The sequence below is a fragment of the Psittacula echo genome (genome assembly GCF_963264785.1).
Source record: "Psittacula echo genome assembly, chromosome: 2".
Classification (NCBI taxonomy): Eukaryota; Metazoa; Chordata; class Aves; order Psittaciformes; family Psittacidae; genus Psittacula; species Psittacula echo.
In genome coordinates, this window is record NC_137737.1 from 57933110 (window position 1) to 58004016 (window position 70907).

At 48.6% G+C, this 70907-nt stretch overlaps 3 protein-coding genes across 6 annotated transcripts in view; all 3 read right to left on the reverse strand.

Annotated features, from left to right (window-relative positions):
* Positions 1–611: 611 nt before the first annotated feature.
* IBA57 (iron-sulfur cluster assembly factor IBA57) lies at positions 612–16949 on the reverse strand. 3 transcript variants are annotated; one of them, XM_080611632.1, is made up of 4 exons: positions 16237–16949; positions 14152–14498; positions 11930–12218; positions 612–730 (listed from the first exon to the last, which is right to left on the reverse strand). In XM_080611632.1, exons 1-4 carry the CDS (start codon positions 16827–16829, stop codon positions 706–708), a joined length of 1254 nt encoding a protein of 417 aa, XP_080467758.1. In that variant the 5' UTR covers positions 16830–16949; the 3' UTR covers positions 612–705. The 3 variants fall into 3 exon arrangements, with proteins under 3 accessions (XP_080467758.1, XP_080467757.1, XP_080467756.1); XM_080611631.1 differs by lacking the exon at positions 612–730 and adding an exon at positions 9913–10532; XM_080611630.1 differs by lacking the exon at positions 612–730 and having other exon boundaries at positions 9913–12218; positions 16237–16947.
* Positions 16950–27502: 10553 nt separating this feature from the next.
* Positions 27503–28750, reverse strand: GJC2 (gap junction protein gamma 2; the record flags this gene model as incomplete). The annotated part of the gene is made up of 1 exon (XM_080611204.1): positions 27503–28750. The coding sequence occupies one exon, from the start codon at positions 28748–28750 to the stop codon at positions 27503–27505; it is 1248 nt and encodes a 415-aa protein (XP_080467330.1).
* A 34419-nt stretch (positions 28751–63169) lies between these two features.
* Positions 63170–70907, reverse strand: part of GUK1 (guanylate kinase 1) — a 15064-nt gene continuing 7326 nt past the window's right edge. For both annotated transcript variants that reach the window (XM_080611635.1, XM_080611636.1), the window contains exons 3-8: positions 69893–69934; positions 67853–67949; positions 65162–65300; positions 64179–64263; positions 63779–63864; positions 63170–63307 (exon numbers count right to left, since the gene is read on the reverse strand). In XM_080611635.1, coding sequence (XP_080467761.1) covers positions 63272–63307; positions 63779–63864; positions 64179–64263; positions 65162–65300; positions 67853–67949; positions 69893–69934 — 485 coding nt within the window. In that variant the 3' untranslated portion in view covers positions 63170–63271. The remainder of the gene's footprint in view (positions 63308–63778; positions 63865–64178; positions 64264–65161; positions 65301–67852; positions 67950–69892; positions 69935–70907) is intronic.

Genomic DNA, 70907 nt, shown 5'->3' on the forward strand with positions numbered 1-70907 from the left:
GCAGCAAAGGGAAATGTTACTTTCCAGCAGTCAAAGAATTAGGAAACTCTTTTTCTGAGAAAATGGAATCAAGTCTGTTCGACCTTTCTTGGAGAGCTGGGTCAAAAATCATGTAAGTAAGCACCACCTCAGACAGTGCATGGAGGGAGAAGTACATTTATGAGATGCTTATTCAATATTCGGGGTTTATAACCCAATTACAATAGAGAACAATCATAGGCCAACAGGCCCTTTCTTTTGTTTGTTTTAAATGCTAGCATCTAAATACATTCATTTAATATAATCAAAGATATCTTTTTTTTGGCCATGGTAATTTCTAGGAATTATTCTTCAGGAGACTGTGGCAAACCTCACAAATGCCCTTGACAAGTGGCCCTCAAAGCCAGACTGAATGAAGAACTGCTGACTTGCATGAACAGAGGATTACTCTCCTGCACTAACACAGCTAGTAAAAGCTGCTCATCTCTAATGCAGCATCCTCTTCAGATGTAGAGGATTTTTGTTATGTGGTTATTCAACAGACTTTATTAGAAAGCCCAACATATCATAAAAGTATTTATCTCTGTTTACCTGAGTAAATTCACTTTTTTAGACTCACCTGTGACTTGGCATGAGCATGGGTGGCACACTGTTTGTCCATGTCTTTGTTACCAGTACACAAGTTGCCTTCTCTGAAGTATGCAGCATTGCTGTGCAAGCAGAAATTTATATTCTTAAGAGCCGACTTAGCCTAATTAAAAGCAATTAAAAAAAAAAAAAGGCAGTAATTACCAAGCCTGCCGAAGTTGTACTTTTTACACATTAAATTCATTTCTAGCTACCCCTCATTGCTCCTCCTACCATCTCTCCATGTCACAGCACCCATAGTTCCTCCAGAAACACCCACATCTTACATACTAGCAGAACATCAATGTTCCCAGAATCACAGAATGGTTTGGGTTGGAAGAGACCTTAAAGCTCATCCAGTTCCAACCCCCTACGCCACAGGCAGGGACACTTTCCACTAGACCAGGCTGCCCGAAGTTCCGTCCAACCTGGCCTTGAACACCACCAGGGATGGCGCAGCCACAGCTTCTCTGGGCCAGTTGTGCCAGGCCTCACCACCTTCAAAGGGAAGAACTTCTTCCCAATATCTTACCTAAATCTCTCCTCTGTCAGTTTAAAGCCATTCCCCTATGTCCTATCCCTACCTGCCCTTCTCCAGGTTTCCTCTTGGCCCCTTTGGGCACTGGAAGCTAAGCTGTCCCCGGAGCCTTCTCTTCTCCAGGCTGAACAAACCCAGCTCTCTCAGCGTGTCTCCATAGCAGAGGTGCTCCAGCCCTTGGAGCATCTTTGTGGCCTCCTCTGGACTCACTCCAACAGCTCCATGTCCTCCCTATGTCGGGGCCCCAGAGCTGGATGCAAGCCTGCAGGGAGGTCTCAGAAGAGTGGAGCAGAGGGGCAGAATCCCCTCCCTCGACCTGCTGGTCATACTGCTGGAGATGCAGTCCAGGACACAGTTGGTTTCTCAGCCGGAAGCGCACACTGCCAGGTCATGGGGAACTTCTCATCGACCAACCCCCCCAAGTCCTTCTCCTCATGGCTGCTCCATTCCAGTCTCCTGCAGCATTTATCTGTGTGTGGGCCTGCCTCAACCCAGACACAAGACCATGTACCTGGCTTTGTTGAACTTCATATGGTTTGCCTGAATGTCCTGAATTTGTAAATAGCAGTATTTTCTTCTGTCATTGCTCAAAAAGAATTCTAAGCAACAGGACAACCAACCATAGCACAACACTAGAACCTGTTCCATCAACAGAGAAAACCAACTGTTTTCTACAGATCTGTCCCTACCTCAAGCTCATACTCATTTCCCTGCCATACCCTCCTAGTCTCCTCAGGTCTCCCCCATCCTTCCCTACTCCGTGTGCCCTCAGCAAGTTTGCTGATGACACCAAGCTGTGTGGTTTGGTTGACACCCTGGAGGGAACGGATGCCATCCAGAGGGACCCTGACACGCTTGTGAGGTGGGCTGATGCCAACCCTAAGAAGTTTAAACATGACAAGCGCAAGGTCCTACCCCTGGGTCAGAGCAATCCCAGGCACAGCTACAGATTGGGCAGAGAAGAGATTCAGAGCAGCCCTGCAGAGAAGGACTTCGGGGTGTTGGCGGATGAGAAACTTAACATGAGTGGGCTTCAGTGTGCGCTCACAGCCCAGAAAGCCAACCGTATCCTGGGCTGCATCAAGAGGAGCGTGACCAGCAAGTCAAAGGAGGTGGTCCTGCCCCTCTACTCTGCTCTCCTGAGATCTCACTTGGAGTATTGTGTGCAGTTCTGGTGTCCTCAACATAAAAAGGACATGGAACTGTTGGAACAAGTCCAGAGGAGGGCCACGAGGATGATCAGGGGCTGGAGCACCTCCTCCTGTATGAAGACAGGCTGAGAAAGTTGGGGCTGCTCAGTCTGGAGAAGGGAAGGCTGCGTGGAGACCTCATAGAAGCTTTCCAGTATCTGAAGGGCCTATAAGGATCCTGGGGAGGGACTCTTCATTAGGGACTGTAGTGGTAGGGCAAGGGGTAACGGGTTCAAACTTAAACAGAAGTTTAGATTGGATAGAAGGAGGTAGCTCGCTACTGTAAGGGTGGTGAGGCACTGAGATGGGTTGCCCAAGGAAGTTGTGAATGCTCCATCCCTGGGGGTGTTCTAAGGCCAGGTTAGACAGAGCCTTGGGTGACATGGTTTAGTGTGAGGTGTCCCTGCCCACAGCAGGGGGGTTGGAACTAGATGATCTTAAGGTCCTTTCCAACCCTAACTATTCTATGATTCTACTCATCCTGATGGCAACCAGCTAAGAGCCCACTGTCACATGACTAGGTAAGTAAGTCACATCAGATGCTTTACAATCACACATAAGCCTTTCTCCCTGCAAGGACACTGACATGGGTCTCTCCTCTGTGAGGGTGATTATCGCTGAGACACCCACCCACCTCTCCCCTGATTTCACTGAATTTGATGTATGGTTCAAAGCTCACTGGAGGAACAGCAGATTCCTCAACAACAGAACCATTCAATACGCCGAAAAAAAACAATCTCCCTGATTTTTCTCAGGAGTGAAATGTCCACTCATTTTCCCATCAACACTTTTTAAAATTAACACTAGAAACTTTAAATGAACCTTGTAAGTATCAATCCTTCTCAAAACATTTACGGTCACCCTAATTTTGTTGCCCTCTGCCCCCACATACCCTGTTCCTGGGTGAAGACAGGGATAACATTTTCCTCGCACATGTATGTACACATACAGTTTCCACAGTCTTCTTCCACTGACCAAACAGAAACAGAAGCCTGACTCTGAATTACTCCTCTGTGGTTAATGGGAACGTTGCTTATCTGAATGCCTACTTTTCAAAGTAATACAAATAGTAGTAACTTCTGGTGGATTTAGGTTGCAGTTCCAGAGAGACACACCGTGCATGTGTACACATACTGATGCACTGTGAACGAGTACCTAAGTTCCGGGTTTTGCAATTCCCTGTGCTACGGTTCATCTAATCCTCAAAAGGGAAAAAAAACCAACCCAGACGATTTCAAACATTACCTTAATATTGTAGGGCGATCATGAGGAAGGCCTAAAAACATCCACCTGCATTACCTGAGGGTTTGCAGGTTCCACAATCAGGTTAGATGGGAAAACTGCAGTTCAGTCTAAAGACCTGCACTTCTCTTTCACACACCCGTTTTGAACTTCTGTCAGTTTTTTATATTTAGGCCTATATGCTTTACAAAGCTGCATGGCAGTAAGTTTGCTGGGGGAGAGATTCCCAATTGCTCCTCAAATCCACTGTCACAAAGCATTATCAGTACCTTTGTGAGGTACTTCTTGAGACAACAAAAACGCAACCTAAGCACACAGAACATTTCTGCAACATTTATATGAAAACTTAGGATGTCAATGACAAGAAATTAAGCACATTAAGCACTTGGGAAACCACGCGACACAGAATTATCATCTGGGAACTGTGGCAACGTATGTGCAACTACCATACCTTCTGCCTTCCTAAAGTCAGTAATTTCAGAAATTCAGATTTGTAACCTCCCCACTTACTGCGATTCTTACTTTATCAATAAGGAATAACTTGCCAGCAAGTACCTCAGAAACAAAGCTCTGATCTGCAATTCGTACGAACTATTAAAGAAAGGGTACTGACAATGTTTTTAACGTTAATTTTTGTGTATCTACAAGCATCCTTACTGTGGTCCAAGGCCACAAGTACTTCCAACACTGCAGTCCTACTATTCTAAGTTAAAAATGACTGAAGCTGCCTGCTCTCACTCTGGGAGCTTCAGAGGCTGATTTTTGTTTATGAAAGCCTTAAGACCCTAATCCCCAATTCAAACAGTAAACCACTCTTCATGAAATATTGACACGAAGCTTTAAAAACAGCGAACACAGCTCAGCTGCAACATGTCATTATTGTAAAGTTCAAATTTGGGACTGCTAAAGGAAAGCTTTACAAAAGTGGTAAGAGACAGCTACTGTAAGGCACCAATCACTGAACAGACTACAACATTTTAAGTATCTAGTTAGAAAATACATGTTTAAGTATCTGAATAACGGAATTAAAGTGCTTCACAAGCTCCACAGAAATATAAGGAATCTTAATGACAGCAACCTCTATATATTCACCTTCACTTCTGCTTCTTACCACGTCATACCCCATTATCTCCTGGTAGCCTAGGGAAACACAAGGGACTATTAAACAAACAGGTGCAAAGATTTTTAACTGAACTTCTGCTCACTTTAGAGTCAACTTATACAAAGGCAGCTCAAGTGCGTGACCTGTAGATGATGTCCTTTCTAAATGTGTTGCTGTAAAACAAGATTATTGGTATTAACATACTCTCAGCATAAACTTTTTTGTTTAGGAATATAAAATTCCAACTGAAGTTCAAAGAATCATAGAATCACAAAATGGTTTGAATTGGAAGGGTCTTTAAAGCTCATACAGTTCTAACCCCCCTGCCACATGCTAGGCCACCTTCCACTAGACCAGGTTGCTCCAAGCCCCGTCCAACCTGGCCTTGAACACTTCCCAAGTTCCAAAATATTTTTTCCAGATTCATTTTAACAGACAGACTACCTAATACAGTTTAAGCTCCAGTAAATCAAACTGTCTTCTCAAATATATTTTTAAACAAAAATGCTGAAATCAGCCATTACTGAATGTGTAAAAACAAACTCTCTGAAGTTACTAACAGGCATATGTGGCCAAAAAAATAGATTTTGCTTTTTAATCAGCTGCACAAGGATTTTTACTCACTGTATATCGTTATACAGAGATTTGTATCTTAATTTCATGACTACCAAGATTAGATAAAAGGCTACTTTTCCTACTTGACCTGCTCCTCACTTTGTGAAACTCAAGTAGTAAGTAGATAACTTCAAACCAGCAGACTTGAACAAACACAGCACAGTGCCATTCTACAGACCTAACTGTTCCTAAGGAGAAGTGAGAGGGGATCTATTACGTGCCTGAGATGTTATTACATTTCTCAGAGAAAGGATGATGGCAAGTACTCCAAAGTTTCCCATCCACTCTGTAAGTCTCTCCTCACTGTTCCTGTTAGGACTCTGGCAGTCAACATGAGAACCTTATGTTGGGAAAACATGTTTTTGTCAGGCGCTCTTGATATGCAAGCATCGGAAAGGCTGGGCACTATCAAGCAAATAAATCACTACACTTAAACTACAGCACTACAGCAGCCTAAGCAAATATTACACTGCAGAAATCTCGTTGCTGGATTATTTCCCAGCTTTCTAAAACAACAGCAGGACTCCACGCACCTAGCACCCCTCAGGAGGAACAAAGCCCACGTAAACCCCACCCCGTGGCAAGAATCAGCTTCCACCAACACAAACCTGCGCAGATGTTACCGTCGGCTGTTGCCTGCCAGCCTTCCTCCCACCAACGCAGGCCCCTGGGAAGCAGCAGCAGCTCAGGCGCTCCAGCACGACAGTTGTACGCACCAGAGCTCTGCAGCAGCAGCGGTTCCCCCCCACGTAGCCCGCAACGTGCTGAACCAGTGCTGTGGCCGCACCTGGCTTACCTCCCCTAACATCGCTGCCATGGGACACAGGCTACACGCCTCAGTTACTACGTGCACACAGAAACTGTTGCCAAGCTGTGAGTAGCGTCTCTCCTCCACCCCGTGAAGCTGCAGGACAAAAACAGCAGAAAAGCAGCAAGCAGATTTCAGGCTGTGGGCAAGGAAATAGCCCCTCGTGACAAACTAGCAGCACTGGCAATAAGCAGTTCCTAGACAGAGGAGTCTCCAAGCTGCAGCAACACTATGAGAAACAGTACAAATTGCTTGCCCTTACAAGTCACTTCATGTTTTCTTCAGATACACACCCTTTCAAACACCTCTGCAGCAACTGAAATCCCCTCCTAGCAAGCAAAGATTACACTGCCAAAGGCCCTGCCACAGAAGTGAACGAAACCAAGCTTACATTTTGGGTCGTCTTGCCTTACAACCAGTCTCAGCCATGTAACGTCTGATGTCACTGGAGTACCAGTATGTGGAAGTACTATGGGAATTGTAGTTTTTCCTCTGCAGGAGCAGCAAAACAGGGGATCCAGGACTGCACTATGAGCTTTGGGAACTCTCTGCTTCATGCAGAGGCTGGCAAGTACAGACCTACTGCTTTATTTAGCCAGGAAACTCTTCTCAGATGGGAAATCTCTCTGGTTCTATTCCAGGAAAGAAGAAAAGCCTGTGGGAGGTTTTGAAATGCACCTTCACCTCCTTCCCACACAAGAAGTCATTTCTAAGCAATTACTGTGAGGTGGTAACAGGCTTCCAAAACCATTTAAGTATCAACTTCCTGATAACCCAGTGAGGAAATGTTAATGGTTCTAAATATACATACAATATACGCATAATGACGTCATACTTAACAGTACAAAAGCTCTTATTACAAGTTTGACATCTCTTGTGATTTTGGTATCTCCACATAAAAATGTTTCTTGTCACTGGTAATGCTGCATCCACCACTTTTGCTCCTGTCTCCCCATCAAAAAACCCTCAAGCTGCCCTTCAACATACACTTAAGTCATTTGAGTTAAACCTAAAAAGACATTGTTCATTCTGAACAATAAAATTGCCCCTAAATCCATCTCATGGAATACGAGAAAGCTCCTACAAAAGCTACAAGCACTACAGTGGAAATGAGAAAACCTCTTGGTCTTAAGTTCTTCAATGACTTAACACAGGCAGACCACGGGCAAAAGATCCTAAAAGGGAGGGGAAGAAAAAATAAATTACAACTTTCTGCAAAGCTTTACTGCATTCCCAACGCATTTTCACTAAGTCACAACAGCATCACCTTGTTCCACAAAGCCCCTTCCCTCCCCCCAGTATAAAGTCTGACAGCGAACTGCACACTCCTTCAGCCTGGGCAAGACAGAGGGAATGGGAGGAAACCGAGACACCACTCCACAAAACCAGTTTAGGCATAAATCATTTGCGCTAGCCAGGGAACAGCATGTAACAGAAAGAACAAGACGACCTTTTCCAAAGGGCTCACCATCTACGTGAAAGCAAAATACTGTACCGGGATACTTTTGAGAGGATAGTTTGAAGTCAAAATGCAGCGTATCTCTTCGCTACCATCCAGCAGAAACTGTGTTCACAACTCTACTCCTATAAACTAGCTGGAAGTAGTAGTTAGCTGCACCATTGGACACCCCCTGAAGATTTCAAGGGCTTCAGCAACACCTATATTGAGAACATTAATAGCAACCTACAAATATTTATAAGGGCATTTTAGACTTGATAACTTCAAGTAATTCAGCGTGAAGATGATGCTTGCACACAAGCTCCCAGCAGCAACCCGGCCACAGGAATGTGAATTCATGCAAGTAATAATACACTTAAACCAGCAGATTGCAACGATAATAACGCAGCTGAACATCTGCTTATACACTAAACTTAAGCATTAGCAGTCATTCTTCCAGACCCTTCCCCACACCAAGGCAGCTTTTGGGAGGCTTTTTACTATGACAGGAAATGTAGAAACTGTAACAATTAAATCAGCAACTGCTGAAAGGGGGGAAAAAAATATCGGGGAAGAGAGAAAGCTGGAAAAAAAATCTGGAGAAAAAAAGGCAGCAAAAATTAACCTTTTTCCTGAAGCCGAACATTTCAATGTACTCCCCTTCACAGCCTCTGAAAAGGGCTCCTGCCTCACCCTACTGGGATTCCAGGCTGTATACTACTTGCTTACTCCACAGTTCTGCTCTCTCCCCGTGCACAAACCTCGGTTTAGTGTGTCAGCCCCGCTCACGGCTCTTTTAACTCCCCAGCGCCCACAGAAATTACAGCGTACGACAGGAAAGTGTAACACAGCCTTCTCCTTTCGCAGACATGACCTTTATTTCACGGTCCTGCCCTAAGAGCAGCCACGGGGGTTCACCCCCACCAGACCCGCAGCACCTCCGCCGCCCGGCTCCTTCCCTCACAACGTCCCGCCACCGCTCACCCCTCAGCTCCAAAGCCCGGACTCCGACCCCAGCCCCAGCCCCGTCCGGGCGGCGAGGCGGCAGAGCTGACGCCTCACCTCCGTTCAGGAAACCCCGTGAGGCCGAACGGCCAGAGGCAGGGCATGACTCGCCACCATCTTATTTTCCCCCTCCCGCCGTGAGGGGCCAGCACCGTGAGGGGCCATTGCAGCCGCCCCAAAGGCCGCCGGCGCGAGCGAGGGCGGGAACGGCGAGAGCTCCCCCTCTGCTTCCCGCGTGTCTGCCCGGGCGGGCGCGGAGAGGAGTTGAGGGCGCACTCGGTCAACGGCCATCGGTGGGAGAAACCACTGCGCGAGGGAAAAGAAGGGAGGCTGGAAAGGGGAGGGGTGAACCATTGTGGAGCGGGACGGGGGAGCCAGCATGGAGGGGAGAGTGAGGGGGAGCTGAGGCAGCGCAGGGAAGAGCCAAAAACAGGATCAGGAAGGGATTAGCCTCTCGAAGTGCAGAGCTTCTGTTTTCCAGCTGTATTAAGTATTAGACGGGCAGCTGAGCAGGTTACCTGACAGCCCCCCTTAGCCGCCATATGCGTCCCGTGCTGAGGAAAGCACGAAAAGCTGACAGAATTGCACCACAAAAGGGTCTTAATTTCCCTCCCGGGGTGGCGGAGAGCCTGTGTGGTGTTTTATCATACAATCACAGACTGGTTTGGGTTGGAAGGGACCTTAAAGCTCAGTTCCAACCCCCTGCCACGGGCAGGGACACCTTCCACTAGACCAGGTTGCACCAAGTCCCGTCCAACCTGGCCTTTTATTTCTCAATGTTTCCTCCTTCCTACAGCAGAAGGTGTGAAATGTGCTGCTGAGGACATTGCAGCCCTTTAGCTAACGTGGTGAGCAGGTGGGTGGTTATCCATCCCTTGTTGGCTGTGCAGCAGCGAGATCCTCACTGTGCTTCACTCAGTTCCACCTTTGCTGAAGGAGGTTTGCTCTGTTGGGGATCAGGAGCAAGGCAGACAGCCCTGCAAAATCCACCTTGCACCTACGCAGCTGTACCCTGGCCTTCCAGCCCAAGCTCACCACAGAAAGCCATTGATGATGGCTGGTGGTGAGGAGCTGGCAGTGAGGGAGACTGAAGAATGAAAGGATAATGCAGTCTGGGGCTGCCCTCTCTGACTTCTGCCGCATCTTTTCTCTAAAGTGATCTACTGCACATCTGTAACCTGCAGCTGTTAGCAACAGAAAAACCTTTTAAATATGCTAAGAAGGCAAACATGTTTTTAAAAATTTGTTAAGAAGGCACCAGAAGAGATTCAGGGCTTCCACAAACAGAATAAACATTGTGTTTATTCAGGCTGCACGCATACCAGTACAATACAACTGTTCTGAGGAGACTGCACAATGGGAGACAGAGGAAAAGCTGCTCCTGGCAAAGCAGCATCAGTGCAAGCAGCACAGTCTTGCCTTTGTCACAGTTTGAGGATCCAGAAAGCACAAAGCACTGCCATTTATTTTTCCAGCAGAAAGACTTTGTTAACAGTCTCCAACCTGACAAAGGGGTGATAAACAGTGTGAGACCTGTTTCCTGTCAGCAAGCTACCTCAAAAAGTGTTGTGTGGTGTGTCTTCACACAAGGCAAATAAAAGGTAGAGTCTCTTTCAGGTGAGTCACGCTTAAATTACTGATACAATAAACTTTTAATGCAGTATTTCACAGATTCATTTTACAGCAAGCATGTTTTTAATCAATATAAGCATTTTTCAGAGACAAGTTCTCTTTACAGTGACACTGGAACAGTGGCAGAATGTGCTTCAGAGGGTTTTTGTTACAAAGGCACATGCAAGAGGGGCTTTTATTTGTCAGAACGGGATCTTACCTGCTAAGCTGTCATCATGCCCTTCCACACACTCACCATCTGTAACAGGTTTGTTGTAATACAAAAATACATACGGCTCCTATAAATTGCTGCAGCTTGACAGGGTTAGGAGATACCGAGCTGGTTGGCTGTGAGGAAGCAGAGAGGAACACACGGACTGCAGAAACAAGGAAAAGCGTGAAGATGAACAAGTGGGAGCCAGAAAAATGCAGCACAGAAATCCTGAGGTACTGGGCTGCTCTGAAAACCCACAGGGGATGGTAGATGGAGAAGAGCTCAGCTGGAGACAGCAGCAGGGTACAAGGGAAGTGGTGAAGCAGCCAGAGAAGTGAATGGGGTGCATATCCTCCCTCAGGAACCCCAGGCTGAGCTGAGAGAAGGTCTGGCATTAACTCTTTCTCCAGAGACCTCATCTTAATGCCGAAGGAAGGAGCAAAGGTCTGAGATGGGGACAGGCTACCCCTTCCCCCGCTGTGGAGGGAGCAAGAAAACCCCTGCCAAAGGCTGCAAGAAAGTTTGGAGGATTTTTCTACAACATGACAGAGCAAAGATGGAGATGCCAAAAAACCCAACCCCTCAATTGTTGCTGGCAACTGGCGGGCACATGCTTCTGATAAGAGGTTATTCTGCTACGCACCAGTACACCAATATAATAGTCACCCCAGGGCACGCACCAGTGCACTGTATTTCTGTGAAATATCCCTTTCCTCTCCCAAACAGTTGCTTAGGTGAAGGAAGTCTGGCTGACCGAGGTCAGGGGCAGCAGAGGAGCTAGCTGGGGTTGCCTGTGCTCCCTCTGCCGGCGTTGAAGCAGGGCATGGATGGGATCAAGAAGTTGGAGAGCTTTCCTACCAGGGAAGACTTAAAACCAAGTTCCCAAACGTGAAGGAGAAGGTATTCCTCTTCCTGAATGCAATTAGTGCACCCTATCAGCAAGTTTAGGAAGAAGCTCAATTTGCAGTGAACACTTTAGCCTGAGTATGTAACTTACATGAGGTATGAGCAGAATGCTCTTCATTTAAAAAAAAAAAATAGTATCACAGAATGATTATTTCTAACAGGAAAATTCAGTGCAATGGGAAACTCCTGCTCCCATCGTTCACTTCAGTCTGAATGCAGACTGCACCCTACACAGGGCAGAGTCTGACTGAGTGACCAGTGGCCTGAAAATTCAGCTGGCGTCCAACCCAACGACACAGCACTCCCTAAATAAATACAGGGTACTCACAGGAAACAGTGTGCTTCCCTGCATGTGCTCTGTGGGTCTCTCCACATTGCTTAAATTATCCTCCCATCCTCACGTTTGGGTTCCTGCTGTTTAGTCCCAATTTCAAGAATCCTGTCACACACTCCCCATGTCAAACACCACAAACAACAGCTGAAGGCACAGCCACCTTCCCAAACATATCACACAAAATACATTCTCACTAAGGCAAATGCTGGTTCCTCATTTATTTGCTAGCAGTTTTTGGCCACCACTCGGGTATACTTGCAGTGAGCTTTACTTTATCACCTCCTCTATTTAGGTAGAGAGCTTCATTTACATTAGCTAACCTCAGAAGAGCTATACCGAGTTCACCTCCTCCAAACCGGAACTTGCCGGCTGACTTTCCTGATTCAGTTACAATATCAGCACCCTCGGGAATGCTGTCTGTGGGAAGAGGAGCTGGAAACTGGACTGGCAGCAGCCGCTTGCGAATGACACCCACATGGTGGGTCCTGGCTGTCAACTCCTGTCCAACGTAGCAGCCTTTGGTGAAGCTGATGCCGTTCATGTAGGCCAGGTTTGATTCCAGTGGAAGGGCAATGCCAGGAGGTAGATCTTTCACACCTTCAGGAATTCCTAGGAAAAGAGTAAAACCAACAGGTAAATGTGGAAAATTCTTCAATATTTAAGACTCCTGCAGCATGCTTCCTCCATAAGTTATAAAAGCAAGGGGCCCCATAGAAACAATGGATAAATAACAAACTTCCAAACACTTTGGTGTGGACCTGAGCAAAATCATTAGCCATAAACAGTTAGCAAAGATTTCTCTTGAAACACAAACAGAACTGCACTGGAATCTGGTTTTATGAAGCTTACAGCAACTCAGAAGCATACCAGTGAAAACTCAGAACACTCAGAACAATGTAGAATCCATCCAAAGGCATTAATGCTAAATCCTGCTCACTCGCACCCCGCAAGCAGATTTTAATCATACAATCCTAGAATGGTTTGGGTTGGAAGGGACCTTAACAAGCATCTAGTTCCAACCCCACTGCCTTGGGCAGGGACACCTTCCACTAGACCAGGTTGCTCCAAGCCCTGTCTAAACTGTCCTTGAACACTGCCAGGGATGGGGCAGCCACAGCTTCTCTAGGCAACCTGTGCAGGGCCTAACCACCCTCTCTCAGTTTAAAGCTGTGGTTTAGGCCCAGCCGGCAGCTGAACCCAGGACAAAAGCCATTCCCCCTTGTCCGATTCCTACCTGTCCTTGTAAAAAGCCCCTCTTTCTTGTTGGCCCCTTTAGGCACTGGAAGCTGCTCTAAGGTCTCCTTGGAGCCTTCTCTTCTCCAGGCTGAACAAGCCCAGCTCTCTCAGCCTGTCTCCATAGCAGAGGTGCTCCAGCCCTCAGAGCACCTCCATGACCTCCTTGGGACCTGCTCCAACAGCTCCCACTGCTGCAGCACACACTGCCGGGTCATGGTGACCTTCTTGTCACCCAGCACCCCCCCAGGTCCTTCTCCTCAGGGCTGCTCTCAATCCAGTCTCCCCCAGCCTTTATTTGTGCTTGGGATTGCCCTGACCCATGTGCAGAACCTTGCATTTGGGCTGGTTGAATTTCATGAGATTCGCACAGGCCCACCTCTGAAGCCTGCCAAGATCACTCTTTCAATGTCAATTAAATGTCAGTCCCTCTATTAATATCAGTAAGAGTTCTTTTCTTCAGAAGAACGTAAATTAGCCAGCTGTTTTTCTTCAAGCTCAAATGCCAAATGTCTGTATAACTAACCTGTCTTTTTTGACCAATGACACAAAAAAATTTTATTTTTTTTTAAGCAGTGCTGGACCCAGCCTTTTGCAGCAGTGCAGCAAGACGAGCGCTGTTGTTTCAGGGAGGCAATCAGAGGGTCTAGCCCAGTTTGATCCATTAACAGCTTGCTTTTCCCAACCAGATGGATTCAGGTTTAGCAGAGGATCATCATCTTTCAGTCTGCCAATTGACTTATTATCCAATTGATTTATTATCTTATTTGCCACTATCTGCATGTACAGAGTAAAATCAACAGGAGCACTGCGCAGGCACAGGGGCTTCCAAGAACTGAGCTCCCTCTCAAATCAAGCGCACATCCCTCCACCTCTGTGCTAATTCTGTGCATCCATTCATACATTTTTAAGAAAATAAGTTAGTGTTTTCTTCTTCTTCCTTAGCAACAAGGAAAACATAGAGACTGTCCCAAAATAATCAAAATTACTCAAGCCACACAAGTTTTCCTCTAAGAAAATGAATGATCCTGGTTTTTTTTTGCTGTTAGCATTCCTGACCTGCCACCCTAGGAAATTGTACCCAAATTCTGCTACCAGACAGAATTATAACTACCAAATCACTTTTTTTCCCTCAAAGTAGCAAATAATACCTGTAGTTACTAACAAGTTAAAACACATCGGCCAATGCAGCTTTTATAATTTATTCCTCTGTCTTAGATCAGCATCTGGACTCTGATAATATGAAACTGTGATAATACATGAAAAAAAAAAATCCCCAAATCCAGTGCGAAATAGATCTTGGCTTTACCTTGTTTATACCTGTGCCTGTGGTAATCCTGAATGTTTCCAACATGACTCCCAGGGATAATCTCTGACAGATTCACTCCTTTCTTTGTGATAACTCTCCAGCCCATGACTTCTGTTCTGGGGTCAGGACTTAAAATTGGAGCCTGGTCTGCACATTTTGCAAGGGAACTGGCAATGTCTCCAGCCTGCTCCCCAGGGATGACGGCCCACAAAGAGAGGTCAAGGCAAGGGGCGATGTTTACTTTCCTCCGGATCTTGTACAGTTTCAGATGTTTTTGTATGGCATCCAGCACGCCACCGTCACACTCCAGCAGGATGTGCGGCTCTTCTTCTGGACTCTCATGAAGCCTAAAAAAAGTAACACCAACAAGGTTAGAAAAACAAACCGTCACAGCAGTGGAAGCCAACACGTTTATCTCAATCCTGGTGCACATCCAGAGATCTGCGGAGTTTCACCAAAGGCTGCCAGCACACTCGACTCCCTGTACTAAAATACCTGAACTTTTTCAGCCATCCATTCTTCTTTTACCTAGCAAATACTGCCCTCACTTCTCCTGGGGACAGAAATAGGCCTGACCACGCAGTCTTTTCAAACACTCATGCCTATCTGTGGTGTTCCTCAGGGTGTTCAATATCTTTGTCAGGGGCATGGACAGTGGGATCAAGCACACTCAGCAAGTTTCCACAGACACTGAGCTGTGTGGTGCGGACAACACGCTGGAGAGAAGAGATGTCATCCAGAGGGCCCTGGACAGGCTGGAGGGGTGGGGCAGTATGAACCTCATGAAGTTCAAGCAGGCCAAGTGCAAGATCCTGCACCTGGGACAGGGCAATCCCACGCACAGATAAAGGCTGCAGGAGACTGGACTGAGAGCAGCTCTGAGAAGGACTTGGGGGGTTGGTTGATGAGAAGGTCATCATGACCCGGCAGTGTGCACGTGCAGACCGGAAACCAACCATGTCCTGGGCTGCATCCCCAGAGCGTGACCAGGTCATCAAGGGAGGGGATCCTCCCCCTCTACTGCACTCTGGTGAGAATCCCCCTCACACTCCTGTGTCCAGTTCTGGGGCCCCAACATAAGAAGGGCGTGGAGCTGTGGGAGTGAGTCCAGAGGAGGCCACAAAGATGCTCCAAGGGCTGGAGCACCTCTGCTACGGAGACAGGGTGAGAGAGCTGGGTTTGTTCAGCCTGGAGAAGAGAAGGCTCCGGGGACACCTTAGAGAAGCTCCCAGCGCCTAAAGGGGTTGACAAGAAAGCTGAAGAGGGGCTTTTGACAAGGGCAGGTAGGGACAGGACAATGGGGAATGGCTTTAAACTGACAGAGAGGAGATCTTAGGAAGGTCTGAGCAAGAAGCTCTTCCCTGTGAGGGTGATTAGGCCCTGGCACAGGTTGCCCAGAGAAGCTGTGGCTGCCCCATCCCTGGCAGTGTTCAAGGCCAGGTTAGACAGGGCTTGAGGCAACCTGGTCTAGTGGAAGGTGTCCCTGCCCATGGCAGGCAGGTTGAAACTGGATGAGCTTTAAAGGATTCTTCCAATCCAAACCAGTCTGTGATTCTAAGATCTAAAGCAAGGCAAGTTTCAGCAGGAGAAGCTTTGCTCAGCTGTGCTTCCCCTTAGCTATGCCTTTAACCTGACCCAACAGTTTGCGTGAGCCCAGTTTCCCACTTAGCAACACCACACCTACAGCAGGTAGCTATATGGTGTAATTACTATATGGCATGTCATGTTGCCTTGTCAGTGACTATGGCACCTGTGAGACAGCACAAACTACCCAAATATACCCTCAGATGCTATGCCTAGGGCCTGCCCTGAGGGCTGCCTTAACAATATTGAGATCATGGTACTTTTCTGCGCAGGTAACTCACCGAGCCCGCTGCTAGTGATGAAAAATACAAGGAACAAAGGCTTTTTTTGGCGCACTAAAGGTATGCGAGATACTCCTTAGAGACCGCTGTGTCCCTGTGAGCACGGAGAAGCGCACCCGCGCGGCGCGGCCGGTTTCCATATCAACAGTACGCACCGGCCCCCGACCCCGCCCCGCAGTGGTGTCGCCTCGCTCCTTCCCGCCCCTCCGCTTGGTCTCACCTGTAGAGGATGAGGTCATACAGGCAGCGGCCCTGGACATTCAGCGCATGCGCGTAGAGCGCGCGCGGCAGGGCTGGCGCGGCAGGGGGGCCGTCCCCCGCGACCAACTGCGTGACGTCGTTGGTGAGGAGCCCCTGCAGGAAAACGGCCGTCTCGGCGCCCCGCACGTCCAGCAGCGCCCGGCCCAGCGGGAAGCAGGCGGCGGCGGCGCCGCTCTCCCCGCCCCTCCACAAGCAGCGCATACCGGGCAGGGTCGTTGTTACCACCGCCGCCGCTCGCGCCCTCACCAACATGGCGGTGGTCAGGCCGAACGCTGTCAGAGGCGCGCGCCGCCGCTTGCTGCCGCAGCCGCCATGTTTTGTGTGTCCGAAGGTAGGGCGCCGCCTGCTGGCGGGCTCCACCTCCCCACCCGCCGCCACCGGCTCCGCCCTCTCCCGGTGGAGCGAGCGGGACCGGGCTTTTGGGACGCTGGTATTGTGCACCCCCAGCTGTGGGTGCCCTCCCGCTGCACAAGGCGACCGCAGCACATTCGGGTGCCCCTTCAGGCAGGGGAACGGTGCCCCCAGCCATGGAGCTGGCGAAACAAGCGACATAAAACGTGCCCAAGTCCCGCGGTTCGTTATGCGAGCACTCAGGGTCTGCACAGGCCGCCTCTACCCAGCTCTGCGAATTCCTGCCTACTTAGACCTTCCCCGCTGAGCCCTTAATACCCTGGAAACCGAAAGCAGGTAGGGTAGTACCCGTGCTCCCCCAGTGAAGTTTTGGCTAACAGGCTGGAAAACGCTCCAAAGGTTTCTGGTTTCCACTCTAATGCTCCATTGTTTCTGCTCCTGTAAGATCCATTAGCTGCCCCATCCTTCTTACAAGGGCACGTAGCAATAGGACAAGGGGAATGGCTTTAAACTGAAAGAGGGGAGATTTAGATTGGATATTAGGAAGAAGTTCTTCCCTCTGAGAGTGGTGAGGCCTTGGCAAAGGTTGCCCGGAGGAGCTGTGGCTGCCCCATCCCTGGCAGTGTTCAAGGCCAGGTTGGACGGGGCTTGGAGCAACCTGGTCTAATGGAAGGTGTCCTTGCCTGTGGTAGAGGGGTTGAAACTAGATGAGTTTTAAGGTTCCTTGGAGCACAAACCATTCTATGATTCTGTTATCCTCTTTTAACACTCTTAGGAAAACTGTCAGTAGCTCTGTTTTACAATAGACAATAAGTGTTTGGCAGTGGGAATATCTACTAAGCAGCACTGCACACAAATAAAATCCCATGTTATTAGCGTGGGGCTGAAGATGCTGTTTGCTTGCCCCTTGAACATTTGTTAGCCCTATGAGAAGTGGGCTCTGAAGGGCCCTGGTAGCCCCGGGTTTGGCTGCAGCTCCTTATGCTGGAATTCAGCCCACAATTGAAGAAATGGCCATGAGTCATGCCTGTCATTTGTAATTGCTTTTCTCCAGTTGCCACAATTTGCTTTAAGGCCATTCTGCTCCTTGCTGCTGCCAACACCAGCACGTGTGCAGTTCTGCAAGGAGGGGGCTCAGCTGACCCAATATGAACCTTGTGAAAGGAGCCATCAGTGTTCACTGGGACAGGCAGCAGTGGTGCCAACCCCTGGTGGAAACCCACGGAACCTAAACCCCTTGGTGAAGCTGCTTGGTTTTTTGGGAGCTGCAGATGTGACAGCAGCAGAGAGCGTGATCAGCCAGCTCACCCTTGGGCAGGACTAGGCTTTCCCTGTGTGCCCCAGCAGCGATAACCTTATCACATATCCCTACGCGTGCAGGGACAGATCTGCTCCCAGCGGTGACAGGCGATGCGGCCCCGAGTTCAGCGCTGGCCCTGCTCTAAGGCAACACTTGTCAGGCAGCTGCACAGGCAAAGCAGGTGGAGAAATAAAGACAGGCAGCGGATGCAATTCGAGGTGACCTTAGCATGTGAACATGCTCTGCCCAGCTGCTAGCAAATGCTGTGAGTTAAAAACAGGGCTGAAGAAACCTGCCTGCCTTTAAACCAGGGCTGAAGATGCAGAGAGCTGATGCCCATTGTGGTGTTTTTCACTCCCTGGATGTGGGAATGTGCCAAGAGCAGGAGCTGCGTGTGTTTTGCTTTTCAGAATTCCAGGAAAAGGAGGAAAGTCAGGACTTTGGAAGCACAGCTGGGCTGAGGCACGATGGTCCCCCAGCTGGATCCAGCTTTGGCTCTTCCTTACTTGGTGCCACATCCCACCAAGAGATGAGGACAGGCAGTGGCCATCCCACAAGCAGCCCTTTGTCATCTCAATGCATGCCCATGCTGACTTCTAACCATCATACATGTTGTATCAGACCCCACACAGCATATTTTGAGAGAATGACAATGGAAAGTAAAGTGCAAATGGGAAAGAAACAGGAAGCTTGTCTGAGCCTTTAAATGGTTTTCTACTTCCTACAGCTTTTACACACTTATCTCTGGGTTTCTTTTAGGACAGAGTTACAGTGCCAGTAAAGTAGTGTTTAAATGCTTCACTGGTCAGAAACTGCAACCCCACCAGTTTAGTGTATTGAATTGGTTCAGGCATTGTCAAAACCTGCAACGCTGAAAGTCTAGGGGGCGTTGTGCCAACCCTCACTCTGTGTGTGTCTGTCATAACTAAAAGCAGAGAACCTGAAACCTGGTCAAAGGGGCAACATGATTCGTAGAGCTTTCCATCAGATTAATTTGGCAGACGCTGAGTGATTCTTCCCTGTCTTCCACATCCATGGCTCAACGCTCTTTGGATGCAGTTACAGGGACTTTAAACCCCACTAGCACAGTAGGACGCATCTCCGGTGGGATCAAATCGTTCTGCCTTTGCTCATGAGAACAATACTGCCCTTGAGTGATACTCTTCCACTGGAGTAATACTGTGGGAATGAGTAACGTCATATCTCTTGCTGCTATCCATGTTTGGAGCAGAGATTGCATCTGACCTGCTGTGCTTTAAACAGCAAGCATGGTGTTACACGGAGTTGTCTGTTGTGTTTAATGCTCCCAGACATGGTCACGGATCCTCTTCTTCCAGCCCTCTGAAATCACAGTCTCAGCTTAGCAACTGATCAAAAGGAAAGCCTAATAAAACGAGTCTGTCCTCTCAGTTCTTTTCGCCACATCTTATGCTTTGAAGGCAGTTGAGGAGCATCAAATGTCCTAGATGCTGAGCTGGATTGACTGGGGCAGGCAGAATTTTGTAAAGCAAATTCTCTGTGATACTCAGTTTAATACTGCCAGAGTCTTTGGTATAAAATATCTGATTTTATACCAGGAAAAATGCCTCCTATATAGGATTCATCTATTCAGATGTGGACATCCACACCCGAGTGGGCTGGTCTCCTTTGTAGGTGATGGAGATAAACAGACACTTTCAGGAGTCTTTGTTTCACCCCAGAGCCTCTGTGTAAGCTGAATCTCATCAGCTACATGGAGGAAGTGCCCATTCTTGCCATGGACTCTAAGTGGTTGTGGGGGGACCAGCTCCTGGAGGCACCTAACGGCAGTGGAGATCAGTCTCTCCTCCATACCTAAGGCTCTCCATATCATGGTGAGACCATGAAGTGTACAGCTCTCCCTTATTCAATAGCCTGATGAATCATCCCCACCAGCTTTCTCATTTCTAGTGGAGTTTGTCGGAGAGCTGATGGCACAGGGTGGCAGTGTGACAAGATGCAACATCCCTGGCTAAGCCCTATCCCAGAGGGAACCTCCTCCAAAATCCCCCCTTGGTGGAGCATCTCTCATCCAGGCAGGTGTTTCAGGTCAACTCAGAAACCCTTCTCACAGCTAAAAAATGGTGAAAAAGACAGAGATTCTCTCCCTGTTCCTCACCGGTCACCTGGAAGTTGCACAAGCTGCCATCAGCCTCTTGCTCCATCAGCTTTCCACTCTGCTCCCCCACCACCTGAAACCCTGCTGTGTCTGGGGGTTGCTGGCGATTGTGTCAGCAGGACACCCCAAAACTCCCACCTGCAAGGGCTCATCCTTGGCATTTGTTCGTCCAAAACTCATCTGCACTAGCATAAAGCGGGGATAACTGCTGTCTCTCTGCAGCCAGCCCTGAGGGTTAGTGCTGTTAGAATTTGCTCCAGCTTTTTCACGGGGTGCTAAGCACAAACTCGCATCCACAAACCCACATAAGCAGCAGTTATTCAACCCTAACCCTGTGCATTAAGTACTCCCAAAGCTACACTTTGGGAGGTCAGTTGCAGGCAGCCAGCAGCCAGGATGTGGGACTGTGGTAAGCCATAGCAGCACTTCTGGCATGGGGACAATATCCCACCATCTTAGAGAGGAAAACATGGATTGTGGCTGGCCTGGGCATGCAAAGACCAGTGAAGATAGGGGGGCAATTGCAAGGACAATGGGCTGCACACAGAAGTCAAGCAAAGTGGCAGCTGAGTTTGCAAGGAGTGAGTCTGTACACCAAGGAGGCTGTTCTGTGCTATTGGGGCTGAAAATGAAGGTAAAGCTGTCACTAGCATTTCCCTAGGGGGAGTTATTAGCGGCTAGTGAGATGCTGTTGACAGGAATACTGCCTGCAGCATGGAGCAGCTAATGAAATAGATGAATCTTGAAGTTCCAGAGAGAATGGGACGCTGGAAAGTCAGTGGTATTTTTAGCCTGGCTGTCTAAAGAAATGAGAGGTTTTGCAACTGCTCTGTTCCCAAAATACAGGCTGCTTTTGCCATTCCTCCTTCCTACTGAGCATTAGGCTCAAGGGGCCCCATCACCCTGTTCTCCCTCTGTGGACACTGTCCTCACCACACTCTCCATCAGCAACAATTTGGAGGTGACCTGGGGACAAGAGATTAGTCTGCTACTCACTCACTCACTTTCTCACTCACTCTCACTCACTCACTCACTCTCTCATTTCCCACCAATACTAGTCACCTAAGCCATCAGGGCAGGATGGGAATGCCCATGGGGTGGGGCTCAGAGACCTGGAGTGAGCTTGGCTTCAAGGAATGAAGGCTGCTAGTGAGGAAGACTTGCTACAGGGTTTTTTTCCTGCATGACTGTGGCTAGCACCCACATCAAGCTAAGGTTAGCCACACAAGGGTGTTTCTATGTCCGAGTAAGTCTGGTACCAACCCAGCAGCCAACAGCAAGGATAAGTTCATGTTATTGCTCAGACTTTGCTGGTTTGAAGGACATCTTGTTTTTTGGCAGTGTTTTCCCTTCTTTTGCATGTTTCATGTAGCACTGCCAAGGATGTGACTTATGAGGCTGAAGTGCTTCTGACTATTGACCTTTCTTGTGGACATGTTAGAGGATCCTATTATCTGTCTCTTGGTGGGAGCTAGTCCTGCTCATGCCAAAGAAGTTGCAAAGATAGAACTTTATCTTTACTATGAGAGTGGTGAGGCTGTGGCACAGGTTGCCCTGAGAAGTTGTGGCCATCCCATCCTTGCAGTGTTCAAGGCCAGGTTGGACAGGGCTTAGAGCAACTTGGTCTAGTGGAAAGTGGCCCTGTCTGTGACAGGGGGTTGGAACCAGATGAGCTTTAAGGTCTCCTTCATCCCATACCATTCTAGGATTCTGTAAGTCTATGATACTATGAACTGCCAGAGAAACAGAAAAAACCTGCATGTTTCTGTCCATAATTTGTTTTCTGAAGACTGTTTGGTTAGGGTTGTGGGTGAACGTGCCTGTGATTTAATGGGAAGAGCGAAGACTGAGGTTGTTCAGAACTGCATGCTTTCTCACCAGTGCTTTCCCATTGTTTGCTCAGCTCAAATCAGTTTCTCCCAGGTTCTGCAAAGTTTTCTTGCTTTTGAATGTACAGGCTTTCCTAAGGAGTTTCAGCTCCATGCCTGAAGGAATTGTAGGCAGTGATTCATCAGAGAGACAACACATCCCAAACAACTACAAGGTCAACTATTCCTTAAGGCAAAAATATTTTGCAGTGATTTATAGCCATATCTGGGAAAATAAAGCTCCTACATGGTGAAAACAGGCAAATAATAGATTGAGAAGAATTTCTTGTCATCAACTCAGTGCTCTTCTCACAAAAACATCACACTCTTTACATACTGTAACAAAATGTAAGTTTTATTCTGTTTTATTAGTAATGGATGTGGAATAGCCAGTTAAAGAGTTGGACTGATGTATCTTTCTCTTTTGAGCACTGTTTAATATTCTAATTACAGTCCAGATGCAACATTTACACTGAAAAATACTTACAGATTCAACCTCATACTCAAAAAATTCCTACTACAAATACAGTTAGTACATTAAAAAATGAACAACAAAAACAATCCCAGAAACTTTGTAACAGCACAGACTGGTTATGGCCTTGAGTTAAGTTCAAGTATTTCCCAGTGGAATGCAATGCAAGCATCAAGGTAATCTGGCTTTTACATGGGACATTCCTGGCCCTCAATGGTAAGAATAGAAATATAAGCGTGGGCACTTAATCTGACCAAGTTTAACAAGAGAGTCAACATTTATGATTAGTTCAGCTACAAAGCTAAACCCCTCTTGTATGTGAACAAAACTACTATCCTGTGAAGAAAAAAAAGCAAAGCATTAATTATACTACTGGCGTTTCTTCTGCCTCCTGTCATCTGATTGAAATTCCTAGAGCTGCCAGTTTAGTTTGTAACGGTTGTGATGGGAATCTTGCTTGTGGTTATGCATATTTTGCTTATCTTTTTCCTTCCCAAACTGACACAATAAAATAAGGGGTCTTTGCTCTTTCCTTGAAAGTAGTCACTTCTGCAGAGACATTAATTCATGTCTGTCACCTTTGTGGCAGTGACTCAGTGGAAAGATGCAATATCTGACAGGCGTTAGAGACCAAGGAGTGAAGGAGGAAGGGGGAAAGTGAGCAACTCAGTATACATAATAATAATAATCCTTTATATTTCTGGGGCTCTCTGACTCGTGCTGGCTCCTGTGTATGGCTCAGATGTGATCTGGCAGAACTGGGGCCAGAGAAGTCAGTGGTGTCCTCCAGGCTGGCTGGGACCTTGCAGGAAACTGTTTCTCTCCCAGGCAGCCCACAACACCACAGCAATCCTGCCAGGAATGTGCTTTTGTGCTTCTGTCCCTGTCAAAACACTTGGAAAACATGGGGAAGCAAGATCAGCTCTCATTCGGAAAGCATTTTATGCAAAGAAGCATTTCAAGCCTGATAGATGAGCAGAGCTGGCTGGAAGGATGGCTGAGAGAGCAGTTACCCAATCTATCTCCCTGCCCAATGAGTAGGTTGTATTGATGGACCAAGATTCTGCCCTGGCTCTAGTACTCGTCAATATTGCAATTATTGACTCTCACTATGGAAAACTGTGTGTGTGTATTAAATGTATGGTGACACCAGCCAGGAGGAGGTTGCATATCTGCTGCAGACCAACAGACCACTCAAAACCTCCTTACTGCGGTGTGAAAATAAAAAGGCAGTTTGAAGGATGGCAGGAAGATCCTGAGTGTACAAGCCCACATCTGAAGAGGGGAGCAATCCCCATGTCTGCAGAAGATGGAGTTTTGGGGAGGACCAGGGTGGCAGATGTGAATATGAAGAGGAGCAAAGTGGGAAGATGTGACCTGGCTGCTGGTGGTTCAGAGACACCAAGGAAGACCATGCTAGGAAAGCAGCCCTTGAAGAAAGGTTGATGACACTGGAGTTGTTTAGCTGACAGCAGACTTGAGGAAGATAAAAACAGCCTTCAAACACCCAAAAGCTTCTGCAGACATTAAAGGCATGAGACATTCTCCATGTCTGCTGAGGAGAGGAGACACAATGGGTTGCAGCAAGGGGGCATCATGTTAGCCATTAAGGAGACATTTGATGGTGCCAAGTTGGCAAGAAGAGCTGTAGTCCTTTCTAGCCCTGTTGCTCTGAGTGTTTCTGATCCTGCAGTCATGGAGCCCTGGGATCTTCCCTTGAGCACTGGCCAGCTGTATCACTGGAGCAGGGGATATAGCCCTGCTGTATAAAATAGGTTTAATGAATCCGTCAAGTCTCTGTGACCAGGTTATGGGGTTTTTGGCTTAAAATCTGCCCCTGCTTTCCCCATGGTGAGGCGTTGGCCAGGATGGCTTCTGGAAGCAAGAGCAAGGGAGGCACATCCCTATCCGTTTGGTGACTTGGTGAATCCACAGGTCAGCAGGAGCTCAGGGGCTGATGTGAGCCATTGGGAAATGCTCATGCCATGGCTGGGGCTGAAGGAAGTTTCACTGTTATGGGCAGGAGCAATCCAAAATCCAGACTCCTGCACAGGATTGGGCCTTACAACATTGCATGGGAAGGACAAGTTTATCTGGGGCTGTGATACTGCTGCTTATCAGGAAGGAATCTGAAAAACCTGGGCAGCATCCAACCATCGCTCTCCTCAGAGTTTCCATCTTTCCCTTGGGATCATGACTTTAAATACATGCTGTTTCCCATGGGACAGGGCTGGCAGTAAAAGAGAAGTTGCATTGATGTGGAGGACAAGCTTTATGCCCTGGACAGCTATAATTATTTATACCCAGCAGCACCTCTTCTCCCCAGCAGCCCTGGTCTGTGGACCTGCATATATTTGTCTTTATGACAGCAGCACCATCAGCAAACAGCCTCTCCTGCATTGCGCAGCACAGCCCCAGCCCAGGAGGAGCACACATTCCCACACAAAGAACAAGGACAAACAGCATAGTTGGATATGTTTGTCTCCCACCACCGTGGTGTGGGCTTTCTGAGCCTTTTGTGCAAATTTCATGGCAGATGGGCCATCCTTGCACGCAGTGTGTGTGTTACTACTGACCATTGATGCTGGGGGAATGCACTGGTCCTCCTCATGGATGCAGTTATCCATTTTCAAGGAGAAGATCTCTAGCAGCTGGAGCAGGCAATACTCCAGGCATTTTATCAATGCCTTCAGCAGGACCAGGAACAAGCCTGAATCTGTTCTCCAGACTGTTACGCAAAGCCATACTGAATATTTTCATCTGGATACCTCATAGGATGTTTCTTTGCTTTCTTTTCAAACCTACTTTTTTGCTGCTGGCACTGTATAGAATCATAGAATCACAGAATAGTTAGGGTTGGAAAGGACCTTAAGATCATCTAGTTCCAACCCCCCTGCCATGGGCAGGGACACCTCACACTAAACCATGTCACCCAAGGCCTCATCCAGCCTGGCCTTGAACACCGCCAAGGATGGAGCATTCACAGCCTCCCTGGGCAACCCATTCCAGTGGCTCACCACCCTTACAGTAAAGTACTTCTTCCTTATGTCCAATCTAAAAATGTACTCTAATGGCATGGCACAGCTCAGCTGCGGTTCCCAGGAGCTAAAGGCCATTCCCAAGTTCTCTGCCTACTCCCCAGAATGGCCAAAGGGTCTGGCCACCTTCAAAACAGGCATCCTCAGGACTTTCAGGGACTGATCTTAAGGACATGAGAAAGATGCCTAGTGAGAAGTCATGAAGATCCAATGGATCAGAAATACTGGCATGGGGAACTGCATGAGCCTTTGTGTGGCTGGCACAGCCCTGAGGGAACAGCTGGGCTGTAGGTTTACTTTTTTGCATTAGGTTAGATCTTGGAGGCTTTGCCTGTTTGGGTTCCCCATGGCGGTGAATCAATCACTGGAATCCTGGGACGCTGTGAGAGCATCTGCCAAGCCACAGGCATCTTGGGAACAACTCAGGGGTCAGACCAGCTCTGATACATGACAGAATCGGGCAGTTACTGGTTTCAGCCTCTACTATTTGGCAGGAGTAAGCACAAGGGCATGCTCCTTGTGCTCACAGTGATGATGTTTTCTTTCTATTTTGTGTTACTGGAAGGGAACAAAGCCATAGCCCAGCAGCTGTACAAGACACATGGGATGAAACCACCTTGAAAAAGCACATCTTTGGCACCAGCAGGAGCCTTGTTGCTCAGCAGCTTGATTTTAACATGCCCCCAGACTCTGTAGATGCATGACAACCACCCTAAACTCAAGCCAAGCCGAAAAAGTCTCCTCATGGACTAGGGAGAAAACTTCTTGCTACTGTCCTGGTCCTGCCCCCACTGAAGCCAGATCACATTGCTAAGGACCCCCAACCAAGTGTGTGAAACCTGCCAGTTCCCCATGTGAGGTTGGAAGGTAGAAGCCCAAAGGCTGCTCCAGGATGCGATCAGCCATAGTCCTGGACCAGCTGGATTTCCCAGGGGAGGTGGAAGACTGTAAAATTACCAGAGGGTTGATATTACATTTATATATATATATATCTATGTCTATATTCACACACACGTTCATATGTGGCTGTATATATACGGACATGTATACACACACCATGCATAGACCTGCCATCTGCCACTATTTATAAGGGTTTGATTAAACAGGAAAACAAATTTGCCAACACTGATCTTCCAGTCTCTAGTAAAATTCAGCAAATAAAGAAGTCTAAACCCTTTATGGTTTTGTTTTCCTGATTGCATAAAGGCACTTTCTGGTGATGTGAAGCAGCAGTTTGTTAAAAACAGTTTAACTGCAACGATTCCTGTCACATCTGTAGCAAGAGCTGCACAGGCATCGGTATGATGCTATGTCACTGCTTGCTCCTGCTGTGTAGTGTTTGGTCATTTGCTTTTTGCTTTGATGCAGAGGAATAAAAGACAAAAACTTTCAGGCTGTGCTATATTTTTAGGTCTCCCTGTGTAAGGCAATTACTGTGTTTCTGCCCCATAACTTGATGTGGGTGCAAGCTTGTGGCTTGCAGTATCCAGCCATGCCTTCATTTCCAGCGATGCCTGCTAGAGCATCTAACAGTTCAGGTGGGACATCAGCTGTAAGCGTGTCATGAAGGTTCATGCAATATGTCAGTTGTTTGTTTTTTTTTTTTTGCTTATCAATGGATCAGGAATTAATTTTGATTAAGGATATTTAGTAATTAAACACTGCCTGACCTACAGCACTCTAGCGTTTCCATGCGGGAGAAGAGCTGCTTGCTGCTGGCCTGACTTCTCCTCTGAGCCACCAGCAGCTCCTCTTCTCACTATAACATGCTGTCCAGTCTCTGTTAGGGGCTCTGGTGGTGACCAAAGGGGTAGGAGATGTCGGGGGTTTGCTGTTTCTCACTGGAGGTTGCCAGCTGGAGAACGTGTTGGAAATGGAAGAAATGTCTTTTGTTAACACACTGGAAGACAGTACTAAATTGATGTGAAACTCCTTTTCTTTCTTGACTCTCATATAAAAATTGTGCCTGTGCCCTGTGAAATGAATGCAGTAACCAAAAAACAGAAACAAACCAAAATAAAGCTCCCACTTACACTGCCCTCTCTCCTTTTAGACAAAGCTATATCCATACAGATGTCTTTCCATCTTTACTGCTTGAGCTTCCTTTCTCCAAGCTGGCCTTGGGTTTAGCACCTTGTTTCTCTTGGGCGATGTTGGCCCTGTTCTGCTCTACCACTGTGCCACCCGAGGCAGGACTGCTGGTTCGAGAAGGTTGTGTGTTGCCCTGGGTGCTGCTGTAGCTCTGAAATGCTATGTCTAACTGCTCCTGGGCCACTCGTAAGTGTTTGTGAAGGGTAGACAAGTCTGCCGGAAGGTTCTCATCCGGGCTGGTGCACTGCTGCTCCTGAGCAACGTTAGCCAAGTTCTGCTCGTGAGCCATCAGGCTGTTGGGGATCTTGGTCGACTTCTCCGATTTCACTACCAGATTGTACTCAGGAGGGCAGGAGATGTTCTTTGGGTAGGCATAATTGTATGGGGGTTGCCTGAAGCTGTTGATTTTCCGGTTGCGAATGGCATCGCGGATGGTCCCAAACCCCAGGTGAAACATCTCACACATGTTCAGCAATAAGCACAGGCAGCTCACCACATACATCACCAGGAGAAAGATGGTCTTCTCTGTTGGCCGAGAAACAAAGCAGTCCACAGTGTGAGGGCAAGGGACTCTGTTGCAGACATAATAGGCTTCTACCTCAAAGCCATAGAGTAAATACTGCCCTATTAAAAAGCAAACTTCAAATGAAGCTCTGGTAAGTAGCTGAAAGACATAGATTTTCATCAGTCCTTCTTCTTGGATACGCCTCCTCCCATCATGCTTTTGCTGCTCTTTGCTCTTGGGCTTGGCTTTGGCTTTCTCGCGTTCTGCTGTGTCATCAGAGATCATGGGCTCATCTTCATCAGCCTCCATTGCGTCCTCCATGTTGCGCACTGCCTGCCAGTTCAAAGCAAACTGCTTCTTCTTCTTGAATCCCTTGAACTTCTTCTCCTCCTCCGCCGACCGGGCGATCCTGTGGATGGCATAGCCCAGGTACATGACTGAAGGAGTGGATATCATGATGATCTGGAAGACCCAGAACCTGACATGTGACAGCGGCGCGAAGGCATCATAACAGACATTGTCGCAGCCAGGTTGCTTGGTGTTACAGGTGAACTTGCTCTGCTCATCAGAGTAGATGGACTCCCCTCCCACTGCTGTCAAGACAATGCGGAAGACGATGAGCACGGTAAGCCAGACCTTCCCCACAAAGGTGGAGTGATTGTGAATCTCTTCTAGCAGGCGGGTTAGAAAGCTCCAGCTCATGTTGGTCATAAGGACTACTCAGTTATAACCTGCAAGAAGAGGGGAAAAAGAAATAACATAGCTGTAAGTTAACATCTGTGCTGCAGTCAGTGATACGCCTGTGACACTGGCACATCTGTGACAGATTAAGTCATTTTATCTCAAAGAGGCACCCTTTGCTGCTGTAGCCCATCTCCCTGGAACCTGTAATGGATCATGACATAGAGCTGACCATGAGAGCACAGCATCTGGGAATGAGCTGTGGCCAGTGTGGGAACATGCTGCACCACTGTAAACAGAGGCAGAGATACCTGGTGGTACTGGATAAACAAAGATGAATAATGCAACAAGCCACAGCACCTACTAGATTCACCATTCCCAGCTTTGCTGCCTGTTTCAAGACATTGCTATGCTGTAGGAAGAGTTTAGGTGACTGTAAAAGTGAATGCAAGGCAGCATGGAAGCCACCTAGGCATGAAAAGGTGGTTAGCTTGTGATAGTCTCTTGTCTGAATGCCATGTGCTCAAGTGCCTGAACTGAAAATGGGAGTAGAGGATGCTGTCCACAACACAGAGTTCCACTGCTCAAATATCTTTCATTAGCAAACCCAGAAAAATGCAAAGAATCAGCAAAAGAATGGGAATATTTATGTTTACAGGCCGATGGCCCTTTCAAGTTCCTTTTGAAAAAAACAAACCAAAACAAAACAAATGTTTAACCAAATGCAGATTGTTTTAAAAATAAACCTTGAAAAGTTTTCAGAGAAAAACATGCATTTATTAGACCTGGAGACAGCTGTGGAGGAAGAGCTTGTAATAACCATTTTGTGTTTAGCTTAACTTGCAATGGGGCCTCAGCCTAGGCTCCTTGGGTAACCCCAGGCATCATTAAGGGCAGAAGGCAATTTTACTGCTTGACTGGCAGCAGCCCTGACAGACACCTGGATACCTGGAGCTGGGTAGATTTAGATTAGATATCAGGAAGTTCTTCCCTGTGAGAGTGGTGAGCCACTGGCACAGGTTGCGCAGAGAAGCTGTGGCTGCCCCATCCCTGGCAGTGTTCAAGGCCAGGTTGGACGGGGCTTGGAGCAACCTGGTCTAGTGGAAGGTGTCCCTGCCTGTGGCAGGGGGTTGGAACTGGATGAGCTTTAATGTCCCTTCCAACCCAAACCAGTCTGTAATTCAATGAGCAATAAGGAAAGCACCCAGACCCAAAGAGCACTGTGACAGGGATCAGTGGGGCTCTCACCCCAGGACAACAGGGAATGGGCTCATCCTTTCTGCTTCCCTGCATCCCTTCTCTGAATGATCTTCCAGCTTGTTACTGAGTTTACCCACTTTGTTTCCACACAGGTACCTGATGGCAGGCAGTAGATTAGGCATCTGTGTGCCCTATCCCATATGTGAACTGACACCTACCACTGCACCCAGAACTGCAAAGAGTGGATATGTTGGTGGCAGATGTAGGAACCAAGAACATGAGAATGGACAAGAGCGAGTTAGCATGGGATAGCACATGGCAATGGTGTGTTATGGCTCAGCACAAGCTGGCCTGGCACAGGCTACTCCCCTGTGGTGCTCCACAAACATGAATAGGAAGAGGAAGGAGCTGTTGTCCATATATTGAAAGAGTATGGACTTCAAACCTATCCCTCCATGCTGGTAAGCATGGCTGAGTGGAGGTAAAATGAGGCACAAGCCTGGTCCTAGCCTGGTTTTGCATCTTTTTTATATGGAGACACAAAATTAAGCCCTAGGATCTCCATGGCACAAGCTGGGTTTTAAGCCCATCAGCCACGCCAGGTGCAGGGCGGGAGCAACCACCAGCATCAGCCATGGGCACAGCCCCATGCATAAGCAAGAAGGGGAAATGTGCCTTGCTCTGTTCTCCATATCAAGCCTTTCTGGAATGTGGTTTTGCTCATGCTGCTTCTCAGGACAGGAGCCAAACAGCCCTGGTTTGCTCAGTGCTCGCCTTTGCGCTGCCCCGGGAGGTAGCAGCGCAGCCCGAGGCTCAAGCTTCAGTGAAATTCTTCTGCTGTCAAGGGCTCTCGAGACCAGGCAGATGGAATTTTCTAACCTTGCTATTTGTAGATCAAACAAATCCTCTGCGAACCCAAACCCCCAAGTCTTCACACGCCAGAACAAGACTGTGGGAGTGCTCTGCAGATGGTGTTATTCTTGTCCTGTAGCTGGAGAAACTGAGGCAGGGAGCAAAGAAACAGCTCACTCCAGGCTGGGTAATAATAGCTGTAAGAAGCTGTAATAACAGGCTGTAATAAGCCAGAAGAAGAGGTGTGGAAGTTGTCCTCTCTGCCCTCAACTTACCTTGTGAAGAACAACAGCCCTCAAAGCTGCTGGGACCAGAATCCCCATCTCCTGCCCCAAAAGTGATGCCTTGGACCCAGTGGTCAGCACAGAAGCACTGCTGCAGATAGGACAACTCAGCTACTGCAGAAAAATGTGGAAAGCGATCCCCACAGAGCTATTTATTTATTGAGGAAATTGAGGTTACTCAGGGGTGAGATGGGAAAGCATCCCCTCTAAGCGCTTTTTTTGCTTCTGTAAAGTAGATACACTCTAAAGTGTGTTTAACCCTTCCTGTGATTGGTTTCTGCATTCAGATACGGGCAAATGGGGCAGATATGGGGCGTTAAATGATTTGCAGCATTAATCTGGGAACTTGGCCAAGCTCCAGTTGACAAGGGGCTGGGAAGGGAAGACCCCGCTGAGTGCGGCTTTGGCCCACTACAGGGCATGGTGCATCTGTCTGTGGAGCATCCGGGTCCAGCTGAGGCAGGGCTGGGGCTTGGGCTGACCACACACTGGCCCCAGATTGGCTGGCCACACACCAGCTCCCATCTGCAGCCCCAGCTAGATGCAAGCCCCACATTGTTCCAAAACACAGGCTTCAAATGTCCTGTAGAGCAGTTTGTCCATAATTTCAGGGCTCACCTAAAGGGTTTGTGAGGTCTGCATCAAGGATAATTCACCATTTTGCAAGTGTTACTTAAGGACACAATTCCCAAAGCTCAGGCTCACCTCCCAACAGCTATTTGCTGGAGCAGGGGTGGTCTAATCAGGGTAATGAGGGCTTTTGAAGTAAATATTCATGTTTTGATCTGAGAATAGTCAGGATTGTCAGCAAAGCACCCAAATTTTAGAAAGGGGCACCCAATAGCATTGGCTCGAAACACTCACAAACCTCTTGAGTCAAGGAAAAGGAGGAAATTGAAAGAAAAACCCAGAACTGGTGGGCTGTTGCTTTCAGAAGACCACCTCTGGTTACCAGCTCCCAGGCCGAGCTGTTGGTCCTGCCACTGACCATGTGGCTTAGCCCTCCATGCACATCTGGATCTGCAGGAACATCTGCAGGAAACAGCCTCGAGCTGTTTCTATACCCCTAGGAGCCCACTGTTGTCTTTGTGTATGATCACACCTTGATGTTACGCTCTCATGTGTCCACCCACTCTCCTGGCACCGTATTTGAAAGCAAGAGCTAAAGGAAACAAGTTAAAAACCCCTCGTACAATCAGTTCAGTTAAACTATCCAGTGCTTTTTGCAACTTACTGGCTAGAAAGACTACTATGAGATCTCAGTGCCATTAATTGCTTGGGGGAAGTTTATTTTTATTATATTTTGGAATCAATTCTAAGGCAAGCAAGCTTCCAAGGAAGGATCTGTGCACATTGCTTTTGCTGATGAATAGGATGATGCTAGGGAAAGATTATATACCTCATCTCCTCACAATGCCAACTATCAAAGCACAAAAAATGGATTTTTGCATCTTCCATGTGATTCAGACCTAATTCCTCCATGTAGTAGAAAAGTTTCACATTCCAGCACCCTGGGGAAAAATCCCTGTGTGGATCTGGAGCAAGTAGATGGATTAGATTAAGTGGTTTATGTAGCTAAATTATCTGCCAGAGAGATTGCATGAGAGGACCCACCATCGCCCTGGCTTTGAAATCCATTCATTCAGTCCTCTATCTTCACACATCACCTTCAGGCTAACTGACATGCTGTGTATGAAACACAAAGGGGGTACAAGTTTCACTTCAAAGCAGCTACAAAGGAGAACTTGGACCATTCAACCCACCAGTAACACTTAAAGTAGTGAAAACTCTGTAGCCAGGTGCTGGAATGAGCTGTTGGCTCCACATTCTCATCATGGTTACTTCCCAAAACCCACTGATCCCTCTGCGCAATCACAGTCATGACTGTTGGAACTGGTAAAACATTAAAATCTGAGTCTAACGTAAGTAGAAGAAAGAACAGAATAAATAGAGAAAAACATCTGTGCTAGCTGGATGTCTTTCCTTTCTGAGCAATTCCCACACCGTTGCTTAAATTTCAGGGAAAACAATGGTATAAACCCAACTTACAGAGACATGGTGCTTCCCGTGGTGGCTTTCCCTCCTGCACCGGCATTCCTGTGCTGCCAGCCCTCCGCCTTGCCCTAGATAAACTCCTGCTGCCTCAGTCCAGCCATGCTCCAGCGGTTGGAAACCAGAGCTCAAGGGAAGTATTTGACGTGCTGTCAAACCCCGCCTCTGCAGCAGCCAGGCACCCGCTGCCGAGGTCCTGCCCCAGCTGCCTGCACCCCTACGGCCTGTCCCACAGCCACTACTGGCCCCTCTTTCCCTCGCCAAGCCGTGGGAGGAGGAGAGAAGGTGTTATATATAAATAAATAAATAAATATGTATATATCCAGGAAGAATGGGGCACTGGTTTTAAATCCAAACAAGCCGCCAGGTCTGGTTCTAGGAACGCTGCCTGGAATTTTGCTGCTGAGCTCTTGAGCTGGTTGGAAGTAAATTAATAGCATCAACTAGTGGCACTGGTAACGGATTTGTAAGACAGAGAGCATGACTAATAGGGAACATGTGGAAAACACATTTTGGCAAAAGTTCCTTGGTTGCTGGGGAAAAATAAATACAGAAAGAGGCAAGGCTCACTAGTGAGGAAAACTGCTCTGAAGCTCCTTCTTTGCTGCAGCTTTCTCTGAAAGAGGTGGTGCACCTCCCTCCAAGCTGGAGCATGGAAGCAGAGAGCAGATGAAGGATGGGGAAAGGTTTTTGAGCACACAGGAAGACTCTTTGGCTTCTTTGAGAAGCAAGAAGAAATAACAAGTATGGGAATGAGCATGAAGCCTAAGGCAAGTAGAGAAGGAAACCTCCATTGTGATGGTCCAAGAATCACCTTCTCATTCCTGCTCCACCCGTGGAAGCTTTGGCATTGCCACCCCAGTGAGATCAGGGCTCCATGTATCTGCTGAGATGAAAATGGAGAGTCAAGGCAGAAAGTCTCTCCAAGAGACACTGAGGAGGAGAAGGAAGCAACAGCAGCCAAGAAGTCATGAAAAGGATCAGACTTAACCTTTGAGGGGAGAAAGCATGGGAAGCTGGAATCACAGCATGGTTCCATGTTCCAACCCAACAGTTTGGGTTGGAAGGGACCTTAAAGACCATCCAATTCCAACCTCCTGCCACACCCAGGGACACCTTCCACTAGACCAGGTTGCTCCAAGCCCTGTCCAACCTGGCCTTGAACACTGCCAGGGATGGGGCAGCCACAGCTTCTCTGGGCCAGTTGTGCTCCGAGCCTCCGCACCCTCATTACATTTTGATCAAGGGAGTCATTTGAAACCATATGGTTCACTGTGAACTTTCATCCCTGGTCCTGACAAAGCAGGATATCGACTCTGCTGTCAGACCTCTGTTTTCCTAAAGACCCCAAAGGGCCATGGAGGGGCAATTCCTGCTCAATGAAGCATCTAACACCGATGCTCTTGCAAGCAGCAGCAGCTCCTGCACTGCTGCACGCTGGTTAACACTTCAGCCATACTGCTGAAAGCTGCTCTGCAATAGCCAAGGAGTGTGTGAGCCTCTGCTGATGCCAGAGCTTGCCTGGGTAACAGAATTCCATGACATCTAATGGAGTCTCCAGGGGGGCTGGCATTTCTGGAAATAGTACAGTCATTTTCCTCAAGGTTTTAAGTTACAGCCTATATACTTACACACAGTGATAAGTTAATTCACTGTTCGGAAGTACACATCTGTGATAGGCAAGTGGAAAAGCCGCATCAGCTGAGTTAGGTGTAGGGATGAACACACCCTTGGGGATATATGTCACACTAGGGAAATCAGGTTTATTTCAGAGGAATAAGCTTCTAAAGCAGTTATATTACTACAATCCTTGCTGCATGCATCAACGTAAGCCCACAGCACACCAACAAAGCTTGCACTCTCGAAGAACATAGGGAGAGAGGGAGTTGGTTTCAGAGGAGAGCACCAGGTCTGGAGGAGGTATCTCTAAGCCTCCATAGAGATTTCCCATTGGCACCCCTCTGAGAGGAAGCAAACATGCAGCAGCCTGAGGCCACATTACCCCTGTGTATTCTGGGGTTAGTTCTGGCCTCCAGCATGCTGGGGCAGTGACCTCCTTGCCCACATGGGTCTGCAAGTCTGCAGTGGGTCACCCTGCGGTCACCTCCACAGGGGCCACTACGTAGTTCTTGGGTGTGCATCCCCCATTCAGGGACCCCATATCTTCAGCATGTCACACCATCTACTTCTTAAAGACAAAACCTATGAAACCCATCAGACCTGAGGGACGGCCACCGAGGTCTCATTCCCATTGAAGAAGTGTAGTGAAACTTCCACCCGCTGCAGCTGGCACGGGATGGAGCTGCAGAGAAGTATTATTAGTTACTTAAAAATAACTAGCTGAGAACAACTTCCATGCTCTGCAGGACTGTGGGCAGCAACTTAGAGATAAAAGGCAGCTCAGCACGGTCCCTGTCCCATGGGTCATGCAGTGTTTCCAGGCCCTTTGCTTTCTAACTGTGCGGGTTATTTATACACACAGCAATCTGGGCTGGTGGAAATTTTCTGGGGGCATCTGTGCTCCAGGCAAACCAAGCAACATCTGCTCCTGCCCCAGCCTCCTGCCTAGCAGGTCTGGCCATCACACACTGTCAGGGATTGAGTTCCCATCAGCAAACCATCACCCATGGGTCAAACCATTGCCCAGGGAAGGAATCAGAAGGGTAGAGCCTGACCTTATGCATTTTCTCCTGCACCCTCTGGATGGGTTTTCACTGTCCAGACAGCTTGTGTGAATGCTAAAACCTTTGTTGCATGGGTAAGAACAGGATGGCAGGAGTACGCACACAGTTTCTGGTTTTTTGCTGCCAAGGAAGACACTGGAGTGCAAATAGAGCTTTTCTAAAACAGTAATATGCACCTTTTCACTCCTGACCTACCCATGTCCTCTATTTAATGCTTAGCATTGAGAAAAGGGAATAAAAGATGGCAGAGACAGAGGGGGAATTGGTATGCTGAAGCCTTGTATGTTTCTGGCTGCTGCTGGGAGTCATGTCTCCAAGTCACCTCTCCACGCAGTCACCACTTGTGTTTCAGATTAGTGATCTATATCTCTTTTAGATGTCCTACTGGAGTAAGTAAGTGCTGTCACTAATGATAATGAGAACTGGTATAATGTCTCCTTGCTATGTCAGTGATGAGTAGCACCCATAGTTATCCACTATCAACACAAATCTACAAAGCTTTGTACTGTATTGTACCAGCAGTTCATTTTCTTCTCTGATTTTCACCTTTTGTATTTAATTCAATCAGTTTGAAATCTAAATGAAATTAAGATACACATCTTTGTTCAAATGGCAAGCCTGCTTGTCAAAACAAGACCCAGGAAGCAATGTCATGCCTGGAGTCTCCAGACCCTTCAGCAGCCTAGGACCCAAGTTGTGTCATTGCCCTGGTGGTGTGCTGGCTGGGCTTGGGAGTTCTACTGGGACATAGAGCCATGCCTCTTGTATTAAGGTGCTCTGGGGCAGGCCAGCACCTTTCTGCAACGTACCAGGGTAGGACTTGGGTTTACGCGTGGAGGGACCATGCCTTGCGATACCTCCTAGCCGCACAAACAGCCCGTTTCCTCATGAAACAGTATCTAAACCAACACCAACATTTATGGCTGATAGTATCCAGGCCAGCTGTGAATGTCTGGAGGACGCATTCAGGAGCTGCATTGCAAAGACCAGAGGGACCAGGTGGAAATGCTGCTCCACTCAACCACACTGGCCAAGCCCCTCTCCAGCTTTCTTGTCAGCCCCTTTAGGCACTAGAAGCTGCTCTAAGGTGTCCCCGGAGCCTTTTCTTCTCCAGACTGAACAAGCCCAGCTCTCTCAGTCTGTCTCCATAGCTTCAGCCCTCGCAGCATCTTCATGGCCCTCTTCCTGTTTCACCCAGAGCTTTGGGCATTCTCCAAGATTTGGGATTAATCAGAGCTTGCATCATAAGAACACAGCCAAAACCTTTACTATCTTAATAAAAAGAAACAAAAAACAGCAATTCACAGGCTGCAGAAAAAGCTGAGCCAGTGCCTGTTGCTAAAACCTGCTTCATCGCAAACCTCTGTGTGGGCTTTTCAGGACAGTGGTGATGACAACCCCAGTGCAAATCTGCCAGTTGAATGACAGAGAAACACGGTCTCTACCTATTCATCATCAAGTTCAGTTTTTTCTGCATCCAGCTCTGCTTGTTGGATGAACCCAAGAAGGTTCTGATCTGGATCAGGGCGTTGCGGTTGTTCTCTGGCTTTTGCAAGGAACAAATGGACAAAATCTGGTCTCACACATTTTTCCAAAGCTCGTGGGGATTTTGGCTGCATAATGTAGGGATGTTTGAAAATGGGGTGAAAGCCGCTTTCTTTCATGTACTCTGAAAATGTAAACTCTGGCTCTGAATTGCCATGAAATTTGTCCCACAGTTGTGCCTCAGTTAGCCCAGAAGATAGGTCAGAAAGCAAAATTTATGCTAGGTTTGCACTGGTTTGTGACTGGAGCAAAAAGCCAATGCTGTTAGCAGAATGAAGAGTATTTCTGTTAAAAAACAGCAAAATGTTTCCTTTGGATATTACTGACTGACGACTGCAGAAAGATAAAAGCACTTCACTTTGAAGAGGACCAAAAAAAATCCCCTGATATGGTTAAATAACAGTAAGATTTAAATTCCCAAGTACAAAAGCACAGAAGCAGCATTTAAACCTGGGCTGGAGAGCAGACGTGGTTTATTCCAGCCCTTCCCAGCTGAACATTTTGCTGTGATGGACACATTCTTGAGATAAATCTCAGTGTTGACAAAACCACGTATGTTTTCTGACAGGAACCTTTATCCTGAAGTTTTCAGGCTGGTGAGATAACATGGGCTGATACCAAAAGGTGGGAAGAGGGGACTCATGGAAAGCCCTGGGGATGTGGCTCAGCAAAGCCCTTTATAGCATTTTTCCCTGTGTTTGTTCCTGCTCCAAAGAAAGCATCTGCCTCAATAGTCAGAGGTCAAATCGAGCAATTATTCCCTTTTCTATTTGCTTCCCTTTCCTGAAGTAGCTGGAGAAGCACTGGGAATAAAAGGCCATCTCCAACCACACCTATTGAAGTTGTCCCTGGTGTTAGTGCTACCCATGTCTCCCCTGCAAACCCATCGCAGCATCCCGAGCTCTCATAACAGGAAGCAATAAACTTTCCAGCCTGTGTTGCCAGCCGTGGCTGGCTGCAGGACAACCTTGTGAGGCCAAGCCAGGTTTGACTTGTTGTAGACCTTCTTGAACTTGTACTAACTATAAAACCCAATGAAAATCAGAGGAAATCCATTCTCTAATGGTGAAAATGGCCGTGAAAAAGTTCACGGCACATCACCTCCTGTTGCCCTCACGGCCACTCCTTCATCTGCAGTTCACTGACCAGCAGGGCATTAATGGGGGCAGGGGCAGAGGAAAAAGGTCAGAGTGCATGGAAAAGATGCGGGAACAATTGAAAAAGCCAAGCGGACAAATTTTTGGCTTGTCCAGAAAGGTGTGGGGCTTTTTCTTTTTTTCCCTTTTTCCTTAACACCTGTGGATGGACAGAGATGGTGTATTAGGAGGGAGCTTGGAAGAGCCCCAGGAAAAGGGGGCAGGAGAGAGGGGAGTGGGAAGAGAGATTGGGAGCTCAGCCAAGGCTTCTGGGCTCCATTCAAGAGCTGCTGGGTGAGGTCCCTGGCTCACTTTGGGAGGCCGGGAGGAACGTTTTCCCTTACTTTTCAGCTGTGTGAAAACCATATTCATAGTGTCAGTGAGAAGAAGGGGATGGGAGCAGCCAGCAACTCTGTCTAGGAATGAACATCTTAGACACAGCTTGAGGGTACAGACAGCAGCCCCCCAAAGCAAAGGTAGAACAGTTGTGTCCTCTGTGGATCCACACAAAGAAAGCAGGACGTGCTCAGCACCTCCTTCAGGTTTCCTCATCAACCCCTCTTGCAAATACCTGCAAACACAGACAGTTTTGGTTTTCCTTGTGGAAAATGTTTCACAATCACACAGGCAAGCTGCTGACTCTGAGAGTTTGCTTTATTTTACCTTTTTTGCAGCAGTTTCAGGGAGAAAAAGGATAGTGTCATCTCTGTCATCACACGCATAATTTAAGACATGGGGACAGCCACTGCAATAGGTGGGACAAATTGTACACACATGGCCGGGGTGGTGATGTTCAACCAGCCCCATTACACGTAACCCTCAGGGTGGACTCTCCCACCACGATTTAAACCAGGTTTATATGGGTTGGAGTAACTCAGGGAGATCCTGCCAGTGCCCTTGGCTCTGGCTGAAGGGCGCTTTTGCCCCTAGTAGTAAAGGACAGTGCAACCCACCACGAACTATGGCACCAATTGCCAAACACTCAGCTCTATAGGTTCAGCCTTGATCCTGGGCTGACATCCACCTTCCAAAATGACAGTGCAATAGGGAAGAAGGCTCTGGATTGGGGATTTAGTGGAGGTTTCTTTCATCCCTGAGTGCAGGAGAAGCCCAGCATGAGAACTGGGTCCAAAGTTATCTTAATTTCTTTACCACCACAAAAATATCTGTAATTTGCCAACAAAAGTGGAGGTTAAGAGGATTCATGTCTCAATTCTAACAAGGACAGGAGATTGCAGTGAACAAGTGCCCCACAAATTGGTGCAGGAACAGGACCCACAAGATGCAGCCCAGGTATCTAAATCAGGTCCATGCTTGTGAGCAGATTTAAGGTTGTTTGTTCAGGGTGCTAAGTCCCGCTCTGCATCCTGTTCTACCAAGAACATAATGCTCGTCTCCTATAAATCCATTATCCAGCACCTCAGCAAGTGGCCTGCTTGCAGGACTGAGGTGAAGCTCAGGGCGCAGGACTCGTAAGATAAGACAAAATCTTATCTGAACCAGAATGTTTAAGACACCAAACCTCTCTGCAGATCGCAGCACCAAGTGCCGGGGCATCTATTTCTCAGTCTCTTGGCTTTGGAGGAGCCTCTGACTTGCCAGGTCAGATAGAGCCGTAACAGTGAGGCTACTCCATGATCCAAGTGTTATGCAAATGGAGAAAAGGGCTGCGGATGGCTGCCAAACCCTTCCCTCCACTGCATAAACCCATCCCACTCTCTCCCAAATAAACTCTGTGCTGCAGACCTGCCACCCCAGATCACTAAAACATCCTCCTGAGCTCAGCCCTGGCTACCTGGACACCAGCCTGCCCCTCATGGTAAAAAAATCTAACATCCCCCAAAGAGAGATCTTGAAGACAAGAAAGCAAACACCAAAGCAAAAATACCAGACACTTGGATGTGACTTTATGGCCCAGTTTTCCATTACTAATAAGATCTAAACATAGTTAACTGGGAAGAGAGAGGGACTCGAACATGATAAATAAGGAAACAAATGTGCTGGACACACTCTTGCCAACTGTTCTTCGATAACAAACAAAGCAGAAAGTAAAGAAAAAAAGGAAACGTTATTACTGCAAGTGCTTTCCTACTCTTCTGGACGGGCTCCCAGCATGACCAGGGCAGGTTTGCACTCTGCTCACCAAGATATTTCTCTACACCAGTATCACCAATAAACATTTAGATAACCACTCAGGCAATTACACCCAGAGATAATTACATAGTCACTTTTACATGCAGAAGAGAGGAGGATGAGTGAGAAATGCCCGGAGAAGTGCCCAGTATTGAGTAAGCGGTACGGTACCTTCCCCGGGAGCCCTGGGGATGGGAGCATCAGCGGAGGCCAGCCGGTCTGATCTGAAGGCGAGCGCGGGGCGGGAACGGGACGGGAGCCTTCCTGGACGTGTTTACATAGGTGGGCCTCCACCCGCTGACACTGGAGAGGTCAGCAGCTCGTGCCTTATATCTGGATGCCACTGGGTCCCCTGTGCCAAGAAGGCACACCACGTGTCTTTTTGTCCCCAGAGCTCACAGGACTGGAGGAATTGAATCAGTATCCTACCTCTCCCTCTACAGGTAGACTGGGGTGGAGAAGAAGCCCTCAGGCTGGCATCCAGGTGGGAACAGCCAGTCCCATCTGGCCCTGGGCCATGCCAGTGCTCAAAACAAAGGTTGACTCTGAGATCTGCAGCTACCAAGAGAACCAAGCCCTTGGGCATGTAGTGTGGTGCTGGCAGCACCTTCTCCATCCCCTCCACCACACTGGGCATGAGCATACACCTGCCTGTCTGCTGTGATGGGCATGCAACTGTCCAAAACCTACACCACCACCACCAAACCCTACGGCAGCACCACCAAACCCTACACAAGCACTGCTAGACTGTACATCAGCACCACCAAACCAAATACCAGCACCACCAAGCCCTACATAAGTATTACACCATATGTAACTCCACCAAACCCTACACCAATGTGACAAAACCCTACACCACCACCAATTCGTACACCACCATCACCAATCCCTACAGAACCCCTCAACTCATGATGCCTCTAGGTTGGGACCATGAGCCTGAGGGTTTGGCATGGTCCCATCATACCTCATGCACAGGACTAAGCCAGAGCTCCCCCCAACCTTGTTGCATGCCCCCTCCTCCCAAAGGACGGATCAAGCTGATCCCTGCTACCGAGTTGCCTTCACCCCATGTAATGTCGGGGAGAAGGAGCCATGAGATGTGGGCTGCAGCCAAGTGCTCTAAGAGGACCACCATGAGATGGCTCCTTCTCCCCTGCAGCATTGCCATCCCAGCCACAGGACCCACTGTGTGGCCACTGCTGTAGGGCAGCATAACCTCTTACATTCTTGATCCCTGATGAACACACAGGACTGTGCAGATTGTCGGTCCCAAGGTGGACAGGCACAGGGAAGATGTGCTCCAGGAAACCAGCAGCAGGTTATGCTCCAAAATGTGTGCATATGCTGCTTTGCAACGGGCTGCTCTGGGGAGAGAGCAGCAATTAAAAGCTGGAGAGATGAAAGGGTAATATCGAATCCAGCTGTGAAAACAAAGATAAAAACCCTCTGAGCCTACAACCTCCCTTGGCCAATACGCGGGAAACAACGCGCCAACACTAATTCCTCTCCCCATGTCCATCCAACAGATATTTTTTCATGAATGAGCATGTTGAGGCGGAAGGGGAAGGAAGGGAGATGCAGGAGGAGGAGGTGGACAGCCCTTCCACGCCTGTTACACAGGGGATTCTCTGTAGTTCATGGAGGTGCAGGGCCATGGGTCTGAGCCAACGATGCCTCAGTGCTTGGGGCTGATCCACAACCAAGAGAAGCAGGCAGCCACATAAGGTTTTTCTCTTTGCTGATACAACAGACTGGTCCTGAAGGTAGACATCTTCCCAAGAGAGCACCAGGCACATGGGTACATGGGTGCAGGTTTTGCTAGAGAAGTGAGTAGCTCAGGGGTATGCTACCTGGCTCACACCAAACCCTGCACCACCCACTGGGATGCAGTGGGCTCTCGCTTCCAGAGCAGGTACCCCTGGCATCACTAGGGCTTGCGTAGGGGTCAAACATCCCCATACAAAGGACCTGTCTGGTTTCCATGCAGGAATGCATGAAGCTCCACTGTGAGGCTAGAGTTGGGACACAGAGAATGCTACAGTCACAGTTTAATCTGTAACAATACTAAAATCCACCCATGACATGCAACAAGCCCTATTTTAGTCTCCCAGTCTTCTGTTCACATTTCTTTTCTTCCATACTGTCTGCCAGCCCAGAGCCAGTTTAGCATCCTCTGGTAATGTGAACATTGTTAAATTTAAAGATGTAAAAAGTATGGGAAATGCCATGGAATGAGGGCGCAAAAGAAAAAAAGCCCTCTTCCTCCTTCACTTTGCAATAAATAGCCCTTGGAAACGCCAAGTCAGAGTCTCTGATCTACAGGTAGCTCTCAGGGACACACCTAGGTTTGCTGCTGGCCCACTGAGGTTCATCCCTTTGCTGTGGCTCTGGTGGTGGTCACTGGCTGGGCACCCAGTCCACCATGTTTCAGTATTCCAGGAACCCCCCAGGAAATCTTCTGGAGTGAACAGCTGCAGTGACCTGGCCATTACCAGAAGCTGGGGAAAGAAGATGAAGTTGTGGGAGGCTCTTGAAAATTCACTCTTTCCATTTCTAGTTCTTTCCCTCCCTTCCTCTCCAAGTCATCCTCCCTTTAGCCTCCAGACAGAAATAAATAAGAAACCACAACACCATCTGAGAAAGATTAAGAGGCAACAACTTAAGGAACATGAATCAAAACCCCAAATAACAATCTGCAGTGCTGCTTTAAGATGGATTGGTCTGCACAGAGACAGACAAGGTAGAGCCCTGTGGGCCATGTGTGCAGCCATAAGGACCTGGAGCCAGGGGAGCAGAGTACCACAGCTGATTTGTGGTACACAACTCACTAAGCCATGATTAATATGGAGCCTGTGAGCTTCCTTGCATCATCCGAAAGCATATCTTCATCCACCGCCTTCTCTCCCTGGCTGCTTTTTGGGCCCACACTTAGCTCAAAGCCTGGGAGCCTTCACCTCAACTCTCTGGAACCAACATCAGTGCTGCTCAGCCAACTCCCTGCTATCTCTGGGGTGATTACAGACAGAAATGAGCAGGGCAACCCAATTTCCAGTTCTCCCAAAGTCAACAGCACAAGAGCGATATGTTTTTGCCTTCTCTCGAGCAGTAAGAGTCCTGCAAACCATGAGCCCTGATCACTAGCACCAGACAAATCCCTGTGATGGAGGATGTCCGAGACATGACAAGGGAAGGGATTTGCCTGGTAGACGATAATATCCAAACCAAGCCCAGGAGGTTTCACAGAGGGTCTCTCCCATGGCACTGCTGCCCTGTCCCATGTGGGACCTGACTCCAACCAACTACATCATTGCCTGCTGCTTAGATGCGTCTCTTCCACCTACATCCTCAAAAAACCATCATTGCATCGCTATGCTATAATGCTAGGCTCTGCTTTGCATCCATCTCCACCGCTTTTACCTGTGCTGCTCGCTCCAAAAATGACCAGGCCTTCTCCTAGCACACCTAATATCACATCTCACCACTTTTAGGACCGCAGATCCAGACCCCAGACAGCCTTTGATCTGCTGCTGTCCATTCGAAGGCCCTCACTCCATCCGTGTTTCAGAATTTCAGCTGACCAAGTGGGTTTTCTCCTTTGGCCAGAGCTCTTCTTTTCTGCTCTTGATTTAATTGTCCAGTTCTAATAGCCAAGAATTTCCACAATCTGGTGGAAAATTAAAGAATCAGTGCAGGAGCAAAGCCACCCCTGCCTTGGAGAACGGTGCTTTTGTTTCCTGCCAGCCATCCTCTTTCAGGCACTGAGAGCAAAAACCTCCGTGCCTTTCCAACCGCTAAATCACCCTGTTGGACTCATAATGGGGGCAGCTGAACTACACCTAGTTCCACCTATTGAAATGACGGCAGCAGTCCCCATCCCACAGGAACTGACCCCTTTATCATCACTGATGCTGGTGGAAGTGCTGATGACATGTGAACGTTAGCAACCAGTTTTAATTTCTAGTGGTGTTTGCTGAAGTTTGAGCCAATGAAGAGTCAGGGTTGGAGGGGCTTAAGCTCAAGGGACTGGAGATGGGATACTCAATCCAAGAGTGAAGCCAAGGGCTGCTTTAAGAGTTAGCCCTACTAGACTAACCAGGATGCTCTGCATATCAGTGTACCTATTCATGAAGTCCTGCATTCAAGAAACACATGGTCGGTGGGCTTCATAAGACCAAGAAATGTGGTCACTACAGAGCAGTGCAGATGCAAAGTCCATGCACATACTCAGCCCCATCCTGGCCAGCCTCAAGGAGAAGTCACTGCTCCTTTCTGCCACCTCCAGTCTCTGTCCAGAATTCTGTACAACTCCCACTTATGGAGTTTCTGGTGCTTTTACCTGCAATTTGACCAATTTCATCCTCTTTCATGCCTGTCCATGCAACAGCCCCATTAATGCCGTGGAAGACAAGGGGAACAGGGGAGCTTTCAGGCTCTCTGCTGTGCAATGGAAGGGAGGGTGAAACATGCATCCCTGGGCAGATCTGTTTTTGAAAAGCAATTACTGGCAGGGAAGACCCAAATCCCGCATTCTTCAGCAAAGGAATCTGGATGATGTCACCTCCTGCCCAGTGGCAGGAGCGTTCCTGCCCGCTGCAGCTCCCTCCAGGCAGCCTCTGCCTTGGCTACAAATATTTGTTTTGGCTTGGGCTTTGGAAGCTTCTCATTACAAGGAATAACAGCAGGATGGACTCTCCTACTGTAAGGCTTGTCTCTGTACTAGCACATTAGCACAGGCCACAGGTTAATAGAGGTTCACACAGACCAGCCAAAGTTTTACTGCCAGTAGCAGAAGGGGGGGGGAGGGATAGGAAAGGTGTTGTTTTGTGTGTTTTGGGGCTTTTTTGATCTGTGCAGTGCAGATTGAGAGAGATCAGAAATCTCTTAAAATAGAAGGCTGCCTGCTCCACTAAACCACTTTCAACCAAATTTGCTCACTTTTCTAGGTGTGTAGACATGCCTCTAATCCTGTGGCTTTCTCTCCCTTCCTTTCTAGTAGGATACATTTAGCAGGATACACCTAATAGGATATACCTGGTGCGAATCATAGAATCAACAAGATGGAAGAGACCTTTGAGATCATCAAGTCCAACCATTACCCTAGGACTGCAATGATCACCACTAAACCATGTCACTGAGGGCCACATCTACACGGTTTGTGAACAGTTCCAGGAACGGTGACTTCCACCACTTCCCTGGGCAGCCTGTTCCAATGCCTGATCACCCTCTCTGTGGAGAGATTTCTCCTAATATCCAATCTAAACCTCCCCTGACACAGCTTGAGGCCATTCCCTCTTGTCCTACTGCTTGTTACTTGGGAGAAGAGACCAATTGCACCTTGCCCCCTCCTCCTTTCAGGCAGTTGTAGAGAGCGATAAGGTCCCCCCTGAGCCTGCTCTTCTGCAGACTGAACACCCCCAGTTCCCTCAGCCGTTCCTCATCACACTTGTGCTCCAGACCCTTCACCAGCTTCATTACCCTTCTCTGGACCTGCTTCAGCACCTCAATGTCTTTCTTGTAGTGAGGAGCCGAGAACTGAACACAGGATTCAAGGCGAAGCATCAACTAGGATGTCTAAAGAAAGTCAGGATCTTTCCTAACCAACTGGAATAAAGTGCCCTTTTGCCTGGAAGGGGAGTCCAGTGCATGTTTCTAGGAAGAGTGTTGCAGGGGTATGGAGCAATTGTGGAGTGATGTGGAGGCAGGACCATGTGCAGCATGGTGGCTTCTCCGCAAAAGGAAAAGATCTCTTGTTATATCCTCCAAGACTGTTTTTAAGGTACTTGGGTAGGATTTAGTCACCTAAATTTGAGTGTTCAGCCCTCCTTGAAGCCTGAGCTCAACATCTGCCTGAACTCTGAGGGCTGCTCTGGAACAGAGCTCAGTTTCCAGCTCTCATCTCTGCTCCTCTACATGTCACCAAATGCTCTCAGGAACCAGAAAGCCAGATCACACCCTGTTCAAAATGTGACAGTATCCTCCTGCAACTCTTCCCTGATAGTTCATGTTTATAACTACTTTTTAAGATACCCATCCCATCAAAAGGTGCTGCTTGCACCCACTGTTCACTCACTTCTCCTTAGGACTCATGAGGAGGCTGGAGGAGGAAATGCGGACACAACCAGAGGGGTCAGGGACTGATTGTAAAGTGGATGGGTAAATTGCTTCATTATACTCCGAGATAACCCATTGCTGGCATCTCAAGAAGTTTCATACTCTCAGACTTTGACTGCAGGTATAATGAGAGAGGGACAGTCCCGCCCTTCAGTGGAAAACATTGGAGGAGCAGGAGGTTGTCCTTTGTGAGACACTTGTGAGCGCTGATTTGATCTCACTTAAGTCACTGATTTTGCTAAAACATGAGATGTGCCACTGAAATCCTAGCAATGGCACAGTGAGAGGAGTGATGGGAATGGAAGCCAGCTGCGTTTTTAACACCAGCACAAGGTATTGCCTCATATCTGAGTGCATGGATGTGATGGTTTGAGTGTTAGAAAAGCACATTTAAGCAATCGCTTTTGGAGGTTTCTCAAGCTGGTGCCTCTTGCATCTGCTGACCAGCTTGAGCGTGAGCATGGATGGGAGCCCCAGGCATCAGTCTGGCTCTGTCAGTGCCAGCCTTCACTGGCATAATGGCCAAACCTGGATGGATCCATGCCATGCTGATGGGTGAAATCATTTCTCCTTCCCCATGGGGACTGCAGGCTGAGCTAGGCAGGAGCCAGGCATTTTGCTCAGCTTCTGTGCAGCCTGAACCCTAAATCATCCCTTCTCCAACTAGTGCAGGGCTTTCATCAGCGCTCTGTTGCTTTCAGGCTCTGGTGATAAGAGGTTTCAGTGAATATTTCAAACCATACCATAAACTATAGCCTGCCAACATAAACACTGTAAAAACACTCCCTATAAATCCTGCATCAGAGCTCAGCCTTACTAGAACTATTAGAATGCTATGGAATAGCTAAAAACGTGACATGGGCTGCCCCGGAGGCTCTGGGAGAAAGAGAGATATGCAGCGCATGCACCCCCCATTGCACAGCAGAGCTTCCTCCTCATCCTCCCACCTCGGGACCTCAGGATGAGCTCCGCTCATGGAGCGCTCAGTAAATGAGCCCCACACCCACATGTGTCCTGTCCAGGGAGCAAAACCTTGCCTGTGTTTGCCATTAGATACAGTATTTCCTACAGAAAGCTGCCTGCTTTTCCCTGCAGCTCTTCTGGCCTGGCTGCATCCATCTCCTCCTGTTTTCCAGGGCATCCCTCCCTGCTCTAACAGCTCAGAGTAAGATTATCTTGCAAATCAGCTTCACAAGTGCCCCATGGATCCCCACAGCTCATGCAGACCTTGAGGACTGAAGGAGACTCAAAACCTCCTGCATTTGCCACCAGGCTTTCTCTGATCTCCAGGAAGAAACAACTTCAGTCAAACCCTAAAGCATCCCAGACATCTGAGAAGAGGGAAGTCTGGAGCAGCCCCCGTGCAGGGACCAGCCCCAGCTCTGATCTCTTTGCTGTGGGTCCCACCTGCTGAAGGGATCAGCAGTGCTGCAGCATGACTGGCATTAATCATGGGCCATCTCCAAGGCTGGGGCCAAAGGAGAAGGCACAGCGGTCCTTCCCCTCTCCCAGAATCACAGTCCATGCAGTCCATCTCACCACCCTGGGGATGACGCCCCAGGTCTCCATGCCCCGACTGGAATGGGATGTCTCATGCTCCACCAAACACCATGTACATCCTGTGTAAACCTCTAAGTCCACTCAACCAGGAGCGGAAGCTGGCTGTTCTTGCCCGTCTCCCCCTGGCTCCACAGCATGAAAAATGCTTTGTCTAGGCAGTTTGCAGCCTGAGCGCAACCACCTCCTGCAAAGCCTCACCAAGCATGCAACAAAGCCCCATTGAAAGGCAGCCTTCCTCTGGGTGCCTTTAGAGAAGTGGCTACATGGGCACCGAGCAGCTTCTCCCAACCACTGTATAACCCTCCTCTGGCAGCTGGGGCATCGTGTGAGCCAGCAGCCTTCCCACAGCCCCAGCAAAAATAATGGCTTGTGGCATCTTGGATGACACTAAACATGTGGGCAACCAAAACCAGCCCAGCGTGTCCCGTATGCAGCCTGTGGAGTCTGGGTGATGGAGTCAGCACAGAGTCCTGTTCCCAGTGGTCTCCCCTTCCCTGGGATACCCAACCGCAATGGAGAAGCAATGCTATCAAATGAGGTTCTTTCCACAAAAGGGATTGTTTTGCAATGCCCGTGGCATCGTATTTTCTCTCCCTCCTCCCCTCTTCTCCAGCATTGCTTTCTTTTCATTAGAGCTTCATCTGTTTTGACTTGAAACTCTCCAGAGCCAGGGCTGGCTCACATCTTCCCTGGGGCCATGAGGTGCTCCCATCCCACCGATCACAAGAGGAGAGCAAAGGGCTGCTCTTGTGCTGCAGAAAGCCCCAGGGGACCTGGCAGTGCTTGCGCAGGCCACTGGGTCACCAAAACACTGCCAGAGAGAGCCAGACATCGAGACATCGCCTGCTCTTGCATCATGTCACTAGATAGCAGCTCCTCCCCAGGGCGCTGAGCAGAGAGACAGGCAGGGGGGAGGCAGCGGGGAGCTGCCTGCACTGGAAAGGAAACGAGGACATTCATTTCTTAGTGAACCTGGTTAACTATTTCTGCCTGGGAGTGCAGAGGAAAGGGCTGGGCAGAGCACTGTGCAATAAATACCATTGTCCCCGGCAGGAAGAAAAAGGGATGATAAAAACGTGCCTGGAGGGATTTGGCTCAGGCTCACATTTGAACCAGCATCAGGTTTCCGAAGCAGAGGCTTCCGCACGCACGGCAGGGCGTTCTCCAGGCTGAAACAGGTCAGGAATGTCATCTGGGGTCATGGATTAACTCTGCATTGGTCCGGGGGGCCCCATGGACAAGAGATTGAAGCACCCAAAGACACTCAGTGCTGGGCTGAAGCATCATCGCCAGCTTCAGCATCAATGGACAAAGTCATGGGAAAACAGCCCAGAAACACAGCTCGGTCCCCACTGTGGCCAGACACTGGGCTGGAGCATCACTGCATTTCTGGCCTGTTTTCCTGTGATTTTGACCATTTACATCCAGCCAGCAGCCTGCTGGTGGGTTTGCACGTGCCATCTGTGTCTCGCTGCCTTGCTGGCTTCTACCTTGTGTTCGAAAGGCACTTCGCACAAAGGAAACGCTTGTAAAGCTCTTTGCCAAACATGTTTAAGAGGGTCTTAAAAAGGGTCAGAAATAACAAAGCAAAGCAGAAACAAGGCCTTGGGAGATGCTGAGATCCCTCAGTCCTTGCTATGCTGAAATGGTCTTATCTCTGTTGAAATGGTATGTAAATTCATGCAGAAAATAGGGCCTCATGATCCAAACACAATCCTGGCCCCTACAGATACCCTGTCACCCCTAGCACTGCCAGTTCCCCTCGCAGCAGAGGCCACTGATAGTGGCATCCCCCAGGGATGATGACTGGGGCCAAGGCTGTTGGGTGTCATTAGGGATCAGAGTGATGAGACCAAGTCTAGGGCTAGTCCCAGCTGAGGGGAGCAGTGGATGGGTAGGACATGCTGTGCTGCTGTGTCGGGGGACCTCAGCAGGCTGGAGAAATGGGCTGGTGGGACCCAGGTGAAGTTCAACAGAGCAAACGCAGAATGGAATAATAGCCTCTGTGGGGAAAAAGACACAGGACAGTGGGAATTGGCTGGGGAGCAGCTCTGCGGGCAAGGACCAGAGGTCCTGGTGGTCCAGTTGGACAAGAATCAGCAGAGCAAAGTTAGAAGTGAAAGAGCAATTTACCCCATATGCCTTAACTTTTATAGAATCATAGAAGAGTTACAGTTGGAAAGGACCTTAAGATCTTCTAGTTCCAACCCCCCTGCCATAGCATAGGACAGGGCTCCTTTTCTACCCGTGTTCCCTGTCCTCTACTGCTACAGCCCAGTGTTGCACTGCTGGAGTGCAGCAACCCACACAAACTCCTTTACTTTCTCTTTTCCTGGCAGCAAGGAGCAGAAACCACTGTGATTTATGTGACCAGTCACGAAGATCTCCAAGAAACACACCAGGTGAAAGGGAGCTTTGCAGCCTTAGAAATGACCCTTGGGCTTGTTAGATGAACCTTGGTGGAAGAGCTCCAAACAAGCTGTAAGTTATGGGTGAGCAGAGTCCTCCACAGCACTGGGACCTTCAGAAATACTGTGCACGCTGTATGCTGTGGTCCACCTCCACAGTGCATTGCTGAGGAAGGAGGGGTTTCCTTATTACACACACCGAAAAATCTCTCCTGGTATTTCGGTCTTGGACAGCGCCCAAGCTGTCTCAGAAACAGCTCTCAGCCTGCAGGAGAGTACAAGGCACAGATTCCCCATCAGCGACGTGCCCCTTCCTCCAGTTCCCACCCACCCCTGACTCACTTGAGCAGGATTAAGCTGGATTTCCTTCCTCTGACTAAGGAGACACTGTGCAGAGGACGGGTTGCCCTCCTGTGGCATTGCAAGGTAACTTGGGTGAAAGAAGCAGCTGCCTGTGTCCTCCTATGACTCAAGGGACTCTTGTTTTCCTCTGTTTGAGATAGGGGGATGTTTGCTCACTCCCTGTCAGGAGAGGACACAGCCCTCTCCCATTAAGCATAGCTTAAAAGAATTTACAAGCCAAGCTCCTGTGCTTGGTACAGATGGAAAGGGCATTTTGGTATGGGAGGAGATGAAGCTCCCACCATATGAGAGAGAGAGAAGCCCTCCTGCCACACATGGAGCACAGTATGGACCAGGAGGGCTCGAGAGGCCCTTCCAGCCCCACTCTCAGGGGATCCCTTTGGACAAATTGTGGTTGCAAACAAGCCTGCTAACAATTGCACCAGCAATCTAGAGGCAGGAGGGATGTAGCTAAGGGTCACCATCAATCACAAGGAAGATCTTAGGGTTTTATTGAGGACAGAACCAAAAAAGGCTATGGAAACGCAACAGCATCTTTACATGAGATTCATAGAATCACAGAATGGTTTGGGTTGGAAGGGACCTTAAAGCTCATCCAGTTCCAACCCCCTGCCACGGGCAGGGACACCTTCCACTAGACCAGGCTGCTCCAAGCTCCGTCCAACCCGGCCTTGAACACTGCCAGGGATGGGGCAGCCACAGCTTCTCTGGGCAACCTGTGCCAGGGCCTCACCACCCTCACAGGGAAGAACTTCTTCCTCAGATCTCATCTAAATCTTCCCTCTGTCATAAGGGGAATAAAGCCATTCCCCCTTGTCCTATCCCTACATGCCCTTGCCAAAAGCCCCTAAGGACCTAGAGGTGTCAATGGGGGATACAAGCTGGAGGATATCCCACTCCAGAGGAGCATCCTGTGTGTTTGGTAGCCAACGGGAGAGTTTTCTCTCAAGGAAGGCTGGTGGCCAAGAAGATGAGTCCACCAAAGAGCAGGTTCAGCTCCCACTGGTGGTGATGCTGCTGAGCCACTGCCCTCCTCATGCCTCAGTTTCCCCAGCTGCGCAGGAGAGACTTCCTTTGTGAGGTGGTTTGAGATGCGAGGATGAAAAGTGTGCTGACATCCTTGGATAGTATTGAGAAAACAGTACAGCACCTAACACACAACATAAACTTATCAATGGACCTTTTGTCCATGCGTTACAGACACTAGCTGCAAAACCGCATCTTCTGCTGGGGTGAGCTCCTACAGGTGCCTGTGCCTGGTCTTCAAAGACCAGCTCTTGAAGGACAAGCACGTACCACCTAATCTGATGCTCCAAGAGCAAGCAGGCTGCAGACCCCAAGATTTGCAAGCACAAGTGTCAGAAATGTAACCCAAGGGACCGAGAGAAGGACTAGCAGGGAAACCAGACCCCGAAGTGTCTTCCTTTCCGCACCTCTGGTGGCCTGAGATGGGGAGGAGGTTCAGGAGGGTGACTGGCCAGAAGGTCTAAGAGCTCATAGGGTTTTCCACCAGGAAAAAGCTAAACCATCAACGGTTTAATCCCAAACTCTCAGGAGACAGATTTGTACTGCCCTGTGCGACGCGGGATGATTTATGCCGACAAAGTGTGCACAAACTGATGCCAAATAGGGATGTTATGTCTCTTACCACCGGCAGGAAAGGCAATACACGAACACTGTAATGTCATGGTAAATGCACTCCCCACCCAAGTGATGGAGAAAGGACAGAGAATGAAGAGCAGGGGAGAGCAGGAGCAGAGGTGGGTCAAAGCAGAGGGTGGGGGTCTGCGAAGCGCCAGGAAGCAGTGAAGGAAAATCATCAGCAAAATACCAAAGCAAAGCGGGGGGGGGGGGGGAGGGGGGGAAGCCGCAAAACGAACCAAACCAGAAGGTAACATACGGAGAATGCCGGGCTCAGTCCCTTGCAAAAGCGTCCCATCCTTCCCCGCCGCGGTGCACACAGCCGCAGGCAGTGTCCCGTCCCTGCTGCAGCGCTTCTCCTCCCTCCCGCCCCTTCAAACTCAGCTCTTCCCGCCGCACCAGCCTGGAGACGCTGACGTGGAGACGTCCACCAGGAAAGCGTCCCAAGACGGGAGAGCTCCTCCAAGTGTGACGCTGCAGACCCATTGTTCACCAGGATCTCCTTCCCTTTTAATTTTTTTTTTTTTATTTATTTCCTTAAAAGCACCCAAAAAAAGACCAGAAAAAAATGAGACCGCAGCAATACTTCCAGGAGCCAAGAGGAATGCTTAGGGGAAAATCAAGTTATCCAAATCGTCTAAAGGGTTAGGGCTAATAATAGCGGAAAGAGAGCTCCTTGGAGCAGGAGAGGGAAGGCAGGAAGTGGAGGTGCTGCCATGGGATAAAGAAATGCTTCCTTCTCATTTGGAGTTTCTTTTCCTTTCTGTTCAAACAGAGGTGAAGCAGAAAGCAACTCAGCTGCAAACTCAATCTGTCCCTGCAGCTACAGTGATACAGTGCAGCAGCAGCAAAAATCTCCCCCCATTATGTTTATGGCAAAGTCAACAGCCCAAAGCAGCTCCTGTTGCTCAGATTTTACATTCTTAGTATTTTATGCTGGCTGAGGGCTCCCTGCCAGCCCCATCCCAGCCCCTCTTCATCCCTCTGCTCCCTTCCCAGCACTGCTTTACAGGGCGGTGGGGGGGGCAGCTGGAAGCATCACGCTGCTCTATGGATAACAGCTGGAAGGGGACAGAGGGGGCATTATCCTCCTATCCTAGCCCTTTCTGCTGTGTCCCAGAGAGTTTTGTCCCCATGCAGGTCTCCAGCCTAAGAGGGGGTGATGTTACCCCACACTCAAACACAACAAGCAGACATTAAATAACTGCCCCCAACCAGAGGCTACAACCTTTGGCACGTTGTTCTCTGTTCCTTCGCTTGCCAGCTTGCATGATTTTATGGCTGATCTCACAATAATTGATGTTTTCCTTAAAGGCCCCATGCTGCGAGGCGAAATTTGGCTTTCAGGAGTCCACATCAGCAAGGTTTTGTTCGCTGCAATTAAAGAACCCCTTCCAAAATTTAGCAAATCCAGTATGAAGGTAGCTCTAAAGCTTCACAATTTGGGGGTTCTTGATTCTCCTAATCCTACAGGGACCCCATGAATGCTCCTCAAGTAGCACCCACCATGTGCAACTCCTCAAAGTAACTTGTTTTTCCTGTTTTTAAGGAGAATAGATATCCTTGCTCCAGCACAGCTGAATGGGGCAGCCAAGTTTTCATCCTCTTATTTAACTTTTCAAGTGGTTTTCTTCTCTCCAGCTGCTCTAGGGGACGAACCAGCTGGGAAGCAGCGTGGGTATGTGCTCCCAGAAGGGGAAATTAGCTCATAAGATGCTCCAGGGATGGAGGAGGGGGGAGAAGGGAGGCATTGCTGCAGTGCTTGCTCCTGCATCTGGTGCTGCCCTTGACACAGTCACAAGACAAAACTTCAGCCGAATCAGAGTTTTCAAGGAGATTTTGGGTAAAGAAAAAAAAAAAAAAAAAAGAAAAGGACAAACCACCGGAAACTATTTAGGAAAATCCTTTTGTAGGCACCCAACTTGAAAACAACCTTAAATATGCTCCTAAAACAAAAAATCCCAGCTTACTGTTGCGGACCCAGAGTCAAGTCTCGTTCAGCCTTGTTAATAACAGTGTCAAGCAAAGCCCTGGATCCAAATTTTAAGGGATTGCCCAGACTCCAAGTGGAGTTCGATTTCTGTAGCTTAAACACTTATTTTATACAAAACATTTTATAGACATAAAATGAAGCAAGACAATCTGAACAGCTCTCGATGTTGACTTTATATATGTTATGTATGTGATATATTAAAAATACACTATATATACTATATATAATATATAGAATTTATACAAAATATATTACTAGGATCAGTGAAAGAGTGACATAGTCCCCCAGGGATGAGGAACAAATTATCCTTTTGCCCACAAAAATCCACATTTTGTCCCAGTGATACCCCCAGAGTCACGTCTCGGTAAGGAGGTGATTAGATGAGCCATACCTTTCACAGCCAGGAAAAGAGGTGTGTCTGAGCTGCAGGTCTTCACTGCATAACCGGAGACCTTTGGTGGAGGAGAAACCCTGCAGTGCAACTGGCCACAGCCCTGCAACAAAGCCAAGGAGGAGGCGATTATTCCCGGGCATCTCTCTGCCAGGCACAATACAGCAGCGTTTCAGCACCCATGCTCAATGCCATCATTGTCCCCCTCCAGAGCCGCAGCTCCTGCATGCAGTCGCATGGGGTGAAGCTTCTGCTACTCTGCAAGTTCCCAAAAGGTTTCATCCTACAACTGGAGAGGAGCAGGAGACTTTGTTTCCCTCCTAGAGTGGGATAACAGAGCTAGGGACAGGAGAGATGCTCAGATTTACCTTGCCAACACCATTGTGCTATTGCCTGGTGTGAGGTTCCTACAAGGGAGGAACGAAATGGGACCTTAGAGAAAATACATTGGGGTATGGCAGTCATGTGAAGATCGGTTGAGAACTGGTGTTAATGGCTCGCTGATCAAACCAAGGGATGCTGTGGGTGTTATTTCGTAGGGATCCTTCCAGTGCAGCCGTTAGAGAAGCACACTGAGGAGCTGGAGAGGCTCTGGTGGTGGCCACCAAGGTGGACAGGGCTGGCGGATGGGATGCATAAGGAGAGGCTGAGCTGGGTCTGGTCAGGCTGGAGAACAGCAGGGGAGTACCTTGTTCATAAATGTAACTATTAAATGGGAAAGTGTTGAGAAAATGGGACCAAACTCTTCAGTGGCACCCAAGGACCAGAGAGGCAGCACTTCTGCTGCAGCCAAGACAATGAGAAGGCACAACGAGAGAATTTGCTTGTCTTTAGAAACATCAGAAGGTGCTGCAGGAAGACCAGTGAAATTCCTTCCCTATGACCACAGTGGATAGGACAAGGGGGATCAGGCTGAGTTTCAGCAATGAAACGAGTGCAGAGCGCAAATATGCCCCCACAACAGTGCTATCTGCTGTATTTTTGCTTCTACCTGCCAGCCCTGGTATCTGCAGGTTGAGAGCAGGTCCTAAAGCCAGTGGGGTGAAGCTGCCGTATGATGGCCCAAAGGAACAGCAGAACCCATGCTTTGGAGGGCACATGGGATAAAACAAAATGCAGTACATTCAAATACATATAAAGGCAAATTAAGTGGAAAAGCTGCTGTGCTGGAGCTGTGCTGCTCCCTGGAGATGCTGGCAGAGACAGGGTGTACAGGCAAGCACTTGGGAGGGAGCAGAAGGGACATTCAGCCTAGGTTTGAGGCCACAAGGATGCTGGCTGAGATAACTGCAGGCGTTATGGCTTGCTGGCCTCCACAGGTCAAGCTACTGTAATAATTAGCAATCAGATACTGAATCAATGAACCATGCGAGATCATCCTCTTCGCTCAGGGGAACAGCCTGACAAACTCTTTCACCCCACAGATGCCGGCTATGGCACCCTGGGGACAGCGATTACCCCACCTCTGTGGGCAGTGACACCAGTCTCCCCTCTCCACCTCAAACTGGGGGTGGTTTTTGCTCTCCAGCCCACTCTGCCACATCCAGGAGGCATCCATAGGACCACCACCACATTCAGAAGCAAGGGATCCAGCTCAAGCTTCCTTCCCACCAGGAAAAATTATCAGCCTCCCCTTTTTTCCCAGCCTATAACCAGTATATCCAGCTCAGCACATTGCTGGTTGTAACACAGGGGACTGAATCATTGCACTTGGGTCTTTGGAGAGTTTTCCCAGCAGGGCTCAGTCCCCACCACCTCTGTGCTGGCTTTGCATTAGGGAGAGAGGGACATCCCTGCAGCTGGATGCCCACCATCGAGGTGCTTTGCTTTCCATCAGTAAGACTTGCTTGACAGGAGCAGTAACCCCTAGGGCTTCAAGGGAATATCTGCAAATTAATGCTGGACTGAGGACTGGTCACTGGGAGGATGTATCCTCCATCCTCCATCTGCTCCATCCTTCCCTGTGCCTACTGGACCAGGCTCCCAGTTCAATAGAATAATGCCCTCTGTAGGGTGATGAAATTATTTATATATATATATATATATATATATTTGCAAGTTCAACTGGGGAACCATTGTTTCACCTTTTCAGCCTTCATTTTATCACCTCCTCGCATCCAGCCAGGATAGGGAAAGTAAAAGCCAGGAAAACATCCTGCTCCTCCCTCCTTTAGTGTCTGGGGAGGGAGAAATCAGATGTCAGGAAGGGGATGCATCCCCGACTTCACCAGCGTCCAGTTGTACCAGTTGCCACTGCACGCAATCTGAATTGCAGATGGCTTCTGGTTATTTACAGGGCTGGAGCCACATCCTGGATGAGCAGAGTCACAGCTGCTATTGTTGGAAAAAGCTGAGCCTATACTGGATATCCCGTGGTTCTGCCCATTTTTGGAGCCTGGGAGCAGGGCTGAGCTTATGAAATGGGGAGCATGGTATTGGTGCCGGCGTTCTGCCTCGGCTGGTGCTTCTCATGTGCGTGCCACCCCATCCAGAGCCAGTCGGGTTTATGGATTGGCATCCCACGCTCTCCAGGGATGACACAGTTGCACATCCAGTCGATGAGGCTGACCCAAATACAGTGCCCAGCAAGGCAGGCACATCCCAGCTCCCAGTCCTGCTGCCAGGGTGGCACTTATTCTCACAGAGCCGACAGAGCTGGAGACAGCATGACTCCTACAAGCACCTTGGAGCACCAAGTTCCAATGGGAAGCTCCCCAATACCCTGTGCTAGACAGAAAACTCGACCCTCCCCCACAACTTGCTTTCCAGCAGCAGTGCAGTCAGGGAAAACATGTCCCGGAGGAGTGGTGTCTTGGCCAAGGGGTGCCAGCATGAGGCAAGTCAGGCCTCATAAGGGTCAATTAGACTCAGGGAATGTTATTAGCTGTTGGGGTCCTGCAGGACTTACCTGTTGTCAGTGTTGGTGGTGCTGGTGGGTGTCTCAGTGTGAGGCAGCAGCGGGCATGTGATGGTCACCTTGCTGTCCTGTGGGAGAGCATGAAAAGGGCATCAGCATCCCTGGGCAAGGACCACATCACCCAGTATAAAACCAGTCGCAGCTGCAGGCCCTACAAATAAGCCCACAATGTGGCATGGCTGCATTCCTCCATCCCCATCCCACCAAGCCCCTGATCCCATGGGCATGCTCCTCATCTGCTCCAGTGCAAAGTCAGCTGGCTTCACATGGCTTCTGATATTGCCAGAGGATTTTGCTAGACAGGGGGTCAGGGAGCACCAGCAGGTCTCACCCTGCAGCTTTGATGGAGGGGTGACCCCAGGGAGAGGGTTGACTCTGAATCCCTTGCAATAAGGCTCTCAGCTCTGATTTGAGGCCATGCAGGCTGCTGGACGATTTCCTAGAAGAGGTTTGCTGCATACCGTTGGAAATGCAGACACTGGATATAGGAAAAAATGCCAGAAAAGCTGTAACTGGTGCCTTCAGACTCTGCAGCTGTGCTGGGTCCAGCCAGCACCAACCCCACTGATGTGCTGCACCTCTCCAGAAGATCCTAAATACACGCAAGGAGCCCAGGCTGGCTCACTATAAGGTTTTTCTCCCTCAGTAACTACTTCTGACAGCACTCAGGTCGCTGTAGCCACAGCCCTATCCATCACACGCCATCCCTGTGCGCCAACATGAGCATATCCCATCACACTTCAGCACCCGGGATATTCTATCTCCCACTGTTTGCGATTGGAAGCTTGTGCACAGACTGAGCTGGGCATTGATGGGCAAGTAAGAAAATCAGTTATTCCCTACTTTTTTTTTTCTTGTTGCTTATTTTATGCACCGGCTGCCCAATTATTTCCCAGGCCAGTTCTGCCCTGCGGTGCCTTTCTGCAGTGGCACGGAAGCAAGCTCGAAAATCAGAGCTGCCTCCAAAAGCACAGAGATACTAAGAAAAGCCAAGACAAGGACAAGTTTCTGGACTGCAGGATCACTGGAGGGGACATGATGCTGGAAGGAGCCAAGGCGGATTGGCTTTGGGGTAATTTGGGATGCTTGAAGCTATCCTGGAGTGCAGCTCTTGCCTTTCATGGCTTCCCCCAGGATGGTTTGGACATTGGCTTTGGGGACTGCCTGCTCTCATGCATTTGTCCATCTTGTACCATCCCACACATCCTTACGCCTTCCTCTCCCAGCATCATCCTCCTGCAGGGATGTGGGATGAGGTGCTTCCACACTTCTCAAAGTACCTTTCAGAGCTGAAAAAAGCTAAAATCTGTCCAGTATTATTCCAATCTGAAGGAACAGTGAATATATAAAATCCCTTCTTTTATGACATTTCCACAAGCAACCCAGGAGCAAGCCCATGCTTTCACTTTGGTGTACCCAGGATGGAGCGACTGACCAACATCTCAGTCAGAATCACAACCACCCTCAGGGGCAGAAATTCATCCCTGTGGTCGATGACGCAAGGTGATGAGGTTTTTAATGGCTGTTGGGACAGCTAAGCAAAAGCACATTTGACAGCGTTAGCTTTTCACCTTCAACCCAAAATGCTCTAAACCTCTTCGCTGGTATGCTCTGCACCTTCCTGTCTGGAATACATCCTAGGTATGAAATGTGCTGGTCCTGGGGGACCATCTTTAATCACAGGGAACCCCCGGTAAGGAGACATCTGTACCCTTGCTTTGCTGCTGTCTGGTCCCTCCATCCCAGCCCCACACTGGGCACTGGGAGCTGCCATTTGTGGCTGTGTAGGACCCTAAATTCGTCAGCGACGCTCAGCATGGTCCCTGCCTGCTCCAGGGATGGCTGCATCCCCAGCGAGCTGGTACTGAAAATATGGATCCAGAAGAGGATTTGTGTTTGCAAATGCAACTAATGAGAGAGACATCCTGATTTTGAGTATGCAGGAATTAAATTCATTTCAACAGGTGCCTTCACCCACCCAGTCATGAGATTAGGTGCACAGCATGGCCCTTCCGAAACAGCAAACACAAGAGAGGCACTGCCAACAGCACCTGGAAACAACCCATGAGAGATGCTCCACAGCTGTATCACCTGCTCAGCAACCAGCCCAGCTCCAGCAACGCGTTCCCACTCGCTCCGCTACTCATCGCTGTCCCCACGGCCACCCCGTCACCTCGCATTAGCGCCGGGCATCCAGGCATTCACTGCTTCAGTTTGTCAGACACAGCAGCAGCCGCTCAAACCAGGTCACCCGCACAGGGTGGGTTATTTAGAACTTCCCTCTCCGTTACCTCCATGAAAGGGGGATGCAGAGATCTAAATTACTTGCATTTTCCATATGGCTGAAGCATCGCCCCTTCCCATTCCCGAGTGCACTCACCTCTCCCAGCAGGACCCCTGAAGGCTGGGCTCGATGCAGCTCTCAGGGTGTTGGTGGGGGGCCTGAGCAGGCAGCAGCGGGGCATTTCCATCCGGCGACAGCACCACAGGTCCCGCACGGTGGCTGCAGACCACCGGACTGAGGCCAGCGCCGTGTCCTTCACCTCTGCCTTCTGCTGCGCGGGGCCCGGCGCTTTCCTGCTGTCGTTTCTGCCATCTAGAGGGGACGCTTCCCCATTGCAAATGTATTCCTCAAAACAGAGCGAAATCCCACAGGTTCACAAAAACATAAATAAATAAAATCAGAGTTGGTCACTCGCTACGAAGAGCGATAGAGCAATGCACGCTGTCAGCGTGGAGAAAGCCAGATGTCAAGAAAAATTCTGGGGAGGGTTTTCCTGCCCATTTAACCAGAGCTAGAACATCACAACACAAAACTCCCGACAGTAGAAAGAATTTCAGTCTAATCTAGGCAAGATGTATTTAAAACAGCCCAAGAGAGGTAAATGATCAAAATAATCAACAAATGGTCCTTCTGAATTCCAGCGAGGTACTCGAGGGGTTGCCCAAGACCTGGTTCTGCTTGCTGCTGTCCACAACATAGAGCTGTGGACATCAGGTCAGATGTGGGTTTATAGGGAGAAAATATCTGAGCATGGAGGGAAGGGATGTCATGCAGAGGGACCAGGACAGGCTGGAGAGGTGGAGCCGTGCAAGCTTTATGAAGTTCAACAAGTGCAAGATCCTGCACCTGGATCTGGGCAATCCCAAGCACAAACACAGGCTGGGGGAGACTGGATTGAGAGCAGCCCTGAGGAGAAGGACTTGGGAGTGCTGGTTGGTGAGAAGCTCCCCATGACCCGGCAGTGTGTGCTTGCAGCCCAGAAATCAACCATGTCCTGGGCTGCATCACCAGCAGCGTGACCAGCAGGTTGAAGGAGGGGATTCTCTCCCTCTACTGCACTCTGGTGAGACCCCTCGTTACAGTCCCATGTCCAGCTCTGGGGCCCCAACACATGAGAGATGTGGACCTGTTAGAGCGAGCCCAGAGGAGGACACGAAGATACTCCAAGGGCTGGAGCACCTCTGCAATGGAGACAGGGTGAGAGAGCTGGGCTTGTTCAGCCTGGAGAAGAGAAGGCTCCAGGGAGACCTTAGAGCAGCTTCCAATGCCTAAAGGGGCCAACAAGAAAGCTGGAGAGGGGCTTTTGACAAGGGCAGGTAGAGACAGGACAAGGGGGAATGGCTTTAAACTGACAGAGGGGAGACTGAGATGGGAAATGAGGAAGAAGTTCTTCCCTGTGAGGGAGGTGAGGCCCTGGCACAGGTTGCACAGAGAAGCTGTGGCTGCCCCATCCCTGGCAGTGTTCAAGGCCAGGTTGGACGAGGTTTGGAGCAACCTGGTCTAGTGGAAGGCGTCCCTGCCCGTGGCAGGGGGGTGGAACTGGATGAGCTTTAAGGTCCCTTCCAACGCAGACCATTCTGTGATTCTGTGATTGAACAGTCTAGCTTCATCTAAGTTCAGTTTGGGGGCAGGTGGCTGGAAGCCACCACCTGCCAGATGGCAGCTCTGACAGACTCACGTCTTGAGGATCCAACACAAACTGCCTGCGTCCTCCAGGACACCAGGGTCTGGGACAAGTGATCCTGTGAGCAGCTGTGCTGCATGCCTCTTTGCATCCACTGTTTCTTCCTGGAGCCCAAAACCAGGTTAACCACCTGGAGGCACCAGACATGACACTGCTCATCCCTCTCTCACACTTAGCTCTGGCGAAGGCTGAGTGCTCTGAACACAGGGGCTCAGTGAGGAACCAACACCTTCGAGAAAGCTCAGGACACGATGTGCTGGAGGGACCAAAGCACTCAAAAGTTATATGAAAGCATCAACCTTCAGGCTGAAGAAAGCTGGGGAAGTGAAGCGCAAAACGTCCTCCCAGCCCCCACCACGCAAAGCTCTCCGTATCTCAAGCCAGAGACCAGTATGAGGGACAGCAGCTAGATCACATGCATCCCTCTTAGAAGGGATTTACTGTTGTCCTCAAGCACATCAACAAAGAGGTTGCACAGTTTGGGAAAGGAATCTGTTCTTCCCCAACCTGTAGGTTTAAAAGCATCTAGCGATCTACCCACACCTAAACTCAAGTGGACCAAGTACATGTGAATTACAAGATTGCTGCCAGGATGGCAGAGGAGAAGCCGACAGTACTTTTACCCCCAGAAAACAAGGCAGTGGATAGATCATATAGTGCAACCGTTCCCTTCTCCTCTCCGGTTATTAAACAAATGCATCTGCTCACTAGGACTGTGGCTAGTGCCGAACTGTGCTGCTCTGCTACAGCAACAAAATACAACACCACAGAGGCAGGCACTGACAGCCAGAAATGCCTTGAAGAGCTGCAGCCAGACCTGCAAAAAGCAGCAGGAATCAGAGGGAGAAGAGGATGCAAACACTTGTGACATCAGGCGCTGGTGAAGGAGTAAGCCCCTCCATTTGCAGGTGGGTCACATCAATCTAAGTATCTCCCTGTTACTGAGCAGCATTAGCTGTCACAACATGTACCTCCACAAATATTGCAGCAGGATCCAAAGCCACGTGTTGGGGCCACAGCTGCCCAGACAGCTCCTCTACTGCCTCGCAGAATGGCTCTGCCCTTTGGTGGCAGACACCACACAATCACTTCCAAAGCATCCTCCTGAGGTACAAACCTGGGAGAGCACACACCAAGTCTGTGGCGAACACAAGCACAAGTGTGACTGGGTTTCATTTTCTTTCCTTTTAATAGAAACGTTCTAGAGTAACTCGGGAGGAGGATCAGTCTAAAGGGAATGTCTCTCGCAATGTAATGGGTGTCACGTGCTTCGGGAATGATGTGCAAAGATAAAACATCCAAGCGGGCTCAGATCAGGATTTCCTGGATTCTTGGGTCTTCTTGATTTCCTGCAAGGAGATCAGGAAAACTACTGAGCATCTGCCACTCTTTGGGAACAGCTCTTAGTTTCACAGCTCTGAAGGCCACAAGAGATCATCTCCTCAGACCAGCTCCACAACATCGCAGGACCAAGCTCAGAGTTTACACATGAGCCTTTAGGGAGAAGGCAAGGCTTGACTTTGAGGGTCTTCAAAAATGGCCACAAAAAAAGTGAACCCCTTCCATACTGCCAAGGGACATGTGTTTATTCTGCCCCCAACCCAGTATTGTACTGGATCCATTCCCCACTCTTAGGCCACTGATCCATCATTGCTCATACATGATCCATGCTCAGCTGCTCACTAAGCAGCTCAAACCATATCAAGTGTGTGCATGTGGTCACATTTCTATGGCTGCCTATAGACAAACCTTCACCTGCTCATCCTAGAGGTCATCCCTGCTCAGGGAGTGGGGCAAAAAAGCCCTGAATGACAACTCACCTCCAGGAGTGTCTCCTTCAATTCAGAATAGGCTTTTTCTAAATCATCATTAATAATGACCAAGTCGAACAGGCCAGGCTCTTTACCTGGGGAAAGAGACAGCGATAGGGAGTTGAGAATGTTAAGAGCTTGAGAATGTGTTTCCGCCCTGTGTCATCTCTCGTGTATGACCTGAGTTCCTATGGCATTTTGTTACTATTTCAGCCCCTCTGCCAACCACTCACGAGGAACTGCAGTGGGAAACGACGCAGTATGGTGTTTAGATCAAACTCAGGTGATGTCCAAGCCCTGCCAGTGCTCCTTTCAGAACACAAGTCAGATGTTCAGGCAAAAATCAATTCCTAAATCAGCAACGCATCCCTTCTCCTTATGCACATCACCCAAAGGCCCCTGCACTTACTAAGTTCCAAATCTATGCGGGCTGCAGTCAAACGCTTCATTAAACTTTCTTCTGTCTCAGTCTTTCGGTCACGTAGTCTTTTTTCCTGAACACAATGACAAAAATAATTAAGAAACATGTGTTCCAAATGCTGCACACAGAAACCACCACCTGCCCCACAAGCCAATGCCATTTGCAATTTCCTACTGCCAGCAACCACTGGCACCCTCTGCAAAGAGTGAGGGGCTTAATTTACAGCCCAGAGCAAACCAGTCACCAAGCTGAGTTTGGGCTCAAAATCTCCTACCCAGAGCTCAGGCTGCCAGTCTCTTGTTTTCCCCCTGCTTTTGGGTTGGTTTGGTTTTTTGCAGGTACTGCTGGGAGATGAAATCACTCTGCTGGATTCTGGCAACTGGTGCTGTCGGCTTTCTCCTGCACAAACTCAATGAGAGCAAGAGGGGAGAACCAGAGTTGTGGCCTTTACTGCCCATACTCCTTGCACAGCTTCAGCAAGTTGCATATACATGTATGCACATCCATCTCTGCACCATGGCAATGATTTCACCTCTATGAAAGGCACACTGCAATCACTATTATATAGGGCCCCATAAGGCCAGAGAGGTACAGGATTTCCAGTGCTGCTGAGAACCAGCTTCCCTCGGTTTAATCTCCTCCTCTCCCCAGCATTAAGCACAACTAATGCATTTAAAGGCTGGCCATGCTGCAATGAAGTCTATAACTCAATGCAGGCAAACACGCCAAGGTGTGGAAACTGTACAGGAGGGACTCAAAAAAAAGAGCACAGGAAGATTTATCCCCTGGGGGCCAGACGCTGGGGAGCTGGACTGGGCAGAGGTGAGGGTGTGCTCGGAAATGTCCTCCCCACCTATTCTACATCCCTTAAAAACATATAGATGAATCAATGAGGGGGGAACCCTCATTGCTTCAGAGCAAGACGCTGATTACCTCTAACTGCCTAACGGCAAAGGAAGGCAGTCGCTCACCAAGATGTCTATGGACGGAGGTTGCACAGAGATGTAGATGGGGTTCAGGTCTGTCTTCTTGATGTTCTTCACGCCCTGGATGTCGATGTCAAGGACACAGATCTGGTTCTGGGCCTGGACAGCCTGCACTGCACCTTTACTGAGGACAGAGCGAAGAGGGAAGGGGTCAGAGCATCCAGCCAGAGCAGTGGGGGCTTGGTTTGTCCCCCTCTAACAGCAGGTCTTCACCTCACAGGACTCTCATGTGCCCAAATTGTGGCAGGAGAGGAGAGCCTGCTCTGTTCTTGCTGAGCAGTTCTCTTTCTCCAGATGTCCTCTGAATCCTTAGAGCAGAGCAGGGACCTGCTGTCTTCTGCTAGAGAGGCTGGCAAAACCACAATGGAAGGTGTGGAAATAGGTAACACACAACTATCCCATGAGCAGACTGGCTCAGGTGCAAGCTGTAAAGCTCCTGCCTTCAACATACCTAGCAGCAACCTTCAGCACAGAACAAAACCAGTACAAACTTCCTCCTGCTTCAGAGATCCACCAGTTTCTGTACCCACAAGCTCTCCTGAAACATGCTTGAGATGGACACTTCTGCCTGAGTCACAAGATGCACAGTTAAGAAAATATTTTAAGTGGCACCTCTCATATATCATTACATATGGTATCTCTTCCCCAGCATGGGGGAAGTGCCTCAAGCTTTCTCCTGAACACCTAAAATTGTCGCCCAGAATCAGCAGTGCCACAGGTACCACAGTTACATGACAGCTCACTGCAAATACAGCTGGAGAGGACAGAGGCAGCTCAAGCAGAAGGTGCCTTGGAGGAACAGGGAACAGAGCCAAGATGGCGAAAGCTGTAAAGACTTCTGGGAGCCTGCAAGCCCAGAAAAGCCCCAGCAGACTGAGATGAGCACTGGAGCAGCCTGGCACAGTGATGCTGTGAGCTCCTCATGCCGAATGTGGGGAAGAGCAGGCAGATAGACACCTTTACAGTTCTGCAGCTGGTGCGGTCAGTGCAGCAGGGTCTACTGCCTGCAAAGACACCACTACGATGGGGTCATGCAGGAGGACGGAGGTGGCAGGTGACTTTCCTCCTGACGTGAGAGTCCAATAACACAGGTCATGCCCTCAACAGGAAGGACGAAGCTGAAGTGAAGCTGTGAGACCAGCTATGTGCCCTATACAAACACAGAGGTTTGCTGCATTGCTCGAGCGGGGTGCAGCAAGAGCCCAGATCTGAGCACCATCCACCACAAATTCACAAGCACTCCTCCAAAATGGCTTGGTTTGACTTGTGAAAGCCACATGCTCCATGTGGTATCACCAGGTATCAACTAACTACTGCTACAATCAATCAACAAACACAAACATATCATTTAATTTGGTTAAAGTATTGAATTCCTGCAAGGAAATTGGCTGAGGAGAGATGTTTTCTCACCACCCACCCTGAGGGAAAGGCACCAAAATCAACTCCACCTACATATCGGGCATTGGAGAGCAGCTGTCTCCTCCATGCTGTGGCCAGCTGGATTATCAGGACCCACGTGAAGGAAGGAAGCCTGTCCTACACAGGATGAAGTCAGGGATTAAGGAGCTTGAACTCAGTCTCTCCTTGTTGCTGGGTATTTGGAAGATGAGCTGTCAGCTTTCGCTTCTCTTACAAACAAGAAACACTGCAACTATCAAGGCCAGAGCAGAGGGGATTGTGCCCCTCCACGAGCCTCAGATGGAGCACGGCCAGACCCTTGGCAAGACTGCCCTTAGCTGTGGTGACAGCAAGCGACGCCTGTGCACATCACACTGAAACAGCTCACCATTTCACACTGAAATGCAGACTCACCAAACATTCCTTCAGAGCTGTACACCTATACCACATTCAGTCTGGGGGCCTTATGTTGGGACCTCCCATAAAGAATGCCATCTCCAAAAAATCCTCAAGAAAAGGCACATTTGGCTCTTTAAGAAATCTATGTCTTTCTGAACAGCATTGCAGGAAAGTTTCTTTAACACAACTAATTAAATATCTCAAGAAACATTTAACTCTCCTCCTTAGAAGGTCCTTTACTACAGCACCACAACTTTCTCACAATAATTATATAAGATATCTGACTTCTAATTAACATTGCAGCTTAATGTTTTATTGATCACCAGCTCCACCGCCGAGGGCAATGCTATTTTAAAATCCACCTAACTCTTTAACCGCAGTCAAGGGTGCTGTGCAATCTATCTGTTCATAGCAGCCACTTTACCAAAGCAGCCCAAGAATTTGTTTCACAACAGCCAACAGTTACAGCTTCTGCTCCCAAATTCAGCATATTCACATCATTAGAAAGTAATTCTCCATTCTGCCCACCATGCTCTGCAAGCACTTGGAAAATACTAAGGAGCATAAAAATCACCCCTGTGCAGGAAGAGTGTTAAGCATATGAACTACTTCAGCAGCCCTCAAATACTGGAGGCTATAGAGGATCTTGTAACACAATGATGATTTAATTACAATGAGCTACCTCTCTGCATGAGTTAATTTTGCCATCTTAATAAAGCTGATAAGGACCTCACTGCCAAAATTAAAACGCTTTGCTTATTGGCAAGAATCTGTGTGTTTGGGGGAGAGTGTACCTAAGTCAAAATACATTTTCCTTCACCATCATCTCAGCTCACAGCATTGCCTGGGTTCAGCAGCCACACTGTCTGAGCCACGTACCTTGTTCCATACATATTTCCAGAGAACTCTGCATGCTCGATGAATTCACCAGCATCAATTTCTTTCTGCATTTCCTCTCTCGTCACAAAGTGGTAATCTGGATAGGGAAAACGGGAAAAACAGCCAGGAATTAACAGCTTTGAAGGTAAAGTTCATGGTCAAAATGACACCCGTGGGTGCTTAGGGGAGAAGCAACTTAAAATCTGCTTTGGACAACACTGGCAGACTGCAGATATCTACCTCCTAATTACTGTATACAGCATGCCTTCTCTACACCAACTGCCCAGACACCCGTTCAAAATGTTCCGGAGCTTTCTGTGTGGCCAAAAATGCTGCTGTTTCATACCCTTTACCTTTTGTGGTGCAACAGGACCCCCCCAACGTGCCCACAGGTGTGGAACACATTACAGCTGGACTGCCAAGGCTCTTAATTTGAAAGCATTTACGATTAAAGACTATAATGGGACGACAGAGAGAGAGGCAGATAAAAGGGAACATCAAAATCAAATGAACTAAAAAGGAATGTTTCTCTATCTTTTGTTTAAAACCTCCCTTTCACTTCAGAGTGAAAACTGTGATAGGAAATTAAAACCAAACCTCATCTGATTCTTTATGAAATATGCAAACAAACCAGAAAACAGAAAAGCAGCTGGACACAAGCTATTAATACAAATAAGGACATCTCATTAAGCAGGTGTGCTTTCCAAAACAGTCTACATTTGCAGTATCTCACAAAAGCTACCTGGCACTTTGGAAAATCAAGCCACTCACGGGCCAAGTATGGACTCAGGTGATTGAATTGAGCCATGCTTTGACAACTTTGGTCAGTGAGTCAGAGACAGTGTCTAGAAAAGAACACTGATGGCACATGCTCTGCCTCTGTTAATGTATCACTGCCTAATTAAATTTTGATTTTGCTCTGCCAAGTACATCCCTCCTCATTATCTCCTCTCCAACACTTGGCACATGTTGCAGAACAGTAATGGCTATAGTCTCACTGCCACTGAGATAAAGAACAAAAGTGTGTGCATCATAGAATCCTAGAATGGTGAGGGTTGGAAGGGACCTTAAAGCTCCTCCAGTTCCAACCCCCTGCCACGGGCAGGGACACCTTCCACTAGACCAGGTTGCTCCAAGCCCCATCCAGCCTGGCCTTGAACACTGCCAGGGATGGGGCAGCCACAGCTTCTCTGGGCAACCTGTGCCAGGGCCTCACCTCCCTCACAGGGAAGAACTTCTTCCTCAGATCTCATCTCAATCTCCCCTCTGTCAGTTTAAATCCATTCCACCTTGTCCTGTCTCTACCTGCCCTTGTCGAAAGCCCCTCTCCAGCTTTCTTGTCAGCCCTTTTAGGCACTGGAAGCTACTGTAAGGTCTCCCTAGGGCCTTCTCTTTTCCAGGCTGAACAAGCCCAGCTCTCTCAGCCTGTCTCCATAGCAGAGGTGCTCCAGACCCTGGAGCATCTTCATGGCCTCCTCTGGACTCACTCCACGTCCTTCTTCTGTTGGAGACCTCAGAGCTGGATGCAGGACAGCAGTGGGGGTGTCTCACCAGAGCACAGTAGAGGGGCAGAATCCCCTCCCTCAACCTGCTGGTCACACTGCTGGTGGTGCAGCCTAGGACACGGATGGTTTCTGGGCTGCAAGTGCACACTGCCGGCTCATGGTGAGCTTCTCATCAACCAACCCCCCGCAAGTCCTTCTCCTCAGGGCTGTTCTCAATCCAGTCTCCCCAGCCTATATTTGTGCTTGGGATTGCCCTGCACAAATGCAAGACAAGACTTTGCAGAGGCCCACCTCACGAAGTTCAACAAGGCCAAGTGCAAAGTATATATGCATATTTAACTACATGTATACATACCCATGCTAAAATACGTAATTACTGAATGTCTGCCTAACGAAATGCACCCTATAAACATAAATGTAGGACTAACTTAGTTACTAGAAGGGATCCATGCACATAGTTCACAAAAGCTTAAACATTTTCTGCAGGAAGTATTTGCAGAGCCTGGTGAGACAGGCCCAACTGCAGCACACTCACCTTTGCCATTTACTTCTCCAGGTCTTGGCTGCCTTGTGGTATCTGTAAGCAAAAAAACCCAGCTTTGTAAATATTGTAGATCACCCAAGGATGTAACAGTATCAAAGAAATAAGAGCACTATGCAGCAGATGAACCCAATCATGTAGTAAGCTGATCCTCTACTTAAAATTACCAAAGCTTCCAGAATCAGCTAGTTTAACACAGCAACAACATGCAGGATTGGCCTGTAATCAAAGAATCCTAAATAATATGAAAACAGCCTAGATTGTTAGGGGCTGAGTGATCAGTGTGGGACTTATCAGGCTGGGCTTAGTTTTCAGCTTTGCTGCAGCCTTCCTGTGTAATACTAGACACGTTACTTGGACCTCTGCCTCAGATGAGGGGAATTAGCGGTGCCCTACTTCACAGAGTTACCTTCATTTGAAAAGATCATGCATCACCCACATAGGTGCTTAAAATAGCCAGATTTAATGAATAAGGGCAAACTCCTGCATGAGGTGAATAAATCAGACAGCCTTTGAAGCCTGCTGGAAGTCATTCAAACTGGTATTATTTTAAGCACATGCTCTGTAAAACCAAAAAGGAGCTGACAGTCATTGTGGAGGGCAACACTGATTATTTTATTTAGGACCAGCAGGAGTTAACCTAATGAAATAAGGCTCTGATCACCTCGTCAAGGTTTTTATAAAGCACCAGTTGCCAAGGTCTAAGTGGCCTATGGAGATTCAGGGAAAAAAATAACCACCAAGAGGCAGCCTTGGGGAAAACAGTAATATTAGTTTGGAGTGAGAAGAGAGATTCAGTTGAATCAAGAGCATAGGATGAAACACAAAAGGAAAGATAATTTTAAGTTGTGGGGTTTTTTTATATCTCCAGTAACATTAAATCTTCAAACACCCAGTATTTGCTCTTTCATGGAGATCACTCAGATCTCAGAGCAAGAATTTCAACTGCAGTATCCAAAATGGTTAGGACACTAAAAACCATTATGGTAATGTACTGAAATACACCCTG

Coding starts and splice junctions, on each gene's coding strand:
- IBA57 (XM_080611630.1), bottom strand. CDS start 16,829: ATGTCGCTTGTTTCGCCAGCTCCATGGCTGGGGGCACCGTTCCCCTGC. Junction 14,499..16,236: donor TATGACCTCATCCTCTACAG/GTGAGACCAAGC, acceptor TACTTTTTTTAG/GCTTCATGAGAGTCCAGAAG. Junction 12,219..14,151: donor CAGGCACAGGTATAAACAAG/GTAAAGCCAAGA, acceptor CTCTTTTCCTAG/GAATTCCTGAAGGTGTGAAA.